The 71,329-nt window shown below is 33.4% G+C and overlaps 8 protein-coding genes across 21 annotated transcripts in view; 3 read left to right on the top strand and 5 right to left on the bottom strand.

Moving 5' to 3' along the window:
* Positions 1-1,966, bottom strand: part of LOC104895383 (36.4 kDa proline-rich protein) — a 2,017-nt gene extending 51 nt beyond the window's left edge. Inside the window, exons 1-2 of one of the 3 annotated variants that reach the window (XM_057395576.1) lie at positions 1,033-1,966; positions 1-909 (exon numbers count right to left, since the gene is read on the bottom strand). The exon at positions 1-909 is cut by the window's left edge and continues 51 nt beyond it. In XM_057395576.1, the coding sequence (XP_057251559.1) occupies positions 218-909; positions 1,033-1,966 (1,626 nt within the window). In that variant the 3' untranslated portion in view covers positions 1-217. The other 2 variants (XM_057395577.1, XM_057395575.1) reach the window with 2 other exon arrangements.
* A 20,480-nt stretch (positions 1,967-22,446) lies between these two features.
* LOC104895609 (glucan endo-1,3-beta-glucosidase 12) lies at positions 22,447-24,525 on the bottom strand. The gene is made up of 3 exons (XM_057395548.1): positions 24,519-24,525; positions 24,370-24,405; positions 22,447-23,036 (listed from the first exon to the last, which is right to left on the bottom strand). The coding sequence occupies exons 1-3, from the start codon at positions 24,523-24,525 to the stop codon at positions 22,447-22,449; spliced, it is 633 nt and encodes a 210-aa protein (XP_057251531.1).
* Positions 22,898-29,428, bottom strand: LOC104895382 (pentatricopeptide repeat-containing protein At4g26680, mitochondrial). 4 transcript variants are annotated; one of them, XM_057395563.1, is made up of 3 exons: positions 27,418-29,428; positions 26,656-26,755; positions 22,898-23,036 (listed from the first exon to the last, which is right to left on the bottom strand). In XM_057395563.1, the coding sequence occupies exon 1, from the start codon at positions 28,996-28,998 to the stop codon at positions 27,499-27,501; it is 1,500 nt and encodes a 499-aa protein (XP_057251546.1). In that variant the 5' UTR covers positions 28,999-29,428; the 3' UTR covers positions 22,898-23,036; positions 26,656-26,755; positions 27,418-27,498. The 4 variants fall into 4 exon arrangements, with proteins under 4 accessions (XP_057251546.1, XP_010680169.3, XP_010680171.3 ...); XM_010681867.4 differs by lacking the exon at positions 22,898-23,036 and adding an exon at positions 26,142-26,578; XM_010681869.4 differs by lacking the exon at positions 22,898-23,036 and adding an exon at positions 26,142-26,573.
* On the top strand, positions 24,429-25,729 carry LOC104895381 (hypothetical protein). Its single transcript, XM_010681866.4, has 2 exons — positions 24,429-25,098; positions 25,318-25,729. Exons 1-2 carry the CDS (start codon positions 24,715-24,717, stop codon positions 25,447-25,449), a joined length of 516 nt encoding a protein of 171 aa, XP_010680168.2. The 5' UTR covers positions 24,429-24,714; the 3' UTR covers positions 25,450-25,729.
* Positions 29,429-30,876: 1,448 nt separating the features above from the next.
* LOC104895379 (pentatricopeptide repeat-containing protein At3g22150, chloroplastic) lies at positions 30,877-35,837 on the top strand. Of its 7 annotated transcripts, none has more exons than XM_057395621.1 (6): positions 30,877-33,685; positions 33,769-33,953; positions 34,247-34,551; positions 34,999-35,086; positions 35,362-35,530; positions 35,751-35,837. In XM_057395621.1, the coding sequence occupies exon 1, from the start codon at positions 31,106-31,108 to the stop codon at positions 33,632-33,634; it is 2,529 nt and encodes an 842-aa protein (XP_057251604.1). In that variant the 5' UTR covers positions 30,877-31,105; the 3' UTR covers positions 33,635-33,685; positions 33,769-33,953; positions 34,247-34,551; positions 34,999-35,086; positions 35,362-35,530; positions 35,751-35,837. The 7 variants fall into 7 exon arrangements, with proteins under 7 accessions (XP_057251604.1, XP_057251602.1, XP_057251600.1 ...); XM_057395619.1 differs by adding an exon at positions 34,172-34,246 and having other exon boundaries at positions 34,366-34,551; positions 35,362-35,837; XM_057395617.1 differs by having other exon boundaries at positions 34,366-34,551; positions 35,362-35,837.
* Positions 35,838-42,177: 6,340 nt separating this feature from the next.
* LOC104895607 (patatin-like protein 1) lies at positions 42,178-47,227 on the bottom strand. Its single transcript, XM_048647222.1, has 5 exons — positions 47,090-47,227; positions 45,880-46,084; positions 45,108-45,250; positions 42,717-42,878; positions 42,178-42,510 (listed from the first exon to the last, which is right to left on the bottom strand). The coding sequence occupies exons 1-5, from the start codon at positions 47,225-47,227 to the stop codon at positions 42,178-42,180; spliced, it is 981 nt and encodes a 326-aa protein (XP_048503179.1).
* A 6,724-nt stretch (positions 47,228-53,951) lies between these two features.
* LOC104895378 (uncharacterized) lies at positions 53,952-58,508 on the top strand. The gene is made up of 10 exons (XM_010681860.4): positions 53,952-54,108; positions 54,323-55,340; positions 55,556-55,640; positions 56,116-56,211; positions 56,296-56,448; positions 56,729-56,836; positions 56,920-57,039; positions 57,224-57,349; positions 57,454-57,537; positions 58,220-58,508. The coding sequence occupies exons 2-10, from the start codon at positions 54,373-54,375 to the stop codon at positions 58,343-58,345; spliced, it is 1,866 nt and encodes a 621-aa protein (XP_010680162.2). The 5' UTR covers positions 53,952-54,108; positions 54,323-54,372; the 3' UTR covers positions 58,346-58,508.
* A 735-nt stretch (positions 58,509-59,243) lies between these two features.
* On the bottom strand, positions 59,244-70,984 carry LOC104895377 (cytochrome P450 97B2, chloroplastic). 3 transcript variants are annotated; one of them, XM_010681859.4, is made up of 14 exons: positions 70,769-70,981; positions 69,775-69,952; positions 67,679-67,786; positions 67,235-67,319; positions 64,995-65,227; positions 63,217-63,390; positions 62,178-62,225; positions 61,982-62,041; positions 61,624-61,710; positions 61,419-61,507; positions 60,997-61,088; positions 60,725-60,786; positions 59,791-59,940; positions 59,244-59,698 (listed from the first exon to the last, which is right to left on the bottom strand). In XM_010681859.4, the coding sequence occupies exons 1-14, from the start codon at positions 70,900-70,902 to the stop codon at positions 59,474-59,476; spliced, it is 1,725 nt and encodes a 574-aa protein (XP_010680161.2). In that variant the 5' UTR covers positions 70,903-70,981; the 3' UTR covers positions 59,244-59,473. The 3 variants fall into 3 exon arrangements, with proteins under 3 accessions (XP_010680161.2, XP_048502023.1, XP_048502024.1); XM_048646066.2 differs by having other exon boundaries at positions 69,775-70,013; positions 70,769-70,903; XM_048646067.2 differs by lacking the exon at positions 59,244-59,698 and having other exon boundaries at positions 59,854-60,267; positions 70,769-70,984.
* Between the last annotated feature and the right edge of the window lie 345 nt (positions 70,985-71,329).

The raw sequence follows: 71,329 nt of genomic DNA, 5'->3' as shown, positions 1-71,329 counted from the left end.
ATAGAATAGAAATAGTCACTAGTCATTACTCATCACTAGTTAGGTTCATGGACCCAAAGGAATACTTTCTAAAAATGTAAATACATGTACTCACAAAGTCACCATACTAGTTGCTAAAATAAGTTGTGTTTATTCAGTGAACTTTTTTTAGCACTTAAAAAGACACACATACAATTACACACATATTGATATCGATCACAAACTAGGAGTAAAAGAACTAATATGAAGAAGGACATTGGAAACCAGGAGGAGGAGATTTGCCACAATCAGCCAAAACTTGAAGAGCAAGAGGAAGAATAATGTTGATGTTTAGAAGTTTAGCTCTGATAGTAGTGCAAAGACAAACAGCAGCATCTAACCCTACAAGACCACCTAAGATTGGACAACATGCACCTTTAGCACCACTTCCTATACCAATATGTATGAGCCCTCCTAGTACATCGACACATGCATTCAACTTTAACGTATCAATGGAGCATGTTGGTTGAACCGGTGTCGAAGGAGGTGGGCATGGTACTGGTGGTGGTGGTGGTGGTGGTGGACAAGGTGTTTCGGGACTCGGTACGGGACTTGGTGGGCTAGGAGTTATAATAGGAGGTGTTGGTGTGTATGGTGGACTTACTACTGGTGGGCTTACTATTGGGGGTGTTGGTGTGTATGGTGGGCTCACAACAGGAGGTTTTGGTGTGTAGGGTGGACTATATGGTGGGCTTACAACTGGGGGTTTTGGTGTGTAGGGTGGACTATATGGTGGGCTTACAACAGGAGGTTTTGGTGTGTAGGGTGGGCTATATGGTGGGCTCACAACAGGAGGTTTTGGTGTGTAGGGTGGGGTATATGGTGGGCTCACAACAGGAGGTTTTGGTATGTAGGGTGGGCTATATGGTGGGCTCACAACAGGAGGTTTTGGTGTGTAGGGTGGGCTATATGGTGGGCTCACAATAGGAGGTTTTGGTGTGTAGGGTGGGCTATATGGTGGGCTCACAACAGGAGGTTTTGGTGTGTAGGGTGGGCTCACAATGGGGGGTTTAGGTGTGTAGGGTGGGCTCACAATGGGGGGTTTAGGTGTGTAGGGTGGGCTCACAGTAGGGGGTTTTGGTGTGTAAGGTGGGCTCACAATGGGAGGTTTAGGTGTGTAGGGTGGGCTATATGGTGGGCTGACAATAGGAGGTTTAGGTGTGTAGGGTGGAGTAACAGGAGGTTTTGGTGTATAGGGTGGGCTAACAATAGGAGGTTTGGGTGTGTAGGGTGGAGTGTATGGTGGGGTGACAATAGGAGGTTTAAGGCCATGTGGTGGTGGGGTGTGTGGTGTAGGTTTAGGAGTATATGGTGGTGATACTTTAGGAGGTTTAGGTGTGTAATGAGGTGGTTTGTAGGGATGATGATGTGGTGGTTTTGGAGAATAAGGTGGAGTGTATGGTGGAGTGACAATAGGAGGTTTAAAGCCATGTGGTGGTGGGGTGTGTGGTGTAGGTTTAGGAGTATATGGTGGTGCTACTTTAGGAGGTTTAGGGGTGTAATGAGGTGGTTTGTAGGGATGATGATGATGTGGTGGTTTTGGAGAATAAGGTGGAGTGTATGGTGGAGTGACAATAGGAGGTTTAAAACCATGTGGTGGTGGTGTGTAAGGTGGAGTAACAAAGGGCGGCGACGGTTTAGGAGTATATGGTGGGGTGTGATAAGGTGGTTTATAGGGAGAATGTTGAGGTGGTTTATGAGGAGAATGTTGAGGTGGTTTATGAGGAGAATGAGGTGGTTTATGAGGGTAGGAAGGCGGTTTTCCGGACGGCGTATGAGGTGGTGGCTTGGTGTGTGGAGGGTGTTCAGGGGGAGGACAAGCTGAAGTAGGTGGTTTAGGGGGAGGAGGAAGGTAAGGACAATAAGGGCATGCCAAAGAAGTGAAAAAGGTAGCAAAGTTTAAAACCACCAAAAGACTAATAACATATGGATATGCATATGCCCCCATAATGGAGGAGTAACGAGTATGAAAGAAAAGAAATGGACTTTAAAATGACCAATGAATAAGTAAATGGAAGAGTAGTATGGCTTCTTATATAGAATTTGAGAATTTCCAACGTGAAAATAAGTCACAAGAATGAATATGGCAGTGATGGTCTGATGGATAGCTGTAAATTGTAAGTAGTACAAGTACAGTATAAAGCAGCATGTTAAAAACAAAAAACGTTAGGTCTATCGTCTACCGTACTATTGTCTGGCTAATTTAGTAAAATTATGAGACATAAGCGTCTATTCTGTAATTTCCATTCATCTTATTTTCAGTTGTTGTAAAAAAAAATTTAAGTTTAGTTCAGTAAAAATAAGGTTTTTGGCACTTACAAAGTACTCCCTCTACCCTTTATTAGTTTACCCGTATTTCTTTTAAGGGTGTCTCTTATTAGTTTACCCCTTTCTTTTTTTTTGCTACTTTTAAAATGATACCACAAACTTTTCATCACACATCCATTCAATTTTAATATAAAATACTACTTTCTCTTTCTTTCTATAACCCACAACATTATTTCTCCTAAAACTTTGTGGAGAATATTTATAGTACACCTGGGTGTACCATGCTCATGGTACACCCAAGACTATTTTCTCCAAATGAGCAAAATGAGCGAATGAACGAATGAGCAAATGAGCAAAATGAACAAATGAGCAAACATTTCTACTCATTTAAGAAAATGAGCAAACACTTTTATTACAAAATGAGCGAAATGAGCAAATGAGTAAATGAGCAAAATACCCATATGAGCAAATTTGGTGTCAAATGAGCACCTGGAGTTTTAATTTATTACAAAAATACCCCTGGGTGTACCATGCTCATGGTACACCCGGGTGTACCATGAGTGAACTCAACTTTGTGCAAAAGAAAGGGGTAAACTAATAAAGGAGGGAGGGAGTATGATCTAGTAAGTTCAGATTACGACTAATATGTTCAGATAAGTTTAGATAAACAAAAAAAAAAACTGAAAAGAAAATGACCATATATGATGTTTGTATGAAATTATAGTCTAACAACCTACAAATCACCGCTTCTTTTTAAAATAGACTCAAATAACATGAAATAAATGACAAAATGACATAAAATTCATGTCATTATTTATATACTTCCTCCGTTTCTTTTTACTCGCTACACTTTCCATTATGGGAAGTTTCACATTACTTGCTACACTTCTTTTTTGGGCAATAAACTCTCTCTATCTCTCTCCTCCCACATGGGTCCCTTTTCTTTTTACTCTATACCTCTCTCTTCTCTAAAAATTGCCTAGGAGTCCGTGAAATGAGAAGTGTAGCGAGTAAAAAAAAACGGAGAAAGTAGTTCATATTGTTAAAATTTATATTATTATACATGTTAATAATTTAAACAACTAATATATATTCCTTTCATGCTTAATAATTTAAAGACTTTTGGCAAAAGAACGTACACCTCAAGTCAAATAAAAAATCTGCCCCTAGTTTCAAGAAATTGTGCTCCATTTCTTAGGCATTGTGATTGTTATTTGATTCTCTTTTGGATAGCCCTTTTCTTGTCGTCCTTGGATTTATTTGAAGAAAAATTATTGGTATTTTTTATGCTTTTGTCACTATTAATTGACTTGGGATTTATAGGGTGCGCTACAACTTGAACCATTTTTGGATGTATATTTGCAAATGGGGTTCATGGATTAGTCATTAATAGAAATTAGGTCCCTTAATTATGTTATTAATTGTAATTAAAAAATGTTGCTTAGGAAGAGGTGTTCAATGATTGAGATATGAACTTTAACATGTAGTGCCTTTAACTGGCACCTAAGGGCTAAAAGACAAGGACTATTGGGTCCGTGACTTATGCAATATGTCTCAAAAGCCACGTGAAGTCACACCATAGTCCACAGGCACAACAATGCACACAATTTTTTTTTTTATCCATACGAGTCATGAAAACAGTATAAAGTATACAATGCACCAGGGCCAGTTCTGAGGGTAGGCAAGGAGTGCCACCGCCCAGGGTCCACGATCGTGTGGGGACCAAAAAAAGAAATTAACTATGACCAGTTAAATAAAAATTGATACACTTTTTGAATATTTAGTGAAATTTGTGCTATTTTTGTGCAGTTTTTAATAATATTATGTACTTATTTTTTATTGGTATCATTAACAAAATATAGATCATAGTTTTAGGTACGAAGGTTTTAATTATATGACTTATAAAATATTAGGATCGACTCATACAAGGGCCTTTATTTTTAGGTTCGCCTAGGGCCCAAAAATTATCAGGAACGGCCCTGCAATGCACACAATTATAATATTGAAAAGATATTTTGTTAAATTTTAATATCTTTGTCCCATAATATAGCGCATCCTTCTTTCAAGTAAGGGTGTAAGTTATTTGGTTAAAAATCGAAAATCAAATCATACCAAATCGAATTAGTAATTTGGTTTGGATTTTTTTTTTTTCAATTTTTTGGTTTGGTATTGTTTTTTGAAAACCGGAAAAAACCAATCCAAACAAAAATATAGATATGTAAATCCCCGTCCCCATTCCTACTCTCGAAATTTGGGATTTTGCCACTTCGAATTTCCTTTTCTCGTAAACCCAAAGCCCCTAAGACGTAAGTTAGTAAGTTGGGGTTTCTTGCTTCTTTCTCTCCTAAGTCAGTAAGTCACCACTAAAAAGATTGGTTTGTGTTGGTTTTGGCTTTCAAATTTCGGTTTGGTTTGGTTTGGTTTAGATTTGGATTGGATATTTTGAAATCAAATTTATTTCGGTTTGGTTTGGTTTTGTTCTAAAACCAAATCGAAGATCGAACTTCCACCCCTACCTTCAATTAGGGATGGGCATGGGTCCAGGACCCTACTGGGACCCTGTTGGACCGGATCCTAGTTTAAGGTTCTGGGTCCAACTTTTTCAGACCCTAAGGGTCCGGGCCCGGGTCTGGATCCAATTAAATTTTTTAGGGTCCGGGTCTGGGTCTTAAAATTTTGGATCCAGACCCGACCCTTAGACCCTAAACTTATTTAATATATACATTTTAACTTTTTTTTAAAAAAAACAAACTGATTTTCTAAAAGACTAAAACACCCATTCTGAACTCTTATGTAAGTTGTGTTTGTTTCGTTTTTTTCAGTTTGTATGTTTGTGTTTTTGTTTCTTTTTTTCAGTTTACATGTTTGTGAATTGTGTTTGTTTCTTTTTTTTTTCAGTTTATAAGTTTATGTTTGTGTATGTTTCGTTTTTTTCAATTTATATGTTTGTGTTTGTTTCATGCGAATTCTTATGTTTGTTTCATGCGATTTTTTGTGTTTGTTTCATGTGAATTTCAGATGATTATTGATATTAATAATGCTGAAAATTTTACAAAATAAAAAATTTAGGCCTGAACCCTCCAGACCCTCCAGACCCTAAGGGTCCGGGTCAAGGTCCATTTTTTTCAGACCCTTAGGGTCTGGGTCTGCAAAAATATTTAGGGCCCGGGTCTAGGGTCCAGTTGGACCCGACCCAGACCCTACCCTTGCCCATCCCTACCTTCAATATCTTCTCATAAATTATTTTATACTAGCAGTATTTTTGTAGCTAGTTAAATTATTTTTTCTCATAAATTTAGTAGCAGTATTTTTGTAATTACATTTGATACTACCTAGGGATGGCAATCCAATCCGAATCCGACCCTAGTGCGCTCTGAATCGAAGAAAAAAATCTGAGTTGACTCCGACAAAAAAGTAATCCGACTCCGACTCCGTTTGAAAAGTTCGACTCCGAGTCGGAGGAGGGTCGGAGGAGGATCTCAAAAATAATCCGACATCCGAATCCGACTTTTAGTCAATCAATCCCTTTTTTTTTATGTTAATGTATTATTTATGTATAAACTAACTTCGACTTTCGTCTAATTATATTATATATGATTTTCCCATTGAAGAAATAATTGTTAAAAATGATAGTAATATTTAGATTATTTGTACTATATAAGATTTCCATATGATTATTAGAATAAATTGTAATGGTTAAATTATTGTATTATAGAAGACTATTCTATTATAAAAAATGGGCACAAAATAAGTCGGATCAGATTCGGAGTCAGATGTTCGGATTATAAGTCAGATTGGAGTCGGAGTCGGATGCCCAGATTTTAAGTCGAGTCGGAGTCGGATTTTCGTAGTCGGATGTCAGAGTCGGAGTCGGACTCAGATTTAAAATCCGACTTCCTGTAGGGTCAGAGTCGGATTATGCATAATCCGGTCCAAGCCCGACCCGTTGCCATCCCTAATACTACCTCTGTTTTTGTCTCACTAATAATGTTTTTCATTTTTGGCAATTTCCTATTACTTGTTTCTATTTTTAACAATATGTTTTCTCTTTCTTTGTTCTAGTACATGGCGTTTTTTTTTCTTTTTTATGTCTCTCTATCTCTCCTTTTCTTGACCCTTGTTTAAGGAAAAACGTTGTGAGCAATAAAAAAAATAGAGGAAATATAGGTCTGCACTTTGCGGAATATCTATCTATACAGATATATTAAAAGGCATACGTAACAACGTCGATGCGCCACGTGGCACCCTCCTCCTGCCACCAGAATTTTGCCACGCGTCTGTTAACCAACAAAGTCAAGTGGTCATTATTTAAAAAAAAATATGCTAAAGCCTGGGCTTGAACCCCTGACCTTATGTAAGGGTTTTCAAAGAATCACCATCTAATCTAACATCTCTTCGGGATCCATGTTTCCACAAAATTACATACACGTGTTGTAATTAGTTATTGTTATTAAACATATCCCTTACATCCTTAAAAATAAATAAATTTGCATGTTTATTAAAATTAATTATGTATGCATGATAGTTGATACCATTTGAAGAGCAGTATTGACCACTACAATACTACCCTTATATTTACAGTAATACTATAAACAACATTTGATCATAAGTCTGTATTAAATATGGGCCTAGGCCGCATCCACGTCTAATATATAGAGAAGCGTTCCTTAGAACGTATATGTGTCATGTGTCACCATCCCTTATTGAGTAACATTCTATCCACGTCTTTCTCATATAGTAAAAAAAAAAAGAAACATACATGAACATTCGAACCCACAACCTCAAGTATGAAAGAAAGAGATACAATGATCACTCCACTATACTATTATTGCATATTTAATCAAAATTAATGATGATGTATGAAAAGAGAACTTTCGAAATCCATATAATGAATGACATGAGAACTTTTTAAATGAGTATGAGATGACTTATTTAACTGCTACTACTAAATTGTAACACAAAAAAACCTCGAGGCATTGCCCGGGCCTAAACACTAGTTTCGATAAAAAACACGAACAAAATAGTCACTTAACTTCCTAAAATTTTAGGTGTTTGTTACCTAAGAGGATATATCCTGTCAATTTTGATATCTTGTATTAAGAAAATATTTTCACAAAAATTATTAAAAGAGACAGTGTAATTTTAATATAAAAGTAGACCTAGTTACTAAATGAATTAAACTAGTAACCGAAAGAAATTAACTTAGTTACTATTGGGCTAATTCTCTTTTCAGTTTTGGGTTTTTCATTGCCTAATTGTAATTTAAAAGTAGGTGATCTCTTACAAGACAAACTCAAACTTAAAATATTGTTTTGAAGACCTACCTCATATATATGTGATTTTTTCTTGTCAAAAATTTTATTTATCACCAAATAGAATGCAACATGTACCAATGTCATTTTTAGCGTGTTAGTTTTTTCATTGCTCGTGATTTTTCCCCAATTATATTGAAAACCAATTAACTTACCGAAAACAAATAGCATACTACCTCTAATCTTTTCAATCTACATAATTTTACTTTCACACTTGGCAGCATAGAGCTTTGATCATTAGTTAATATGTGAATATTATCAAAGTACAAAATGAATAGATTAATAACAAGCTACAATATACACTTTTCTAATACGAGTGACACTCGTATTATTCCGATATGTAGTCTTGTAATAATAGTTAAATAAAATATAATATCTTTCAATATGTCTGTCTTGGTTATTAGAGGATAAAAGAGAAGAAAACTACTTCCTCCGTTTCTAAATAAGTGCAACATTTGCATAGTGTTTACTATTCACAGTTTAAACTTTAATTAGCTTTGGTGATTTACATTTTAGGAAAAACATAATCATGTGGGATCTTGTTAGATTCGTCTGAATGTGAATTTTTTTAATATCAACTTTTTATAATTTTTACTTATTGATAATTGAAGATATTGATGGTTAAAATAATGCATTGGCAAACGTGAAAACAAGAAGTGTTGTACTTATTTAAAAACGGAGGAAGTATATTGTTTCTCTAAGTTCTGATATAAATTTAAGATCTTAGTTAGCGATGATATTCCATGGAAGGAGGAAGTAACCTTGTATGGTGTAGAGTCATTCTTGATTTTGATAATTAGGCGGGGTCATATGTCCCTATTTGTATTTTTATAGTCTGAAATTTGGAGTGGCAATTACTTAATGTTATCATTTTCAGTTACTCATTTTGTTCATTGATTTCGTTAGCTTTCTAAAACATTCAAAAAATTTGCCGAAACTTCGGTGAATTGTTAATGTGAATTTATTAATGAATACCTATTAGTTTAGTTTTAGTTGTTTAACTAGTTATTAGGTCCGGGCTATGTCCCGGGTAAGAAAATTTTCCATTTATTAATATTGTACTTTGATATGATAACACTAAATACAATTTGGTCTAGTGGTTAAAAATTTAGTACATGAACCATGAGGTCATGGGATCAAAACCTATACTATGCAATTTCTAAATTTTTTTATTGTACATGGATTTCATGAACTAAAACTCCCTAGGGAGAGCACCATGTGGCACCGTTCCTCGTTTACGCACGCCTTTTAATATATTAGTACTAGTTTTCCACCTGTGCAAAAATGCACGAAAAGTTTTTTTTTTTTGATTTAATTTTGTATATCAAATAAGAATGTGTATATATTATGTTATACATGGTAAAACCAGCAAGTCTGCATATAGCATTTATTGAAGAGGAAACACCCACGAAAAAACCCTTTATCTCAACGAAGTGAATGAACCTCACAAATGAATTATTAAAGGACAGTATTTTAAAAGTTTGAACCACGTCTTTGTACTATACATTTGTGGTGACATTTGAGTTTTCACGTTCTTTATCAGCTATTAATGTTTTCCAAACCCTTTTTGCTAATAACTCTTGATATGACAATATATATTTAAATTATATAATACGTCCCTTGAAATCATGGTGTATCTATATTTATATAAATATGTAATGAAATAGTATAAACATAAAAGTAGAGCAGGCAACCAACAAGTTGGCTGCCAATCAGTTCAGGTTTGGTTGGATTTGCGTTCGGGTTTACTAAACATTTAATAAACAGGTTGAAATACTCAATTTTGACCCAACCTATATGATAAACAAATTACCCGCTTAACCCATTTAATCATAATTATTATTATACAAAAAATTAATTATTTTCTTAAAAGTATATATGAGAGAGTTCACTGTTGAAAGTATGCATGTTTAATATTTCTTATAATAATTGTGACCAATTTTAGCAATATTTACTTTTTTAACCAAATTTTAGATTTATCAATATATTTTTTGAGAATTTTCTACATATATGTAAGTTAATAAAGTCAAAGCCATGTCAATTTTGAGTCGAAAATGTCAACCTCAACCTGTTTAATCAATGGGTTAGAAAATCGGTCAAAGTTCCAACCCTAACCTGCTTATTTTGGGTTAGGTTCGGGTCGTATTTTCGTATTGAGTTAGCTTTTGCAAACCCTACATAAAGTAGTGACATTATAATTTCCTGTATAGTAAATGTAAATTAAAAAAAAATTAAAGAGAAAATACATTTTTCAATTTAGTTTATTAAAAAATAACATGTAACTCATCTTATCAAATAGACAATAAATTTCATGTATATTGTAATATATAAATGAAATATATATTGTAATGTATAAATTTTTCTTCTAATATATACCTAAGAAATGAATATAGAAATATCAGTTATTAATGTTCTTCAAACCCTTTTTGCTAATAACTCTTGATATGACAATTATTTAAAATTATATAATACGTCCCTTGAAATCATGGTGTATATATTTATATAAATATGTAATGAAATAGTATAAACATAAAAGTAGAGTAGGCAACCAAGTTGGGCTGGCAATCAGTTCAGGTTTGGTTGGATTTGCGTTCGGGTTTACTAAACATTTAATAAACAGGTTGAAATACTCAACCCTGACCCGACCTATTTGATAAACGAATTACCCGTTTAACCCATTTAATCATAATTATTATTATACAAAAAATTTCATGTATATTGTAATATATAAATGAAATATATATTGTAATGTATAAATTTTCTTCTAATATATACCTAAGAAATGAATATAGAAATATCCTACACGATATTATGATCTTGTAATGAGAATCGTATAAATTAAAATGGGTTTAACCTTAAACAAATAACTAAATGGGCTTGTTATCTAAAATGATATATATTGTATTAAGAATAGTCTAAAATTGGCTTACAACCCGTGCGATGCACTATACTGAAATATAAATTATCTATAATAATCAGTATTATTTTATATTATCCATATAAATGATTAAATGGTACTAAGTTAAACACATACATTGCTTAGGTTAATTTAATTAACTTTAGTAACATTTAGTGGTCAAACTTTTCAAACTCGCTTTAAGCTCACATAAATTTTCTTACAATGAATCTAATTGTTTATATCAATATTGTTACATATTAAAAAAAATATCTATTCCCCTAGATAGCATGTTTTCATTTGCGGGTCAGCAAAATATGTGCTGATAATTAATATTAATAACATATATCTAAGAAAAAATATGAAAACCCAAAATATTTCAATTTAGAAATTGAATATTTTGTGATATTTACATTAGAATCATGATGAGTGATCATACACAACTAAATATTGAAATAATTTAAGAAAGATATAAATGAGAAATAAAAGATTAGATGGCTTTTAAAATTTGTTACTATTGACTTGCGAAATAATTTACATCTTGACTATTTGAGAAATAATTTAAGATTATCTGGACCCGTGCATAATGCACATGGATTTTTTTAAGTTCTCAAATAGTTTTTTTTTATTCCAAAATTATTAAAATGACTACATTTAAAATTGAAAGTATAATATTGAAATTTATATTTCATGATATAACTTTTCATTAGGGCTGTCAAAATTAAAGCTGATCCAATATGATAACCCGATCTCGAATCTAACCTGAAAATTTCGGATTTGGGTTAAAATTTTCAACCTGAAAAAAAAGATGGGTCAGCCCAACCCGACCAGAAAAAATAATGGGTTAGGTTCAGGTTGAATTTTTGAACCTCAAAACAACCGAATAATCTGACTTTGAAGTGGGGTCAAATTCAAGGCAGGCCAACCTATGTTTATCTAACTTGTATTAGACCAAACTCGTTTCTTGAATATTCTAAATTTGATTAAGTTGGCATTTGAATTCAAGACTCACTCAATATGTTGAATTATTGCAATGATTAAATTTAAAATCAGGTCTTTTGGGTTGGTTTCGGGTCAACCTGAAATCGAAAAGGTGGGTTCAAATTCTAATTTTCGACCTAAATCAAATCAAGTCAAGTTTGGATTAGGGTAAGTGACCCGAAATAGAAATCAGGTGAACTTGAAATTAATCCAAACTCAACTTATTGCTACCCTACATTATTAATATACACAAATGACACATACAAATAATTATTGTATACTACAATAATATCTAATAATTATGTACTCTACTGGAGTAATAATTAAGCAATATAAAAAGTTGTGAAAATTATCAATCTCGCAACTCCAAAATAAATTGTCTACATTATAAATCAAAATCTACGACTACGGGTAAGTTACATAAATGGTAATGTAAAATGGTAAGTTTATTATTAGTTGGCAACTGTGCCGGAATTATACACGCACTAATATGATTGTAAAGCACTTCCATTTGCTGAGTTAAACTTACCAAATTTATAAGATTGTAATTGATCCATTTTACACGTGGCACTAAAAAAATGAGAATAAGTATAGTGATGACATGTGGCAAAATGAGTAATAGCTTGACACATAGGCAATTTTAACTTTGCTTTATATATATATAGATAGATTATAAAAAGTTAATTAAATAAATGAGGTTGAAAAAGTTATCATAGCTAAATAAAATTATAGCATTGTAAAATTATCCTTTTGTAATACCTTCAAAAATAATACCTCCACTAAAAATTTCAATGTTAATTTTCCAACTTTCCATAAACTAATAAATTATCTGATCCAAGACTATTAAATACTAGAAAACAAAATCTTGAAAAAGGGATGCCCTCATTTATTTCCTTTCAGAAATTGAGCGGGGATCAAAATCCCCCTTGTGACCTCCCTTGTTGGTGTTTTTTTTTTCTTTTATGGGGAAAGGGGATTTTAATTTTCTCTTATTGTTCGTGGAGCGTTTGGTTCATATGATTTAGTTACAGGATATGTGTATCAGTGTATAGAATAGACAAAATCCATACCTAGTGTTTGTTTGATAAATTGATAGATTTGAAACTCATACTTCAAATCATAAAGTATGGAGTTCTGACACTCAAGACGTGAGGTGTGTGGTTCATACCAATACCTTTCGGTATCAAATTAAAAAAAAAATCATCTCAAAATAAAACCAAACACATGATATAAGGCTATTAGCCTATTAGGTATTTAGATATTAAATTCCAAACTTATACCACCTTAATTTTATTTTTGATTCTAAACTCATACTATTATATGAACCAAACACCCCTAAAATAAAAATCGCCAGTACATATCCATAAAAAGTAATTGGACAAAAAAAATAAATCTATCGTCGTTTATTTTTGACAGGAACAATCTATCATCGTTAGATTGTACGAAAAAAAGCATCAAAATGAACTTTGATAACTTGGTAAGGTCACTATTTCAATTTAAAGTGATTTGACCAATTATTCTGTAGTATGCATGTACCAAGATATTATTTTTCGTGATATCGATAAGGTATTTGATACAAGACAAACCTTAATAATATTTTTTGCTATTTTCCTGAGAGCAACTAGATCTGTTATTCTATGTAGGTGTAGAAAAATGAGATATTGTCGGCATTTTCATAATGTTGATTTCTTCGAAGGAGGTATTCTCCCATATTCGATAGGGACAACTGTCTCATATTATGTCATTTTTGTAATTTTACTAGCAACTTGATATAATGTAACATTTACTTGATATGACTCGATGCAATTAGGATATGATATACTACCTCCGTCCTTTATTAGTTTACTCACTTTGACTTATAACACTATTCATCTTTATTACTTTGACCATCATTTGTACTTTATATGTAATGAAAATATAATCATGTGTGATATTGTTTGATTCGTCTCAATATGTAGTTTTGAAATATAAAATTTTTATAATTTTTACAAATACATAATTAGAAATATTATCACTCAAAGTTTTACTTCGATAACTATGAAAAGTCAAAAGGGGTAAACTAATAAAGGACGGAGGGAGTAATAGCTAACTGATATGATAAGATAGTTTTAAAATATGACATACTAGTTATCTAATACATCAATTAGATTTCAACTAACAATCCTCAAATAAAAATATATGATTTTTTTTAATTTATAATTTTTTAATATTATTTTTTTGTCAAAAAAAGTTACGTAAATACCATAATATTAGACTATACCGGATATGAGAATATGATTGCTTGATTTTTCGTACTCGGGTACTACCACATCTTCGCTCTATCTCAGTTGGTCCATGCATGCTGTCCAAATTTGATTATTCTAGCTCGAAGTGCACTTGTTTTCTTGTGCTTGATTACTTGGATGAATTAAAATTATATATATATCTCATAATTCGGAATACTAGTTTATTTATTGATTAATTGAAATTTGATTTTAATTTTAAGTAGTTCATGGTCAATCTGGAGGATAATGTCTCGGATTATTGTATGTAATTGAAAGTATAAATCTTAATTTATATACTTTGAGATAAAAATAAGTTGCATATAGTTTAAGATTACAATTCTATTAGAATGTATTTTCTCAATTCATTTGGGTTTTGAATCATAATTGAAAAGAAAAATACTCTTTTAACATTTCAATTATATATACAAATTTCCTAGGATAAACTTTGATATGATTTTTCTATTCAAACTTCTTGAGCTTGGAAAATAATCATTTTTAGTTTATAGGTATAATTAGGGGTATTAACGAGTCGAACCGAGACCGAACATATCCAGGCTTGGCTCGGCTCGAGAATGAATGAGTTCGAACTCGGCTTGAGCTCGAAGCTCGTCGAGCCTAAAAAATTTAGGCTCGGCTCGAGCTCGAAACGAACAAAACCAGACTCGGCTCGAAACTCGGCTCGTGAAATTAAAATTTTAAAAATTGAAAGAAAATTAGCTTAACATTAAGACTTTAGATGTCCAATGTTTCACCAAACTTTTTATAAGTATGGATGTCAGGTTATTTTTCATTAAATAATGCAAGCCCAAGAACCATACATTCTACTCCTATCTATACCCCATATCTCTATTATATAAGGGAAGGGGAGCAATGGTGTCCTCTTTTGAAATGCCTATTTTGCCCCTCTTCCCTTTCTAAATTACAAAAGGAATGTCAAAATCAAAATCGACACTCAAAGAAAACTACCTAAAATAAATTTACAACATTCACTCACAAATCACTTAAAAGAAGAAACTTTACAATTCACCCATACAATTGAGAAAATCACGTTATAAAAATCACGCAAATCACTCAAATAATCAGGAACTTTATTAAAACTTAAAATTAACATACAAACTAAAACTAGCTAATAACCTAGAACATCAATACATACAAAAATATTTACAAAAAATTAACATACAAATCAATATTCTCAAGAACCATTCACAATTAATGATGGGTCATGATAAAAAATAGATGTGTATTTATAGTGAAATCAGAATTTAGAAGTTAGACAAGGAAAAAAATTATTTACTTTTTTATAGTGTTTCCTATATATAATGAAACTTTTACATATATTTGGACCTATTTTTTCTATTATATAATAGCGATTAATTATCAAGGTAAAAAGGTTTATGTAAAATATCATTCAAGAATTAAAGTACAACATATCTCTACTAGCCTTCTATGCACGCGATGCGTGCGTCGATTGTTTGGGTATGTTCTTAATAAATTTCATCTAAATAAAATTTTAGAAGTGTGATTTATAATTATTATTTTACAAACTAATGGAAAGTGCTTAGAAATTGTAATGAATATTTAGATGTAAGGTCTTATAGTCAAACTAAATTTGTAATTTTTTTAAATAAAATAACCATTTTTCTCATTGTGTCAAGTTACTTTGTTAATGCTTATTTTTTGTTTTTGTTTTAATTGTTAATGCTTATTTAGTTTAATTTATCATTAAAATTTTTACCACATCTTTAAATTAGGAAAGGATATATTGTAGAAAATTTGAATATCGAATTACATATTTAGCTAAGGACAAAAAGGGCTTTTTAAAAGGGGACACCGTAGCTCCCCCCTTGGCTTATATAATAGAGATTATATAAGGGAAAGGGGGAGCTATGGTGTCCCCGAATGAAGAGACTATGTTATCTCCTTCACATTCTAAATTACAAATTCACTTGCAAATCAAATGTATGGGGCTTCAAACAAAAATATCAAAAATATAATTATAACAATCACTCACAAGTCAACTAAAATCATAAAATTGCATAATTTACGTTAGGCAAATCACTAAAATGAGGAAAGTTTACAAAAACTTAAAAATTCACTTACAAATTACAACCTATGAAAAAATTGACTTGAAATCAAAGTGTCTACTTTTTTTTTTGAAAGAGAAATTTCATTAATTGAAGGCCAAACGACATCTACAATAGATATTAAAGAAAAACAAGATACAATCAAACAAGGTTAAATCAAATTCGCCTTCGAAAAAACTACAATGAACCAAATCGAGCAATACAGCGCAACCCCCTTGGATTTGCTGAATCAAACAGCTATTAATGACGAAGTCTATCATTCTGACATAGTTTGGGAAGAACAATCTTGATCGAGCCACGTTTACCGCATCTGAGATTCCAATACCTTCATGTTGAGTCTCGAACTTCAACCAATGAGAACAATTTCTCATATCTAAAAACAAAAAAACAATACTCACAACTCCCATAGGGAAGAAGGAGATCTCCACAACAGAGAGTACTAAAAAAATCTCATAAAGAGATACTAATTTATTTAGCAAAAATAAAAACTGAAAACAAAAAAGGGAGAGGGGCTTACCATGGATGAAAACATCCATGGCAGCCCCAAACTGGTGAAGAAAGGGTAAGAGAGACTAGGGTTTAGAGAGAAAGAGAGGGGGGGGGGGGGGAAGGGAGCGGCTAGGGAGAAAAAAATATATATATATATATCAAAGTGTCTACTTTCTTAACACTTTATGAAGTATTGTATTTAATTCAAAAATCAACTAAAAAATTATAATATTAGAAATCATAAATAAATTCAATAAAATTTCTTTTTGTTCATAGAATTTAACTTTGAAAAGTAAAAAAAAACAAAAAGAATGGTGAGAGATTTAAGTGACAGAAACTAAACCAATCAAATTTTGCAACTAAAAACAATTATACTTCGTATGTCTAATGTTCAAATTTTGACTCTTATGCCGAAGAAAATCGAGTTTTTGTTTCGAAAAAAAATTCAAGCACGCATCGCGTGCAAAAAATTCTAGTATTATATAATACAAGAGGTCCCTTATTACTCTTACTTTCTCCCCAATGTGGGACTTTTAAAATCCAACAAAGGAACTCCCAATATGGGTAGAAGAAAAGTAATAGAATTATATATAGTAAAAGAGTTAATTTTATGCTAATCCAAATTTACAGGCTTTGCATATATAATGATTGTCCAACATTATAAAATAAGACAAATCAAACAAGAATTATAATGAACTTAAATGGTAATAAGATTATATAGGGAAAACAAGGTTGATGTTTACTTTTTCTATCGATGTGGGACAATACTTTTTTACATAAAGCCTGTATGAAATATTTTACGAACATGTTTGCAAACTTTCGAGCCGAACTCTACTAGGCCCAGGCTCGGCTCGCTAAGGTCACGAGCTGATCTCGAACTCGACTCGAGCCCTCCCGAACCAAGATTTGACCGAGCCGAGCTCGAACAGTTTGCGAGCCACCCTGGCTCATTAACACCCCTAGGTATAATATCATCATTGATGCATTTAATGTTCTCTTAATTACGTAAGAGATATTGCGATGAGGTTAAGATTCTACTATCTATACAAACTAGCAATTTATGCACGCGATGCGTGCCTCACAATTTTTATAACTTAATTTATAACTTTTTTGGACATAACTAAAGATAAAATTTGAACATTAGACATTTTTTTGAGAGCTAATTTTGTTGATTTATTTATACTTTCTTTAAGATTTTTAAAATTTAAACTGATGAGCGATAAAAGAATGTTACGTTAATTTATCAAGGATTTCTTATATTTTTATCAACAAAGTATTTTTTTAATTAAATCATTGTATTTTCCTTTTTGATTTACTACTTGATTGTTTATTGATTGATCAAATATTTGATTGATATAATTTCCTTTGTTAATTTTTTTATGTTATATTTGAGTTTGATTTTCTTTCATCAGATTTTGGTAGAGTAGTTGATTTATTAAGAGGTAATTAAGTAAATTTATTGGGGACACCATAACTCCCCCCTTATATATATATATATATGTATATATATATATATATATATAATGTCATTGCGAACATAATAATATTCTAGAAATGCGCGAATATTGTTAATATAATCATGACCTATTAAGTTATTAGCATTTTAAATTTATTTTAGTTTTTCCCCTCTTTTGTTTGGAGCTTCTCTTTTGAGTTATCAAAAATTTATTAGATCGTAGTATTGTGTAGTTATAAGCCCATAATCAAATCCGCGCAACCTGTATGATATATGGCACGAAATATTCTTTTTCTTGACTGTGGCTGTGGGAACTGGATAACTGGTAACATCTTTTTGAGGAAAAAAAAGGAGGAAAACAGTTTGCCAAATATAGGCAGCTCTTAAATTTAGCAAAGTAAAAAATACAAACACTATTTTGTAATTTGGAAAGAGAAGAGGGGCAAATTTGGCATTTCAAAAGAGGACACCATTGCTCCCCCCTTCCCTTATATAATAGAGGTTTATTAAAATACTTGCGTGCCAATATAAACACGTCAGGTGCTTAGTTACTCCACTCGAATTGTCCAATGTGTACATAAGTCATGTCAATTAACAAAAGTAAAATTAGCTTGCAACAAGATTTATTACCATCTCAACCAACTTTTCATCATGCTTTAAATGTCCACATTATTATATGTGTACCTTTTAAATGTTGAGTTTTCTTTAATATATTTTAATAAGAATGGAAAAAAATGCATATCAAGTTCGGAAAACAATACCAATTCAGAATAACACCCGGATTCAAGTACTAGTTTTTATTAACAAAACATGTGATCAAGAACTACAACCCACCACGTATCCTCCTATCCCATACATTGAGATGGCGCCCATTTCATGGCTAATTTGACATTTTTTTTTTAAGAAAATGATCAAAAAAAAGTTGTGTATGTAAGAGGTCTTGAACCGCTGACGATCTTTGAATGTTATAGCAAGTTATTGGACTAGTGCAATGCCTCGGCTCGGCCGCTCGGGTAATCTATACAAATATAATAAAAGGGTTTTTGAAGCAAGCCTACACGTCACGTAACATTGTCCTTTCAATTGTTTCGTTCGTTCCATGTCATCATGATAATAAAAATTTAGAAACATGTTTCGTACAATCTAAGATTCGATCACGTGACCTCAAGTTAATATATTAAAGTTCTAACCATGAATTATGCAACATTAGATGCTCTCGTTTTGACATGAAAATATTAATATATAATTCGGGACATCGCCTGGGCCTAATAACTACTTTTAAGATAAAGAAAGATGTATAGAATGGGTTGGCATATTATTACAAGTATAAGTCGTAATATAGTGGTAAAATCATGATATTATAAAGTAAGAGGTTACGAGTTATTGCTATACAAATTTTTAGGTAATTTTCTAAGGAAATGTCATATTAGCGTATGAATGTCATACAGGAAAGAAAGCAGTGCCACATCTGTATATGTTGTAGGGTGACACGTGGCGATGTGCAATGTTTGTCCACAAGTTTTAATAATCTATATACATATCACATATGCATATACTAGAATTTTTTGCACGCGATGCGTGTTTGAATTTTTTCGAAACAGAAACTCGATTTTCTTCGGCATAAGAATCAAAATATGAACATTAGACATACGAAGTATAATTTTTTTAGTTGCAACATTTGATTGGTTTAGTTTCTGTCACTTAAGTCTCTCACCATTCTTTTTGTTTTTTTTTTGTTTTTACTTTTCAAAGTTAAATTCTATGAACAAAATTGAAATTTTATTGAATTTATTTATAATTTCTAATATTATAATTTTTTAGTTGGTTTTTGAATTAAGTACAATACTTCATAAATTGTAAAGAAAGTGGACACTTTGATTTCAAGTCAATTTTTTCATAGGTTGTAGTTTGTAAGTGAATTTTTAAGTTTTTGTAAAGTCTTCTCATTTTAGTGATTTACATAACGTAAATTATGCAATTTTATGATTTTAGTTGACTTGTGAGTGATTGTAATAATTATACTCCCTCCGTTTCCTAAAGATCTTCCCACTTACCGTTCCTACAGATACCAAGGAAAATCAAGTTGTGTGGGGCATGGTGTGAGTAAAGTAGGAGAGAGAAAGGGGTTAAGATAAATAAACAAATAAAAATGGGTTAAAATAGGAGAGAGAAATGGAGTAAAATTGAATTAATAATGTAATGATGGACCATATGATAGTGACATGAGAGGGTAAATAGGAAAATTTGTTTTGCCAAATAAGGAATAAAGCAAAAGAGGGAAGATCTTTTGGAAACACCCTTAAACGGAAAGAGGGAAGATCTTTAGGAAACGGAGGGAGTATTTGGTATTTTTGTTCGAAGACCCCTTTGATTTGTAAGTGAATTTGTAATTTAGAATAGGAAGGGGGTAATATAGTCTCTTCATTCGGGGACACCATAGCTCCCGCTTCCCTTATATAATGGAGATATGTTGTACTTTAAATTTTTGAATGATATTTTACATAAACCTTTTTACCTTGATAATTAATCGTTACTATATAATAGAAAAAGATAGGTCCAAATATATGTAAAAGTTTCATTATATATATATAGGAAACACTATAAAAAAAGTAACTAATTTTTTTCCTTGTCTAACTTCTAAATTTTGATTTCACTACAAATACACCTCTAATTTTTTATCATGACCCACCATTAATTGTGACTGATTTTTGATAATACTGATTTGTAAGTAAATTTTTGTAAATGTTTTTGTATGTATTGACGTTCTAGGTTATTAGTTTAGTTTGTATGTTAATTTTAAGTTTTAATAATGTTTTCTGATTATTTGAGTGATTTGCGTGATTTTTATAACGTGATTTTCTCAATTGTATGAGTGATTCGTAAAGTTTCTTCTTTTAAGTGATTTGTGAGTAATTTGTGAGTGAGTGTTGTAAATTAATTTTCGGTAGCTTTCTTTGAGTGATTTTGACATTTCTTTTGTAATTTAGAAAGGGAAGGGGGGGCAAAATAGACATTTCAAAAGAGGACACCTAACAGAGATACATATATAGAATCTACCACCAAGCTAAAATTTTACTCCCTCCATCCTACAAACCTTTATTGGTACACGCAATTCAAGTTGATAATTTGCAATATGATTAATAAATGATACTCCCTCCGTCCCATAATATAGTGCTTGTTTCTGTTTTACATGGTCTTCAAGACGTAACTTTGACCTTAAATATCTTCAATTCCGTATTAATAAAAAATATAAAAAGTTGATATTATTAAATTACACATTGAGACGAATCTAACAAGATCCCACATGAATATGTTTTTTTATATATACAAATGAGAATATTTGGTCAAAGATTTTAAAGTTTGACCCATCAAAAATGAAATAAGCACTATATTATAGGACGGAGGGAGTATTTTATTATTAGAGTGTAAAGTATGATAGGAGTTGGTGGAATTTTCTATCGAAGGACACTTTAAAACTTCTTAAGATTGGCCATTAATTTATAACTCATGATTCATGAATATACATACCATGCTCCTGTATAATTTGATAAATTGCATTTCCCTGGTATGAACTCTAGAAGGTAAAAAATTTAAATTCCCATGATAAAACCTTGAGCCAAGCCCTTTTTATTACCGTCAAAACAAGAAGCTCACCAATCATATTGCGCACACACTTTTAAATAGAGTAAAATTATTTACATTATAGCATACAGAAGTATATGATGTGTTTGACATATATCAATGTCAATTATTGTCCTACGCAAAATTAACCGAGGTCTAAAAAGGATCGTTAAATATCGTCTCCAAATTATTTAAAATCGCTCAAATTACGTTGTCGGAAGACATTGTTGTCGTCGGTGGTGATCGTCGGCGGGTTGGAAGTAGCGATTTGTGGTTAGTGATTTTAGGTGGTGGTGGAGAGAGGTTGTAAAAACAGCCAAAGGTATAATGGTACGTTTACATGATAGTTGGGACGATTTTAGGTAATTTCAGGACAATGAATAGAAGTTCAACCTCAAAAAGATGGTAAAATACTTTAGTACTAATCTTCTCCTCATCAACGGTCGATCAACTATAGATGAAGTTGCACCCATTAAAACCTGCATAAATTAAAGCATTTTCTCACTAATTATTACAAACTAATAGATGTTATGAGTACATGATACATGATTTCATAATACTTTATATAGTTTGAATTAGATTTTACACCTATAAGACTTGCATGATGCTCGAGTCAAATTTTGACCATAAATACTCTCAATTTATGCTGATAAAAAGTAATAAGAAAATAAAATTATTATAATATTTTTCAAGATGAATTTAATGGTTAAGTTTTAATATATTTTATTTATTACTCCTCCATTCTCTTTTATTGTTCCATTTAATAATCTTGATATTATTAACAATCGAAAATAATCTTCTAAATTATTTTCAGCATATGATAAAAAATATAGTCATGAGGGTCTTGTCTGATTCATCTCAATGAGTACTTTATTAATGTTTAATCATTATAATTTTTATTAATACACAATGAAAGATATTTAAGGTCAAAGACGTGCATTGATAAACGTGGAAGTCAAAATAAAAAGAACAAAATAGAACGAAAGAATATATAATAAAAGATATTTATAGTTAAAACAAATCTTTGTAAAGGATGAATGTCTTATATTTAAACGGATTACTTACTAGGATCATCCGTGATTAGCATAGCAGTGCCCCCAAAGTCACAAGTGCCACCAGCAACTTTTGTCCTTTGCCAATAACTATTGAAAGCATAGGAAGCATGGGCCACCAAAGTGTTGGGCACAAAGCATGGGCCCTTTGGATTGACCGACCCACAATCCGCCCCATTTCCACAAGCGTAGTCCATAGCTCTTTGGAGCATGGTCTCAGGCACTGTGGGCCTAGCAACACACCACACTGCATACTCCCGGCCTGGACGATGTATCGGAGCTCCTTTGGGCTGAGTTGGCCCAGGATGAGGCCCAAATGGATCACTAGGGGGTGGGCTAGGCCCACTACTAGGTAGCTCCGAGAGCGGAGGAGCTCCAAATGGGCTTGGGCTTGGGCTTGGGCTTGGGCTAGGGAAACTAGTTGGTGGGTTGGGGATCAAATTGATAGGAGGTTGAGCTAAGGGTGAAGGTGCCAACAATGAAGAATCATATGCATCAAATGTTGGGAGATCAAATGAGTCATCCTGTGAAGTATAATAGTATGAAAGTTTCAAACTTGGCCTCAACTTGAATTTCTCTATGGAATTTCCAGCATCTATAATCAAATCATCAAAGCATAAAAATCAGTTAATTAATCAACCATTTAGCCACCTCTTTGTTGCTTAGTTTTGGAGCTATCTCATAGTCTATAGTCCAAACAATTATTAATTATCGCATAAAAAAACTCTTTTCTACACATGATAATTTAAGATTGATCAGGGTCAAAAATTATAATATGGTTATAACTCAACATCTCGATAAAATGAAAAAAAAATCAATACATGCATGCAACGAAAGTAAATCATACCACAAACGTCGAAAAGTGAGAAAATTGAGATGGAGATGGACACGAGTAAGACGAAATTGAAAATACATGATTGAGCTGGATTTGTTCCTAAGAAGACATCCATGAAACTTGTTTCAAAAAAATTTAGCAACTTAGGGAGAGTGTATATATGTAAATTGCAAAGCAATGGATTAGAAGAGAAAATCACTCCTTAATTATAGAGAACTTGAGAGCAATGCAGCATAGAATATATGCATTTCCTTATGAAGCTTGATTGGAATATGTGCTTGCTTGAAAGGGGAGAACTAGGTACAACAATATCTTAAACAAATTTAGCGTATCCAGATTCCAGTGATTAATGTATTGCTTGCTTTCTACTCAAACTAGGGCCATGTTTAACATTCTTTTTGTTGCACTAGATTCTAGACAAATTGTTAATTGTAAAAGTTTCTTTATATAGTAAGGAATATGGAGTGGAGCAAATGGCTTTAATGCTTTATCCTCAAAAAGTTTGCACTGCTTGGTGCTTGAAGAGAAACTCCATCAACTTTTTCTTGAATTTTAGAGTAAGTTATGAGATTCCCTTTTTAATCACCCAACTAAACAACATTCACCTAAAATTTAGAGTAAAAAAACTTATATGAATGGACATTGCTACACATATCCACCGGGTAGACAACCCACTACTAATAGAGGATTAAAAAAATATTAATTATGTTGAGTTGGATTCCATTACCACAACTCTCAACAAGTCTTTATTAATGGTGGATAGTCTACCCGATGGATAGACAAAGTTTTTCCCTATATGGACCTGGTCTACAATTAATGTAGATCTAATGCTAATTCATGAAAAAAAGTCACTATATAAGAAATAGGTAAAATTGGCCTCAACACCCTGAATTATTGGGTGCACCCAACACCACCAACTACGACTAGTAGCCTAAACACCACCAACTACGGGGTGGGGTGCAGTCTATACTATAAAAACCCATTATCTTCGGCAACATTTTAGGCTTCTAGCCTCATTTATGGTACAGAATGCACCCACCCCATAGTTGGTAGTGTGTAGGCTACTAGTCGTAGTTGACGATGTTGGGTGTACCCGAGCTATAGTTCAGAATGTTGAGACCAACTTTGCCTGAAAAATAAAACAAGGTAAATAAAACATACCATAATTATCTCAGTCACCAGGTAAAATAAGTTTCTTTCTTTGGTAAATGAGGCAGTTCAAAATTACATTATTTAAATTACTGCTCATTTTTGGCGTGTTTCTAACGGTAACCTTCCTCCCAACTCCACTGTTCTTATTATGTCTTAACTCCCAACATTCATCTCTATTCTTCTTCTTCTTCTTTCACTTTCACCCCCACAAAACTCAACGGCTACTAAAAAAGAACAATAACAGAGAAAACTAACTTCCCCAATCAAAAAAAAAAAAAAAAATTCCATGGAAGAAGAAATAAAAGAAGCTACATTGAAAGGAAAAGAAGAAGTAATAGTAATTCAATACTTACAACCTTCAATGTCTAATGATCTTCTTTGTAAATTCCCTGATAATTCGGCTTTCGATTTCGACTACTCACAAAGCTCTATTTGGTCCCCTTTAGTCCCTCGTTTTCACTCCCTCTCCTGCTTAAACACCATATCTCCTGATTTTACTAGAAGACTTTCATTTGATAGAAATCCCATGTCAAGTAATAGTATCAAGAAAAAGTTGTGCACTTTTGGGTTCAATTTCAATGCTAAACTTCAAAACAAGAAGAAGAAGAATAAGAAGATGTTGAAATTTAACAATGGCCCTTCTAATCTTCAGTCTCCTCCTTCCAATAAGGTAAAACAATTGTTTTTTTATATCCAATTGTCAGTTTCGTAGTTTCCAGTTTTCTGTCGTCAGTTATCAATATTGACGTGTTTGGTATAAGTATGATTAATTTTAAGTTTTTCTTACCCTTTCATAAAACCAAAAACGGAAAAACTGACTATAGTCTGTAATGTGTAATGTATGCTTAATTTCTCTTATTATTGTAATGGTTTTACAATATGGATGCAGGGGTGGAAGAAGGTGTTAAAGATGACAACTAAACAATTTAAGAGAAAGAAGGATCATCATCATCATCATCATCATCACCATCCTATCTCTCGTATCACACTTTCTGATTATTTGAAGTCTCAGAATTTCTAGGTTTTTATGGGTTTATGTTGGTTGGTAATCATAATCTTGTAGTAAGTTCAAATTCTTTGTGGACTTCAGGTTGTTTCACGGGTGCATAACAATAAAACGATGCTCTATTTCATGGTTAAGAAGATAGGTTCGACTTTTATGTTTCTTTTACCGGAGCCTATTAGACTCCAACTAATTCAGATTTGAGCCGGATCAAGATGTATTTTCAAGAATCGAACCCAAAAAAGCAAAAATGTTGTAGTATATGCTTAAGTTTAAACAGCCTGAATTTGTTTAATGAGATTTGATCCAATTCATAATTCATGTTACATCTAACTCATCATTGGATGTCACTCATTCCTGTTTATACACTAAGGGTCTATCCTCCCTAACTTATTTTCAGTTTAATTCAGTTCGATTCAACTCTGGACAATACTTCTACTCTCACATATCATTTCAATTCAGTTGTTTTAAGCCGAAAAATACAAGCCTCAAAACCAGATCATGTTGGTGAGATTGGCAATGTGAAGTTAGAATGACGCTATTTGTTAAATCGAATGATCGGAAAAAGCCATATAATTTAAATAAAGACTCAATGAAACATCTAGTTACCAAAATTGAATAAAGAGGATATCACCTAAAATAGATAATGGATATGCAACAGCTACTCTGTTAAACTGAAGTCTTGTTTATGTAGCAACTGTTATAAGAAATTTTTCGATAACAATAATCGAGCACCAATCTACACCTTACGAATATTTGACAACTTCAATCAACAACATACATATGCAATCTCCAGAATATCCGTTGCTTGCACCGCTCTGTCAAGCTAAGTCCCCCGAAACTTTAAGTAGACCATATGTAGCTGCTTGAAATCAAATTGATATTTTCCTCGTCAATCAAGTCGATGCGTTTTAGTGCAGAGATCACAAGGTGGCAGAGGCTGCTTAAAATCAAATTGGAGCCTGATCTGGGTGATGCCACTCGACAATGTCCGTGCAGAGTCTCCTGCCTCCACCACTCACCTAATATTGTGAGCAATTCCCCATCGGTCGGAACATAAGCTAACCTATGTACTCCACAGAAACCTCACGGCTTAACATACTCCAAGATCAAGCATGTATATCAAAGACTTCAAATGGATCCTACACTAGAACAACCCAATATCCTATTATGATAAATATGTTACTGTTCAGCAAAGAAATGAAAATCTGGATATAACCTGACCTCCATTCCATATAAGCTCACTCTATGCTGCTGTTGCTAAGTGAACTGAAGACCAAAGGGTCACGGGGAGCTGGATGCACTGTTGGCTCCTGCATTTGATCTAAATAACAAGCAAAAAAGGTCACAAGACATAATATTTCATAATTGATCATATTGGATCATAATACTTGCTGAAGTAGCGAAAAATATTAGATATCACTTGTAAATTTTTATGAACATCTTAATTCTTAGCAGTTATGCATCATATGATAAGCTCTTAGTCATGTGTATACATTGGATCAGCTACAACCCATGTGCATATCTGAAGAAGATACTTGACAGCTTAAAAGGAGCTATTTCTTTTCTTTTTTGACGGGCAAAGGAGCTATTTCTTGAAGTTTAAACTAAAAAGTGAAAGGAGGCTATATATACAATAAGCCGCTAAATATATTAGCAAATTGCCAAAGACAATTAGTTAGATAGCGCAGATGTATTATAAACATTAAACTGTATCCAAGGACTCAAACTGTTAGACATACAATTACACAATCAAATGCTGTGCAATTCCAGCCAAAATAAAGGTAGAGATCTATGAAAGGATGTGCCCTAGGTGGCATCAGAGTTTGATTCCCCTATTCCTTGGCAATCTCCACAAACTCTAGTGACTCCGATTGGGGCCATTGGACTTTTACATCCACTGGGAAATAGTTACACAATTGAAAAATGCCAAATATAATATTTATAGCGAAAGAACGGAGCAAATGCATCCATGCAGTAACAGACCTGGAAAGTGGAAAGTATAGCTCGTCAGACAAAGCCATACATATTCAGACATCAATAGTCTTGTGTGAATTCTTGAAATCCTCAGCCACGAGATCTAGCTTCCACCTCATTGCGTAATTTTACAGCCAAATTTTCATTCCCTTTTTCACAAAGCCCATTGCACAACTCAGAAAGTATTGTTGAAGCAGGAGTTATATTTCTTCCCAACATTTCCCTCAAAACCTGAATTGCTCCATCAAAATCCTGATTATGACAGAAGGAGGAAATCAAAATCTCATATGTATTACTGTTTGGATGACAACCACTTCTAATCATACTTCTGTACAGTTCAAATGCACGTTCAGAATTCTTTCTCGTGCATTGTCCTAAAATAAGAGCAGCAAATGTTGAGGAGTTTGGGACAAAATTCTGCTTGTCGAGTTCTTTAACTGCGAGAGCAGCTTTCTTAGTCTTACCCTCCTTACAGAATCCCAATATCAAAGCATTATATGTCAGAAGATCGGCCTTCACCCCTATATTTATCATCTCTTCATAGAGTTCATATCCCTTCTCACTGTTACCCAGCTGGCTATATCCGTTTATCAAAGAATTGTAAGTCACAGTATTAGGAGACACATTTACACCTTTCATCTCACTAAAAACCTTGTTTGCGTCATGCATTTTCTTTTGCTTGCAAAACCCGTTAATAAGTGTGTTATAAGTAACACTATCTGGCTTTAATCCATTCTTTTCCATCAAGGCTTTTAGCTTTATGGCCGAGGTGAGGAGGCCCTTATTGCAATACGCGGAAATAAGTATATTATGTGATGCAACAGTAGGAAAGAGACACATACTTGCCATATCCTGAAACACCTCAATGGCCTTGTCCATATTTCCCATCTTACAGTGAGCATAAATAACCATGTTCATAGTATAAGTATTCGGCGAAATCCTACACCTCCGAATTTCCCCATAAAAGGTTAATACAATATCTTCCCTATTCAAACTATGCAAAGAACTCATAAATGCATTGCATGACTCAATTGTGGGTAAAAACCCATAATCTTTCATCTGGCAAAAAGTAGCTGTAGCATTTCTAAACTTCTTCATATGAGCATGAGTCTTAAAAAGTGCATCAAACACAGCAGGACATGAATCGCACAACCGATACGAGTACAATATCGCCTCAAACAGCTTAAAAGGCAAATCAACCGAGCTCGAATTCAGTATATCCTTCATAATCAATTGAGAAGACTTAAATTTCCGGTGTTTGGTCAAAACATGGAGAATCATGGAATGAGTTTCAAGGTTGTGAAAAGTAGGATTTTTAAGCTGAACCCACTTGTACAATTCATATGAAAGAACATAATCTTTCTTCATCTTCAACAAAACATGCTTAAATCTAAATGGGGTAAAACCACTTGATAATTTCTCCAATTTTTCCCAATCAGAGTGTATAAGATGGCTATATGCAACATTCACAAAATCAAGGTCTTGACCTTTGGGATCAGGGATTGTTCCATTTGGAATTGGTATTAATTTCCGCTTATTTTTAGCTAAATTACCAAGAATTGAGGAATTACTCAAACCAGAAATTCTCATTGCAAAGTTAAGAACTAAGCTTAATTTAATCAAAGGGTGTAATTTTTTTCTTGGAGCTTAGTTTAAGTTTAAGTTGAAACAACAAATATATAGAATTGAAGCAGGTGAAATGAGCAAAAACTAAATAGACCCACAAACGAAATTAGAAATAAAGTTTTGCCCTTTATTGGATTAAAACTGACCTGATGATTGAAACCCAGAATTTTCAGCGTTTTATTGGAAGAGAAAAGTGGTGAAATAGTGAATACTCAATATGTAGAAAGTTAGCTTCTTTAACAATACCCAGAAAATGTTGCATTCTTCTACAACTCTTCTCAGTCTATCAGAGCATTATCGCACTTCGCTGCCGTGTTTGATAGTTCAGAAATGGGGGAGGATGACACAAAAAAAAGGGCTGAAATCTAAATGAAACCCTCATTATTTCTTTCAACTTTTTTTTGTTGAAGGGTTTATTTTTTTAACTAGATGGATAGAAGTATACCCAAAATAGACTCGTACTTGTTGACCCAACTCGAAATTGATTCGACTTATATGACTCGTTTGCCATTTCTGGACAGAAGTCCCACAACGTATGTATGGCGGTATGGGTGGTCGTATTTACAATAATTTATTATGCACTCAAACTAATCTTATTATATAAAGATTGATTATATTAGAAAAAAAAATTGACTATATCATACGATATTGAGTATATCATAAAATAGATTATATCATACAAAAACTAACTATAAAAAATGTGATTATATATCATACAAAACTGACTATGTCAAAAGTAATCTGACTATATCAAATGAAAACTGACTATATCATTCACAATAAATTAATTGTGAACATGGTACATTCAAGTTTGATGAATAAGTACCTAATTCCTAATTATAGATGCATTAGACATGGAGTATTTCCTGGAATATTATTAATTTATTAGTTATGTAACTATGTAGGAGAGGGTTTTTCGATTTTCAAATATGCAACTCTTAGGGTTGTATACTTATATATAAGTATTAAATACATTTTTTTTTAGAATATTACTTCATTTGTTTGTTTCATTACTTGCAACATTGGATTACCTTACAAGAATTTAAGAAATGATAGAGATATATTAAGATAAAATAGAGGATTCCCATACACCATGTGTCACATATTAATTGTTACGTTTGGAAGATGTACGTTTGGAGGATGAAAATTAATAAGAGAAATCATTTTTATGCTATTTTCCACCTATTATATTACTTCTGACTAATTGCTAATTATTGAAACTTGACAACTATTTGGGACATTAAAAAAAAAATACAATTTAACAACTAGTAGGACGGAGTAAGTAATATACAATTCTCTCAAATGATAAATGTTGCAACAAAAGAAAAGAAAAAAGAAAGCGTTAATTTAGGAACTTATGATTTCGAATGTAAATATTTTCATATCACTTTTCAAGTAGGATTATTAATGCACTACATTATAGGGACATACTCTATCTAATTGTAAAAATTAACACCAACAATTCCAACTGTGATCGATTTACTTTAAAAGGTCTCAACTTTTGATTATCTCATAGCAGCCCAATTCAGGGGCTAAGCTTTTGAGGGCCCTAGGAGGGCCGCGGTCCCGGTCGAAATTTTAAGACTTCTATTTATGCTTTAGTAACTTCCCTAAAACTGTATATAATTTAAAGATTTAGTTGTATATATATAGAGTTTCGGCCCTCGTAAATAGATTAGTTGTGTATATATAGAGTTTCGACCCCCGTAAATACAAAGTTCTGGCTTCGCTCCTGATCCAATTCTAAAAATTGTCTTTCTAAAATGACAATCTTTCTCTATCATTATATTAGCAAATTAGGCAACACTTGTACTAGAATTTGGCCTAATGGGTAAATTTATGCATGAAAATTTTGCCTCAAAAGTGATATGCCAGATAGGACTATAGGAGTATTATTCAATCCAAAATCCTAGTGTGGCTAACTGGCTAAGGCTCGTCAATCACCAATGATGAAGAGACCATAACCAACAAAAATCCATGGAATTATTCCAGAATTACTACATAACAGAAGAAAAACAAAGGCAGAAAACAAAATCAGAGCTCTGAAAATCATAAAAATCCCATCTTTTCCATGTCTACTTCATCTTTACCACTTCCTACTCCACTTCCACCCCACAATCTCTCTCCTCACAGACAACTATCTTCTACAAACTTATCTCTCCAAGACCCACTTCTTTACTCCATTGATGAGACCTCAAAAGCCATTAAAACCCCAACAATTCGTTCTCGTTTAAGCCAACTTTGTCGAGATGGGCAACCCTTTATTGCACGCCAGATGTTCGACACTTTGCCTAAACCAACTACTGTTGTTTGGAACACCATTATCATTGGGTTTATTTGTAACAGTCTCTCCTTTGAGGCTCTTTTGTTCTACTCACGTATGCGGTCTATGTCTTCAATTAAATGTGATTCATATACATATTCATCTGTTCTTAAGGCGTGTGCCGATACCCGGAATTTAAAGGTTGGTAAGGCTGTGCATTGCCATGTTATAAGGTCTGATCTCAATGCTAGTAGAATTGTGTATAATTCTTTGTTGAATATGTATTCTACTTGTCTTGGAAATACGGTTGGTGAGGTTGATACGGTTCGTAGAGTCTTTGGTACAATGAAAAAGAAGAATGTTGTTGCTTGGAATACTATGATTTCTTGGTTTGTTAAGACTGAGAGATTTTATGAGGCTGTTAGGCATTTTAGGTTGATGATGATAATGGGAATTAAACCCACTCCTGTTAGTTTTGTTAATGTGTTTCCAGCTGTTTCGGGTATTTGTGATTACAAGGTTGCCAATGTTATGTATGGGATGCTTCTGAAGTTTGGTGGTGGATATGCTGATGACTTGTTTGCTGTCAGCTCAGCTATTGTTATGTTCTCAGAGATGGGTTCTGTAGAGTTCGCGAGGAAGATTTTTGATGAGTGTGTGGACAAGAATGTAGAGGTTTGGAATAGCATGATTGGTGGGTATTTGCAAAACAACTGCTGCATCGAGGCACTTGATCTTTTTGTGGAAGCTCTTAATTCGGACCATGTTTCACTTGATAATGTTAGTTACATTTCTGCTCTAACTACTGTCTCACAATTGCAGCATGGGCCAATTGGTCAACAACTGCATGCTCATGTGGTGAAGAAATCAACTTCTTTCTCTGTCACAGTACTAAATGCCGTCATTGTTATGTATTCGAGGTGTAACTTTGTTCAGGAAGCTTTTAAGGTATTTGATGGGATGGTTGACAGAGATATTGTGTCATGGAATACTATTATTACTGCTTTTGTGCAGAATGGATTGGATGAAGAAGGACTGATGCTTGTTTACGAGATGCAGAACCAGGGGTTTATAGTTGATGCAGTAACAGTTATAGCTATACTCTCAGCAGCATCGAATCTAAGAAGTGAGGCCATTGGCAAGCAGACTCATGGATATCTAATAAGGAAAGGGATCGAGTTTCAGGGTATGGAGAGCTATTTGATAGATATGTATGCTAAATGCGATTTAATAAAGAAAGCAGTAATTTTATTTGAAGAAAGTGATGAGCTAAGCAGAGATCAAGCAACATGGAATTCCATGCTTTCTGGTAACGCACAGAATAGAATGATTGTAGAGGCTCTTATTGTACTTCGCCAAATGCTTGAGAGAAATGTGCTTCCAAATGCTGTGACTTTGGCATCAATTCTCCCAGCTTGCAGTCAAATTGGGAGTATTGCCTTGGGGAAGCAGCTTCATGGTTTTGCTATCCGTCACTCTATTGACCAAAATGTTTTTGTTGGCACTGCTTTAGTAGACATGTATTCGAAGCTAGGAGTAATTGCTTCTGCTGAAAACGTGTTTGCTTCAGCCCCCACTAAGAGTCCTGTTACGTACACTAACATGATATTGGGTTATGGCCATCATGGAGTGGGAGCTTTAGCTCTCAACTTATTTGATGAAATGCAAAGTTCAGGTGTAAGACCTGATGCAATCACTTTCATTGCAGTATTATCTGCTTGCAGCTATGCTGGATTGGTTGATGAAGGCCTTAAGATTCTGGAGTCAATGGAGGAAAAATATGGGATTCAACCTTCAATTGAACACTATGCTTGTGTTGTGGACATGCTGGGAAGAGATGGAAGGTTTACGGAGGCCTTTGAGTTGGCTGAAAATTTGGGAGAGGTAGGTAGTGCAATCCAAGCTTGGGGTTCACTTCTTGCAGCCTGCAAAACTCACAGACAATATGAATTGGCAAAAATCGCTGCCAATAAGTTACTCGAGATGGAGTCTAGGAATAGTAGGAGCGGGTACCATGTACTACTGTCAAATGTATATGCAGATGAAGGATATTATGAACTTGCCGATAGAGTCAGAAAAGAGATGCGAGAGAGGGGTGAGAGAAAGGAAGTTGGCTGCAGTTGGATAGAGACTTCTGGTTGTGTAAACTATTTTGTGTCCAAAGATATGAAGCATCAAGCATGTGAGGATATATATGAGATGCTGGCAAAGTTAGCTACTAATATGGAGGATGCTGGTTACAGTCCTCTTTGTTATGGTGATACACCAATGGACGAGATACCTGAAAATGATGATTGGGTTCAAAGAGCTATGCAGTTGAGTTCTGTCAGTTCATAGTTGATTGTGATACCCAACTCCAAGATAAGCTTCTACCAGAGTAATGATATTGTAAGTGCACGTAATCAAACTCCTGTATCGCATAATCATGTGGCACTTCTTTCCTACTAATTTGCTATTCCCATGACATATAGGTGGCGGTTCAAAGTAAAAATGAAGTCTCCTGGCGTGTATGCTAAGAAAATTTCCCTTGTTCTTGCTATATCGAAGCTAAGTTTGTATGTTGCATAGAGGGGGAATCCGTGCTCATAGAATTCCTGTTGCTAAGGATTTGGGAAGTGTCAAGTCTTTGACTGCCTCAGAGAAAGGAACTTAAGAGGTATTTGTAATTTCACACTTACGCAGTTCTAGGAACATTTTCTTATTCTGTCTGCAATCTTCCTTTAGTTTCTGCCTTTGATAGTTAGTTTTTGCATGTTGTCATTCTTGGATTGTATATATGTGAAATAGGAATACGCCCACAAAATCTGATTTAATTTGAGCTTAAATCTGAGGGTTTTGAACAATATTTTTTTTTCTTTGTTTTATACTTTGAAGCCTGAAAACCCTCGAAAAACAACTACATAATGGACATGACTTGAAGCCGATCCAACAAATTGATACTTTTGACAGGTCTATGCCACTTTCACAAAAAGCCCACTTGCTGAAGATTTCCAGTTGTAATTTGTAATTTCAATTTAGAAAGTAGATGCCTCTCCTGAAGAGGAAGATTGTGCTTGCATTTGATGCAGAGAGGATACTACTAATGAGAGCTTGCAAATAATGGCGAAATAGAGCAATATATTTTGACGTGCAACTGATACGTCTGTGAAACTAAGACTCACTTTGAGAGGGTCTCCCAATTGTGGACTTACGGTACTAATTGTGCAACTGTTACTGGTGAAAAGAGAAAGGTGGCAATATTTTCCAGTTTTCTGGTAAGTTCTGTAGAGTGCCAATTCTTTTAGCATTGCATAATTTTTGCATCATTTGTGGAATGGACTTTGTGACCTAATGCATCATAGCTGCATGCCTGGATGTCTACTAGTTGATACAAACACTGTCATTCTCCTGGCTTTGCTTTAGGAACGTTTCTTGCGTGCTTGTTTAAGATGAGCCATCAAGTCCTAAGCTTTCTTTTCTGTGCTTTTGCATATGAATCAAATTCTGTTTATACAAAGAAAAGTAACACCAGTTTATACATTCGATAGAGCATAATGATACTTTAAGCTAAACCATTGAGTGCTTAGTCTCAGAGGACACCTAATATCAAGAAGATATAGGACCCTTTCTTAAGGGATTGTCGTTAGTTGATTTATCCATAGTATCTATGGTCTTATCTTTTTGTAATTGTTGAGTACTAACATCATTCTGACCTTACACAGATGGAAACTTCAAAGTGTTCCAGGGGCTCCAAGTTTGATATCAGAGCAATCCAGCTGATTGGAAGCTTAATGTGGGAATTTCTTGAAGGTTTTGATCTTTAGCTCTATAGTTTTGCATCTTTGCTCATTTTATATAATCTATAGCCAACTAGACGAAGTATTTAGCTTAAAGAGGCTGAGGTTGATCTCAAAATTTATAAAAAACATAACATTAGTATCAGATCTCAGCAATATGATGTAACATTACTATAAGATTATGTCATCTGTATGTTGCTTTTAGTTTTTGAACTGGTTACTGGGGAAGTGAACAGTTGTTTTATGTAAAAGCTAACTTTCTGTTAATATCATTACTGTTTCTCTCAGAAAGTTAAACTCAACAAGTCCCATTTCTTGGTGGAGAATTGGTGATGAAGTGGACTATTCTGAAGCGCAGTATCATTTAGCCCCGGGGTCGATCAAAACAGAACTAGAAGCAACTGATTAGCAAACAACAGCTTCAGCTGTGATGGGATCTGGCTCATATTGAAGCCTGGTATATTTGCCATTTCTCATGTTTCTCCTCCAATCTATCCTTTTGAAATGGCTGCTTTAAATACACAATGATGAAAGGAGCTTAAAGTACACCGAATAATAAAATTGTTTAAAGAAAATGAAAATGAATATCTTTCATGTAAAGTTCATACACTCCAGCTAGAAAATAGGTTAATCATGGAATCTATACTTGGTTTGGATAATATCTGTTTGCATTGTAGGTTTAGGATGAGACACACAGGAATGTAACAAATCATATATAATATTAAAGCAAGAAAAAATTAGCCTATGTGGCAGCCTCATAGAAATTCTGCTCTCACAATTCACCCCACATTCATAGAGCAATGAAATAGATGCCACGTGTCACATTCCATTAAAATGATTATGGTTGATTCCTTTATTATTAGTTTCCCAAATTTTGAAAATCAGTCATTGAATGCTTTAGGAAACCTCCCATTTCCTTAAGTTGAAGATATATCCGTGATTTTGGGCTGTAAAAGTAAGATTCCTCACTAGAAGGAAATCTCCACTTAAGCAAATCTTCCAAGGTTTTTCCTTTCCTATCAAATATTCCATTCAGCTACTCTTTTTGAAGTTGAAAAATATTTGCAGGATGATTTTAGATTTGATACTGAAATTGTTTAAGAAAATTTAGTTACACACAATTGAATGACCGTATTATAAATCCGTGCAAGAATATATACACAATTCAAAGCCACGTGTCAATTTTTTTAAAAATTCTTTAAGGAAATTTAGTTACACACAATTGAATGATTGTATTATAAATCCGTGCAAGTATATACACATGCATGCAAAGATGTTTTATTCTTTTTCTCTCTTATTTTTTTCTTTGAGATACATGCCTGTGCTGAAGGATGTTCAACAATTTTTCTAGATCATTTTATGAGAAGTTTTTTTTATCCAATAGTTACCGGTTTTATATCCACTTATTAGGAAATTGATTGTTTTATAATTGCTATAATTTAGGCAAAGAAAGGACTAATACCAACTCTATAACCATAAGTATTCACAAACATTATGTTAAACCCATTAAATATTACATATCACAATTTCAAAACATCTCACCAAATTGAGAATCCTCAAATAGAGAAAATTATGTAAAAAAAAGGTGAATAATCAAAGGTCGGAGAAAAATCGAACCAAAAGCAAAATAAATGAGTCGGCCATGGACATGAGCAATCAGTAAGTTGAGAGCGAGTGAGTCAGCTCATTTTTGCTGTAATTCATCCAAAAATGAGTATCAATTCGATCAATTGGAGTAAGAAAAAAAAAGAGAGAGAAAAACTCCTACAAAACAACAATTCATGCAACATGCACAACAAAACGGCAGTAGCAACTGGGAACCAACCAATAGAGAGGAAAGAGAAAAACTCCAACCCCAAAACTGCCATTAGATGAGAGAGAAACGAAAAACCCTAACAATTAAAATTTCGCCAATGAGAATAATTTGAAGTGACTAACAATTTTCTCACTTCTCTAGAAATGAGATAGAGACAGGAAGAAGAGATGGAATTATTCAAGTATTCTCTTTAATGTGGAGATCGAAGGATTTGGAGGAGAGCGAGAGAAAAAAGAAAAAATGGTTTATGCAGGGGGGTTGAGTTTGAGTGTGGTGTTTTTTTTTTCTTTCTTCATTCCTTCCTCTGTTTACTCTTTTACCTTTTTCGCGGTGTTCCTATATGACATAATCATCCTATTATATATCATACTTTATGAAAGAATTATAAAACAACTCATGTGTGATGGGTTGAATGAAAAAAATTGCAAATGTGAAGCAAGTAGTATATTATATCCTGATAATATGTTAGCCAGCTAATTAATTTTTTTTTTCTTATTCATTATTGGTAATGAATATAATGAGATGCTAGCCCGTGCAGGAGGAAATGCAAATGCAATAATAATAGTCACACCATGACTATGATCAGAGGTTACATATAAAAAACAATAATAGCTCAATCTTTAGTCCCAAAGTGGTCTAAGGTGGGCTAATATGAATCATCATAACAAATCATATCCACGACCAATACATACTAATTTATTTTAAAAAAAAAAACTGAGATAGGACATGTTCTCTTTACCATAAAACAACTGAACTGAATTGAACTGAATTGAATTAAATTATAACTAATAGTAATGATAACAATTTAGGAATTGAACTGAACTGAAAATAAGTTGGGGAGAACAGTCCCTTAAAGTGAGAGAAGTAAGACAAGAGACAATATATGAAACAAGAAATTAAATTAGGTAAAAAAGTGAAAACCAACATATAAGGGTCGGTTCACTTCAACTTATTTTGACAAAACTATGACGATATAAGTTCGAAAAAATTTAGATGATTAGGTGATCCAACGGGTTGCCAACCCTCTAATTATTGAAATTTCCTTGGCCAAGAGTACATTCAGACATTAATTTTATGATTGTTCTCTCTCCAATTTATTATATATATATTATATATATATATATATTTAATATTATATTTTATTATATCTAAGAGGGTTAACCTTAGGATCACTCAAAATTTTTCCACGCTCTTACATTCAAATGAAACAAAAAATATAAATACATCCACTTATGAACTTATGCTTGATTAATATCATTTTTAAAGAAAATGTACACTTTGAATTTGGCCCATTTTATATTAAAATTCTAAAATAAAGGATTAGCAGAGAGAGTGCAACATGGCCCATGTGCTTAAATTATAAATATAGCTTTCTTTAATGAGCTTCGAGACACTAATTGAGAAGGTGAATCAACAAAATGAGTTAATTATATATCAAGCTTATATATCAAAAGAGGGATTTATAAGTATTCAATTTTAGTTGGTCTATAAGACAGTAAAACTGTTGTTGAAAGATTAGAAGTTATGAATTAGAAAAGTTGTTAATTTGCCTATGCACTTTGTTTTGACAGCTTCTTTTTCTTTGATGTAAAAGATAATATTGAAATGAAAATCATATGGAGAACTTATATAACACACAAACATTATACAAGTATTGTGTATTTATATTTGTTTAATATACAAAATTATCATTTTCTAAATTATTCTTAATATTAAAATTGTGGTGGCTTAATATATTCTAAAATTGTTTTTAGAAGAAACTAATGAGTAAGGATTATTTCAAGTAGAACGGGGAATAAGGTATTTAGGCAAAAAAGTAAAGTGGGAAACCCCGTATGATACTCATTACGTCAGATGGAACGGGGAATAAGGTATGATACAATATATCATCGAAATGATGGTAATTTCAGGTAGCAACAGGGAATAAGGTATTTATACCCCATATGGTACTTATTCCGTCAGTTGGAACAAAATTTTCATATGATGTTTCAAAAAATACACACAATTTGGAATAAGGTATGATGCAATATATCATCGAAATTGTGGTATTTCAGGTTGCAACGGGGAATAAGGTATTTATACCCCATATGGTACTTATTCCGTCAGTTGGAACAAAATTTCTTATGATGTTTCAAAAAAGACAGTTTTTTCGACCATGTGTTAAAGTCAAGGACAATCCCTATCACATGGTAGCTTTGTATCTCCCGAGACAAGTTCTTAGTCATGGCTAATTTTATGTAGCCATTTCTCAGTCACGAGTAAAAATTGCCTAATAGTACTAATTTATGAGAAAGAACATGGGAAGTCTAACACTTTAAGGCCATTTCGAGTAAAAAATAAAGACTGTAATGTGGAGAGGGTTTCTAAGACAATTGACCCCTAAGTGGTTACTAGGATAAGACCAAGTTCGTGCAAATTTTCTCCCTTTTTGAAGCAGTTGAGATCATTAATTTACCTTTGTCATCTCAACATAAGGTGTTGTTGGCTTTGCTTATGACTATGTTATACAACCTCCGTTCTTTTTCTACTGCAACAATTGAGTTTTCACGTTTGCTAATATACTATTTTAACTATTAATATCTTTAATTATTTTTTAGTAAAATTATACAAAGTTGATATTCTGAAGTATATATCGAGACGAATCTAACAAGACCCCACATGACAATATTTTTCTTGACATAAAAATCATAATATATAGTGAAAGGTTATGATGGTGAATGGATAGTGTAAAATTCTCATTTTGCAATATTATAGAAATAGAACGGGGGAAGTAACTTCTTAATAAATTTCGTTTTGCACTAAAAAGAAGTCTTCCAAAACATATCAGTATCATGTATATGTTAAGCAACTTTATAATTAATATAAAGGTGTATATCTCTTAAACACAGAGTTTTTTTTATCAAGTTAACGTAAGAATCGTTTACACGTTTTCATTGTAACTGATATATAAACATTGTTATTATACTAAATAGTTCTCGTGCATTGTGCACGGATCTAAAACCTAGTTTAGTACATATAAGAAAAAAGACAGCAGTGGCTAAGTAATGAGAAATTTTCAAGTGCATGTTCTTCTATCTGATTCAGTTTTGTCCCTTTCGAAATTTCCTTTCATTTGAGAGTCGTTCTGCCATCCTGCACATGAACAAGACTTCTTGTTAATCAGAGATGACGAATATTATGAAGATTTTTTTTTTTTTTTGGTGAACAACGGTAGCTAGATAAATTAATAAGTCATGGCAAAAAGCGCCTATTACAATCAAGTATGCTTAATGTTTTTATGTATGCTTAATCAAACTTGCATTAAGCACCTACATATACTTGTAATTGTTGCAGTGCGTGATTGATACATGTAGGGTGTTGGCCTAGTCTGGTAAATGACTTTTCATTTAGCTATTTATATTTGTCTAGTCGAAAACTCGAAATAGTGTTTGATAAATGTGACTCTTATGTACTAATTGTTTGACCATATCTTACACAATTTTCGCCACTCAATTTAGATAGCACTATCTTAAAAAGCGATTCCAGTTTCTAATTAAAAAATCCAATTATATATTATTATTTTTGAAGAAAGGTGACAAATATTTTTAAATATAACATATGTGGGTATGTGACTATTACATCTAAAGTTTTAAATAGACAGATTGAGTAGAGGGTGTGATTAAAATCAGTAGTAGTCAAGTAAGAAAATAGAGTTGTTGGAATAAGATTGTGTAAAACCTTGTAAGAACATCTGCATTAGTGCCCATATTTGGAATAGGTTGTAACAATCCAGTTTCAGGGTCAACTCGTGAAGCTGGTTTTTTCAGCAACTCTTGACCGATGTTCACTAGATTTTCCATGTTCTCCTTTGTTGCCATATCTAGTGATGTTGTCACTCCTGTTAAGCTATCATCCTGCGAAATGACAGTTTTATCAAACATGTCACTTATTCTATATATACATGATAAGGGATATTATTCATGATGTAATAATAAAATGGATGCACTTTTTGTTATGCATGGTGTAACTAACAATTTTTATATCATGACCTAAGCAGCTAAGCTACATGTATGCATGGAGTGTATATGTCACAGAAACTATGATTTCTTCAACACTTAACAATCAGCACTAACTTATTTTGATGTTAACTTGTTTGAAAGGAAAATCCACTTAGTAGCTAGTCAGTTTGTACAATTCACATAGTGCACATGATATCAGGTAGGCTGTAGTTGCGGGTGTGTAAAGAGACCCTCCGCATATGGTCTTAATTCAAATTTTTTTTGGTTTTATGTGAAAGGTCCAATTTGAAAAATATCATGCTATCTCTGTACTCCATAATTCACCAAAAATTCAACCTGCCATATCTTTAACTTTAGTATTGTCATCAATATTTTTTCATAATTATCAATAATAAATCAATCTATCAATTAATCATTAAGGTGAAAGAAAGGATCCAATTTTCATTATATAACAGGATTCCGTAAATATCCAAGACGACCTTGATAGCTGGACGTGTAATGCTCCACCAATGAGAACGAATATACTTTTTCTGCTATGAAATAAATGCAATATGGCAGGGAAGCATAAGAACCAAAGAAGGGAGACAAATCTCTATTATATAAGGGAAGGGGGAACAATGGTGTCCTTTTTTGAAATGCCTATTTTGCCTTTCTTTCCATTCTAAATTACAAATTCACTTACAAATCAAAGGGGGATTTAAACAAAAATACCAAAAATATAATTATAACAATCACTCACAAGTCAACTAAAATCATAAAATTGCATAATTTACGTTATGCAAATCACTAAAATGAGGAAACTTTATAAAAACTTAAAAATTCACTTACAAACTACAACCTGTGAAAAAATTGACTTGAAATCAAAGTGTCTACTTTCTTTACAATTTATAAAATACTGTACTTAATTCAAAAATCAACTAAAAAATTATAATATTAGAAATCATAAATAAATTCAATAAAATTTATATTTTGTTCATAAAATTTAACTTTGAAAAGTAAAAAAAAAAAAACAAAAAGAATGGTGAGAGACCTAAGTGACAGAAACTAAACCGATCAAATTTTACAACTAAAAACAATTATACTTTGTATGTCTAATGTTCAACTTTTGACTCTTATGTTGAAGAAAATAGTTTCTGTTTCGAAAAAAAATTCAAACACGCATCGCGTGCAAAAAATTCTAGTATAAAGAAAAAGGAGGACTCACGTAATAAAGACAGAAATAGAGAGCACACTGTTAAATTACATAATATTGCATTTATTTTGAAACTTCTAAAAAGTAAAGTATTGCATTCATTTTAGAACGTATAATACTATATGCATAGCGCTTACTTGAATACGAAGATAGTTATCTTGGATTTGAATTGCCTGGAAAAGAACATTATTATGGAGATCAACCATATCAGCTCCAGATTCAAAGAGACAATCAATTATAGGAGATGATCCATTGTAAAGAATCCAAGAAAGAGGCCCCCAATTTGCAGTCATGTTAGCATTATATTTATGCTCATTCTTAGCTGATCCACTCCCTATTGAAATAACAAATAACCTTTCATCATGCATGTGATGAGGAGCTGGATTTTGCACTATTAGTTCCTTGCTTACTTCCATCATAGCTAATAAAGTCTGTCCATAGACAATAAAAATTAGTCCCAAAATTACTAGTTAAGGGCATGTTCTCCTCGGCATAAAACAACTGCTGAATAGTGATATAAAAGTATTGTTCAGAATTGAATTGAACTGAAAATAAGATGGGGAGAACAAACCCTTATTTTGATAGTTAATTCGTAGAGTATGATTTATTCCTTAAACATAGGGTATATAGTATTTACCGGATTATTATTCACAATTCCACTATCAATGAGATCAAATTCTCTGATGTTTTCATCTCCAAATGTATTTTGAAAATGATAGGAAGGAAAATATGTTGGGGCAGCCGATCCACCAATGCATATATCTGATAGCTTTGCATTTAGAGAAGGTTGAGTTGCAATCTGTATAAACACAATTAAAGTCACTTTATATTGTATATTATCATACTCATTTAGCAATTAATTTTGAGAAATTTTCTCAGGTACTCCTGAAGTTTGACGTAATTCTCAAATTACTCCTCACATTTGAGGAATTTCTCATATACTACTGAGATGTGTATTTGGGCTCAAAATACCTTTATTATACACCGGAATTCAAGTGCATTAATTTCCTAAGGTACTTTGAACTTCAAATTCAATAAGAGTATCTGGAGAATTAAGCCAGACCTTAAGGATATTTTAGAAAATTTTCCATTAATTTTTTTACTCTTAGAATTTCTTTTATAAGTGATAAATAAATATTAATTTCGTGCAAAACCGTCTTATAAAGTTGTAGTAAAGTTATTGTAAGACCACCTTACCGAAACAAATTGATTAGTAAATAACACAACAAATACTAAGCACTAGGTCCTACTCCCATGCTCCCACCCATGACATGCCATGACTTAAATAAATCATCAAAATATCAGGAGTGGGGTGATTTTTTTAATTTATAGGCAATGTTTCATGACTTATTCTCACGATAAAAAACAAATCAATAATGGCTCTGTTTGGGGAAGCATTTTAGCTACCTTAAATGATAAGGTGCTAACATATTTTAGGTGCTAAAATGATTCGTAGTGTTTGGAGAGCATCTAAAAATAAAATTTCAGGTGGCTAAAATGACTTAAATGATAAGTTAAAAAATATACCTTTTCACAATCAGGTGACTGAAATTTTGGAAAATCTTTCCAAAATTTTGACAACAACTAATTTTGCTAAAATAATTTATCAACTTAATCAATTAATTTTGCCAAACAGTTAAACTAATCAGATACCTTATCAGTTTCAGCACCTTATCAATTTCAGCTTTATCTTATCAGTTTCAGTTAACTTGTTAGTTTCAGTTTATTTTCAGCTAGTAATGCCAAACAGAGCCAATGTTAATACTCTAAAGAGTCATTTTTAAATTAAATGAGCCACTTTAAAAATTAAATGAGTTACTTTAAAATAGAGGTCATATGTTTACCTGAAAAATGTCACTTTTACTACAAAAGAGTAAGTGAGCCATCAAAGACAGTATTTATATTTAATTAGGTAAAAAAAATCTCTATATTTCCTCCGATCTGTTTTAAATGAAACGTTTGTTTTTTCACGTAACCCAACACATTTCTTTAATCATTAATATTTTTAGTTATGTACACGTAAAAGATATATATAAAAAAAATTATGATTTAATAGTATGCATCGAGACGAATCTAACAAGATCTCACTTGACTATGTTTTTCTTTATATAATGACAATAAATTAGAGTCATAATCTCTATTATACTCCTTCCGTTTCCTAAAGATCTTCCCACTTTCCGTTTAAGGATGTTTCCAAAAGATCTTACCTCTTTTGCTTTATTTCTTATTTGGCAAAACAAATTTCCCTATTTACCCTCTCATGTCACTATCATATGATCCACTATTACATTATTAATTCAATTTTACTCCCTTTCTCTCTCCTACTTTAACCCCTTTTTATTTGTTTATTTATCTTAACCCCTTTCTCTCTCCTACTTTACTCACATCATGCCCACACAACTTGATTTTCCTTGGTATCTGTAGGAACAGTAAGTGGGAAGATCTTTAGGAAACGGAGGGAGTATAAGGGAAGGGGGGAGCTATGGTGTCCTCCAATAAATTTACTTAATTACCCCCAATCAACTACTCTACCAAAAAAAGATGAAAGAAAATCAAATTCAAATATAACATAATAAATTAACAAAGAAAATTATATCAATCAAATATTTGATCGATCAATACACAATCAAGTAGTAAACCAAAAAGGAAAACACAATCAATTCTAAAGTGAAATGATTTAATTAAAACAAAATACTTCGTTGATGAAAATATAAGAAATTCTTAATAAATCCGCGTAACATTCTTTTATCAGTTTTAATTTTAAAAATCTTAAAGAAAGTATGATAAAATAATTAATTAAATTCGAGTTTGGTTAAGTGATATAGGCTTAGTCAACAAAAAAATATGTCTAATGTTCAAATTTTACCTTTGTTATGCCCAAAATAGTTATAAATCATGTTATAAAATAGTAAGGCACGCATTGCGTGCTTAAATTGCTAGTTTATCAATAAATAGTGTCATTTCATCCAATATTTCATTTAAAACATAACGGAGAAAGTAATAAGATTTTTAATAAACACAAGCCAACCTTAAATGAAGAGAATATAACTGGTTGGAGCAACTTAATATCAAAAGCTGGAATGACCAGATTAGTTAGTGTTTGATGGAGTTTTGTAACTTTAAAACCTTCCTTCAACAAATTGTGCAGATAATTTCCATCGTATTTAGGCCCTGTCATAGCTTTCACAAACCTTGTTACTTGACCAAAAAGTCCGCTGCATGTAGAAGAAAAACAAAAAGTCGTAACAATAATCAATCCATTATCTAACATTAACATTAACATTAACATTAACGTTAACGTTAACATGTTGCTTAAATTACATTTTTTATAGTCTTTGTATCTTTGTCTGTTTTCTTTTTCATCCAAACTAGCCTTAGTTATGGGTACTTTTATTTCATCACTAGCAATGTCTTGTTTGTGTCAATTAATAGATTTTCCGTTTTTAATTTTGACATTATTCACAGGTAAAGAAAATCTTTTAAAAAAAATATAACAAATAAGATAAAACATAGTCACATCCGGTCTTGTTTGATTATCTCATTGTAAATCAAACTTTTAATATGAGTTTTACAAATATGTAATTACAGATATTAAGATTATTAACGATAAAAATCCGCGTCAAAGCCTGGTATTGCGGGTCGGGTTGGGCCTAGCTGGCTTTTCGGGTCGAAATTTGGCCTGTTTTTCCGAATCTAGGTTGCCTGTAGGTCGGAATTTTTGGCCAAAACATCGGACCGAATCGGGCTAATCTTGACCAGCTCTAGGATGGAGGGAGTAGTAATGATAATATTAAGAGGACTAAATATTTGAGCAAAAATATACCTTGTCTGTGGAAAAATCTTGGGAGAGTGCTCCAAGTAAAAAGGAACAATATCCTTGGCAGCATAGAGAGGACGATTATTCTGATTTGGTGCAGTTAACATTGCACTTACAAGACCTCCTGTGCTTGATCCAGCAATCACATCAAAGTAATCTGCTATTCTTGCATCCTTGCCATCCAAGTTCTATATAGAAAAATACACACATTCACATTTTGTATTTTTCTTTACAAAAAATTATTTAGCAATTCAATTTAAAATAATCATTCTCACCCGAAAAATAAAATAAAATCATGCCACATAGACATCATATAATTATCGTCACATTTCACGTTTTAATTATAGGACATACAAAGTAGATTATGGCATATCGCATAGTCTAAAAGTGATTAGCTAGAGCATTATGAATATGATATATTTTCGCAAAAGCGGATATTATATTGTAAGCATATTTAATTATTATTTTTGATAAAAAATGTTAAAATTATACTACCTCTGTTTTTTTTTAATTGTAACGATTAGACATAAAGTGTGAATAGAAAATGTCTAATCGTTGCAACTAAAAAAACAGAGGTAGTATATTTCTTCATTTGGGATGATTTCTTCTGATCTATGAATTAAAACAAGATTATAAATAATACGAAGAAAAAAAAAAAAGAGGACATTCTCAAGATATTTAACTATAGTACATGCTTATGGGTAACAAAATCTGATGCATTACGTGATTGTATCTGTAATCTGTATCTTTCTCGTACATGCTTTTCCAATATCATTATTATTCCCAGATGTATGGCAGGGTATTACTAAATTCCATGTTAAAAAAAGTAAACGTATCATAATCTTAATATAGCTAATACACGGTGATATCTTCATTTAAATCTCACATACAACATTTACAATTCAATATATTATAGCATTTGGTGTTGATGTTGAATATACAACCGACATATGTTATGAACAAAGTCACATTCACATCCTTATGAATGGGAAAATTTCCCCTATATGTGGAGTACATATATAGATAGGAAAAATGGAAAAGCGCAAAACATAATACATATACATATAAGGGGATTAGGTCTTGTTGGATCTCTGGGTGAGTGACCCTGTGCGAGGAATTAATTTTACCACGAATTTCCGAAAAACGGTCCAAAATATATATATATAGAAGTGAATTCATATGAGAATACATACTTGAAGTTGTTGCTCGAGAAACGAAAGAATAACAGCAGGAATAAGGCCTCGGACTCCACCACCATCCAAGCTAAGAATAGTGATAAGTTTCTTGTTATTGTTGTTGAAATTCATCACAGATGGAGGATCTTTCGCCATAGTTGGTTAAAATGTGTAAACTTTCCAACACTAGAAAATAAGGGAGAAATGGGGAACCAACTCTTTTAGTTGATGATTAATGCAAAGAAGTGGGAATTAAGTATCCTTATATATGTAGGATCATCACATTATACGTTGTTGACTTTTTTTTGCTCATAAACTTACAGCACTTAGAACATTATTTCAAACTGTTGCGTATTATTTAATACGTAGCTTTTATCATGCATATGTTTAATAAATAGCATTTATCCTGCATATATAATAACATATGCATTATATACAATAACATGTGCATGCATTATCTAAATTGATTGAAGAGATTTCTGTTTAAGACCAGATGACAGAATATAAACTACTCCAGCCATGCATACCACTCTTACACTTGGGAATGAAGACTGGTCTTCATGACATAAATTAGGTTTTATTTCACATTGTTGGTGCATCAGTTTGTTGACCTTGTAAATGAGCCAATGCACATCCAATAGTTTGATACTGAATGTCACGGGAGGCTGGAAATTATCGGTTTTAATTTGATAAAACCTTGCTAACGTCAAAACCGATTTTCGCCTTTCCTTTTACATTGTTATTTTCATATTTTAAAGTTTAAATAGCTCCCTTCAAAATTTTTTTAAAAAAAGTTAAACTTAAATAGCTTTGAAGATCTTTTTTTTAAAAAAAAAATACTAACAAAAGAGAAACTTTTCTCGTTCTTTCTATCGCCTATATCTAACCCAACGCTGTAACTTTATGAAATCAAAGAATTGTGTATACGCTCTCTTTTTCTTTCAAAATAAGTGTTTAGATAATTCTAGCCCTAACTTCTATTGGATTGGCTAAAATTGTCTAAAAGCTGAAACAAATTTTATATACATGGAAATTAAATGATGTTACTTAAAGCATGGGTATGATTAATTATTGGTCTCTAGCTACTAAGTATCTTAGGGGGAAAGACTTATATTCTTAATATTCCTTAGGCCTTATCTAACTCTTCATGCTAATGGAAGAAGTTAATGATGAATCTTAAAGATATCACCAATGCAAGAAAGGTCTTAGGTGGCAGATTGACATTATATGACAAGTCTATCAAGTTTTAATTAAGTTTATCCTTACCTCCTTGCATGATTTTTGTACTAATCATGACTTAGATAAAAGGTTTGCTTAGTAAATCAGATTTGTTACACTTTTAAAATTAGGAATCTATCTTAAAATTATACGAAATTTTCACCAATTACCCTGAGTTTTTAGAAAATTCACGGAATACCCTTGCACTTTTCAAAATACACCTGATACCCCCTCAGTTTTATGATAATACACCCAAATGCCCTTAATGACTGGCGGTTAATTTTGTTAGTCATTAACTCTAATAAAATCCTACTTAATCTCTAATCCTAATCCTAATCTACTAACACTAACCCTAATCATAACCCTTACTCCTAACCCTAACCATAAAGCCTAACCCTAACCACCAGTCCACCACCCCTCCCCCACCCTCCCAATCCACCACCCCTGCATCCCCCATCCCCACCCTCCCTGCAACCCCCACCCGACACCTCCGCCCATAACTCTGGGTGCCCAAACCCCGTTTAGTTCAGTAGTCTGTTATGGTTATGTCTTTGATCGACGTCGTATCGAGCCATGTTGGTGGTGAGTGGGACCTGCAGCTTAATTTGCGAAAATTTGAAAGGGGTGTAGGGTTGTGGCACTACAAAAATAAGTGGATTTAGCAACTAGCCATTTTCGTTGCTAAATGACCAAAAATGGTTGCTAATGTTGTTAGCAACAAAATTGGCAACCAAAATGGTTGGTTGCTAAAGGGTCAGTTGCCAATTGTATTTAGCAACGAAAAAGAAGTAAATTTCGTTGCCCTTTTAGCAACCAACTACAAATTTGTTGCTATATAGCAACCAATTTTTTCATTTTCATTGCTAAATAGTGCTTTGTGAAAATCTATAGCTTGAAAAGAGTTGCTTCAATGTTTTTTCTTTTGCACATGTCAATTAGCTCACTAGTAGCTATCATTGATCTATCAAGGATTTGGCGACCTTCAATGTAAATTAATTATCATGACTTGTATAAGCATATGGTTTGTTTGGCAATTACTTTTGACACAAGTCATTGTAAAGAACACATAAATTAATTATCATGACTTGTATAAGCATATGGTTTGTTTGGCAATTACTTTTGACACAAGTCATTGTAAAGAACACTATTTATGCACTTGTCGTAACAACCGAAAGAATCAATGTTAGCTTAGTTAGCAAAAACACTAGTGAATAAGTTACATGTCTATTTGTTTCAACAAGCTTCACTTAAAGGGAACTAACATCAATTAATCACAATTAACAATAGATATTACTCTATAGCATAAATGACCTTAATTCTTTGATCCTAAACTAGTGGATTATGGGTTTACGTACAAAATTATGATCTTAAAATCATCGTCAATCATATATGCACAATTGATGCGCACTAGTACCTCATATAACAAATTTCTTATCGCACTTAAAAATATAAAAGAAATAAATCTGCTTTCATAATAAAGTTTCTTAGCAGTTCTCTTAACTAAATACCTTGTACATTAAATTGATTAAGCTTGGAAAATACAAATCATAATTAGGGAGAGGTTTTAATATTGTAAATTTCCTTACAAAACCATATTGGAGCTTACAAAAGTTATTGACAATTTTAGACCCCATGAACTACTGTGTTAGTTACCAAGATTACTCAAAGATCTAGTTTAATTCATTAATTGTTTTGAAAAATAACTTGGAGAAATTGATGAATTGAAAAAGAAATAAAATCTCATTTCAACTATGGCCAAAACTTACTTATTATTTCCCTCAAAGAAAACATATAAAATATTAACTGATGACTCATAAACAATCGAAAAAAATATTTTAAAAATATATCTGAATGTTTGTATACGAATTTTGTAAAGATTATAAATAATAAGTATGTGAATTTATTTTTGAGGTGGATGAGGTGAGTATGGCGGGTATGAGGTGGGCACAGGGGCGAAGCCAGAATACATAAGCTAGGGGGGCGATATAAGCTACGGGGGCCAATATAACTAATCGCAAGTTCGTAGGGCCGAGATTTTTACCACTTTTCTATAGAAATTTGACAAGGGGAGGGGGGCCATGGCCCCTGTCAAAACCCCCTGGCTTCGCCCCTGGGTGGGCACGAATATCCAAGTGAGTGGTAGGACATAAATAAATTTAATTATGTACCTATATAGTAGAATGTATTTGTTATTTAGATCTGTCATGGGTGATGGGGTGAGGCTAGCTATGAAAGTTTTTGACGGGTATGGATGTGGAAGGACCATTCTCTAAACCTATCTCGTTTCATTGACATCCTTAAACTTACTTGTTTGAACGTACATGACATGCAGCGACAACCATAACTTTGCGGCTTTCTTCGGACTGTAGGGAGGATCCTGAACGATGGGCGGCCCACATAACCATGGGTTTACTTGAACAATATGGAGAGGTTTTCTTGAGAAATTAAGATTTTCAACAATATTCTAGCATTTTTCTTAAGGACACGAAAAGACAAAAAGAAGTAAGAGTTTTCAGTTTCAACATGCTATCTAGAATTTTAATCTTATTCAATTAGTTATTTTTTTTTTTACGGATTATTCAATTAGTTATTAATTATGATTATTAGCTTTGATGTATTCTATTTTTTTCTTTCAAGTTACCTAGTTATATATCCCACGTTGATAAAACCAACTGGGGTTGGCGTGAGTAGTTAAGGGTCTCTCGCTTCTTAACCAAGGACTCGGGTTCGAGCCTTGAGTATGGAAAAAATCCTAGCTGAAAAGGATACTATCCTTTGAGGTACTCATGCAAACTTTCACAGAAAATTATTCCACCCGCCAAAGACGGTGGGAGTAGGAAAAAAAAAAATCCCACGTTTGTTTTATGAAAGAATTATACTCCTATTTACTTTATCATATTTTGTCAAAGTAAAAATCTGATCGAAACACATGGGAAATAAAAAATTATCATAATCTCATCAACGTCAAACCCATAAACCAAATTGTCTTCTTCCTAATCCTCCGTCCAAAATCGTGACATGACATTCATGCATCAATTCAACTGCTTTTCTTTTCCCCAACAATATCAACAATGTAACTTTCGTAGATGTTAAAAGAGAAATCCAAGCTTCAAACTTTCATATTGCAATTCCACAAAATTTCTCCTATTCCAATGGCATGAATCATGATGTGTCTATGGTTTCGAGAGTTCAAATTTCTTTCCCGTATTTTGTGTATCACTTCTTTGTCATTAATTTCTATTAGTTAAATAAAAAGTCACTTTTGAACTTAATTATAAAGTGGTAGGATATGGAATTGTAATAATAGCAAGTTTACACCAAGCAACGCTTGGCCTAATAGTAAAGATTTGGTCTTATTACTCATGACTAATAATGTGATTAAATTCTACTAGGAGCTCTTTGGTGGGTGAGGTTTACTTTATCATCCGTTCTTCCGTCCAAGTAGTCTGACCTACAGATCTGGTTGATTGAACTTGAGTTGAGGTGTCAATTCATTAGAATCGTTAATCTTACCTTCCAAAAAAAGAAGTTAACCAATAAAAATTTCGTACATACAAGTGGTATACAAAAACAGGATAGAAGATTTTAATTCGATTTTTCCAAAAACAATTGACAAATTCCTGGTTTTTAAGCTTCTGAAACTCCCGTAAGTGGCTCTATAAGTAACAAATAGCCATGTTTTCCCCCTAAACCTCAAGCCCTACGCCGCTGTTATCTTTGTTGCTTCCTCCCGCTTCTCAAGTTCCTCTTTATTATTTGTTAGTAGTATTTGAGAAATTAAACCAAAGTCAATTAACTATCATGACTTGTATAAGCATATGACTTGTTTGGCAATTACTTCTGACACAAGCCATTGTGGAGAACACTATTTTTGCACTTGTCGTAACAATCGAAAGAATCAGTGTTAGCTTGATTAGCAAAAACACTAGTGAATTAGTTACATGCTTATTTGTTTCAACAAGCTTCACTTAAGGGAACTAACATCATGCAAGTTTTGAAACTCGTCATCATATTGCATATTAGCCATGAAGGTCGAAGATCAGGTTGTCCCCCTTTGATTTTTTAGATATAGGCATCAATTTTCATATGAACTTAGGGCATGTTCTCCCCAGCTTATTTTCAGTTCAGTTCAACTCAGTTTAGCTAATCTTCATTCTTTTATAATCATTTTGTTAAATATTATTATTATGTTGGTCTAATTTATTTTACTAATTACTCTTATTATTATCATTATCTATTTTTATATTATTATTATTATTATTTCTATATATTATTTTGTTTATTATAGCTTTACTCATTAGTATTACTATTATTATTAGAAGGAACATGCTTTAGGTCAAAAGCACAAATAAACCCACGTTTTAGCCCATAAACCAATCAAATCGCGTCAAAACGGTTTATGATGCAATTTTGCGCGATCCGACCCAATCATTATTTTTATTACTAAATATTATTATATTATTAAATCTAATTATTAAAATAGTAATATTAATTTACTTCTTATATATTATTGTTATTATATAATCATCATCAAGTATTAATATATATATTAATACAAATAATATAAAATAATTATTATTAATTATCATTATTATTATTATTAATTTATGATTATTAATATTATTTATTCATAACTATCATTTAAAAATATACAAAATACTATTATTATTACTTATCATTATAATTATTATTTAATCTTCATATTATTATTGTTTAAATATTATCTATATATTTATTACATTCAATTTAATTCAATTCAGTTTAATTCAATTCAATTTAATTCAATTCAATTTAATTCAGTTCAGTTCAATTCAGTTCAGTTCAGTTGTTTTATGTCGAAGAGAACAAACCCTTAATAACCAATAATCAATTTATAATACAAATCCATCAATTCAAACTAATTCATTTTTTCATTAATTATTTTTCTAAATTTGTTATATTATCAATTTAACAACTAAACATAAAAAAAAACATCTAATTATTATTCCTTCCTTTTTTGTTTTTTTAATCTACGTGCTTTACTTTTTGATCTGTTTTTTTTTCATCTACACACTATTAGTTTTTAGTTTTTTTAAAAAATCAAGATGAAAAAGTAAAAAGTGACAATGACAACTCAAAAAAATTTTAGCTTTCTTCTTTTACTTTAACAATAATTTAGCATTATACATCACTTAAACATAATATAAAATTTGTTTTTTATTTAAGAATATCACTCTAATAAATAATATGTTCCATTGTAATTGCATCATTTCTTTCCCTCCATCATTTTCTCTTATGACATACTTCCTCTGTTTTTAATAAGAGACACATATCTTCTTTTTATGTGAGTTTTTTTGTAGAGCTGATCAACTCAGCCGGTCCGATTTTCATACGGGTTTGGGCAGAATTTTTTTTTGCTTTGGACAAGCTAAAAATGACTTTTTAATCTATTTGTTTGACCTAAAAAGCCCGTTCATTTTAGCCCGAAATAACGGGCTTTAGGCACAAAAATTTGATCCAACCCGATCAATCGGCAATTTTTTAGGCCCGGTCCATGATCAACTCTAGTTTTTTTTGAGATAAATGTACCACTTATTTAAAAAAAACGAAGGTTAGTGTTATATTAGTAGGACTTAAGTAGTAATGTCCAAAACCTTATCGTGGTAGGAACTAAGAAAGCACAAAAATCTTTGTCTTATAAAAAAAACCGAAAGAGCAAGAAAGTGGAGAAAACGAGTAAAAGCCGCCAATAAATAGCCAAGGCGTTGAATATATTCTCCTATACATAAAACGAAAACCAAACACGGTACTAAAATTATTCCGAAGGTTTCAATTTCTTGGTAATTCCGTCTCTCTTTCTCTCTCCTCTTCATACTTTACAATTTTTACTTCATAATTTGTTTTACGTCGATTTTTTTAAATTTCAGGTGATTTTTTAAAATCCTACTTTATTGTTGACAATATTGTATGATTTGTTGTAGATCGATGAATTCGAGTTTGATTAATACTAGGGTTTTGATTAATTGTTTGTTTTTCCTTGATTTGATTTTGCAGATTTTTGTAAAAATTAGGGTTTCGATTGGTGAAATTAGGGTTAGATAATCATGTTAGAACAATTACTGATCTTTACGAGAGGAGGATTAATCCTGTGGACCTGTAACGAGCTTAGTAATGCTCTAAAAGGTTCGCCGATTGATACTTTGATTCGATCGTGTCTTTTGGAAGAACGATCAGGGTTAGCTTCGTACAATTACGATGCACCTGGTGCATCTTACACACTTAGATGGACTTTCCACAATGAATTAGGTTTGGTATTTGTTGCTGTGTATCAAAAGATTCTTCATTTGCTGTATGTGGATGATTTGCTTTCGATGGTTAAGCGCGAATTTTCAGTTGTTTATGATCCGAGTAAGACGGAATATGGGGACTTTAATGATGTTTATAGGCAACTTAGATTGGAGGCTGAGGCTAGAGCTGAGGAACTTAAGAAATCGTCGAAATTAGGGTCTAGGATTGTTAATAAGAATCAGGAACAGGGGCAGAAGACGAAATTTGATCAGGGTGGTAAGAGGATTGGTGGTGGGAATTTGAAGAGTGATAGTGGGGATGGTGATTTAGGGAAAGGAAATAAGTTGGAAAATGGTCATGTAAATGGGGGTACCCTTGTTGAGGATGTTAAACAGCGGGGTGGTGTAAATGATAAAGAGAATTTGAGCTCGAATAATGGAGCGTTTGATGTAAATAAGCTTCAAAAGTTACGATCAAAGGGTGTGAAGAAGAATGATACTGTTGTTGCTACCAAGGGTTCCAAGGCTGATCTTAAGAAGAAGGTCACGAAAAAGAATAGAGTGTGGGATGATTCACCTAAAGAGGTGAAGTTGGATTATACTGATCCTGTGACTGAAAACGGGGATGAACATGTAAATTATGCTGCGGCTAATGAGGGTGAGAGTATGATGGACAAAGAAGAAGTTTTCAGTAGTGACAGTGAGAATGAAGAAGAGGAGCAAGTTGGAGATGGTGCTAAAGCAGGAACAAAGTCAAAGGGATGGTTTTCTTCAATGTTTCAGAGGTAATTTCCCTTTGGTTGAATTATGCATATGATCTGTTTGATTCATGATCTTGAACTCGTTCTGAAAGGAATCCGGTTGTTTTTTTTTTATAATGAAATTAAACTTCAGAGCAGTATAAACAGCTCCTCATCATTCTTGCACTTCTCTGCTTTTGTATCTGTGGAGTTTTGATATTATTATAGAGATGTGATCTTGCAATTGTTTTCGATCTCAGTATTGCAGGCAAGGCTAATTTGGAGAGGGCTGATCTTGCACCAGCCTTGAAAGGTCTGAAGGATAGGCTTATGACAAAGAATGTGGTATGTTTTCGTTTTCTTTAGTGGTGGTATGTGTTCTTTGTTCACTGAGCTATGACAATCTATATATATATTTAAAACTCAAGACAAACAAATGCCATGCTGCCACATATAATCTCCCATTCTCCACACAATCAAATGAGAATTAAACCATAAAAATGTGTGTTTCAAGACTCGAATACATGACCTCTCATTTGTTATGCTAATGCACTAAACAACTACACTACAATGTTCATGTTGGTCTTTGTGGGGGAACAATCATTTAAAGACATATATTTCTATTTTTGAAGACTTCAAATGCACGTCATTAAATATTCCGGGGTGTATGGCCCGGGACAAGAACTAGTTAGAATATATTATAATGTGGGCGAATATTTTTTTCTTGAATTGATTCGATATTCCTTATTTGGCAATGGTAAGTTCATTGAATGGGGGCAAATTTGCAACCGGATATTTATTGTGCTATGGTGAATGACAGGCTGAGGAGATAGCAGAGAAACTTTGTGAATCAGTTGCGACAAGCCTGGAAGGTAAAAAGCTAGGTTCGTTTACGAGGATTTCATCAACTGTGCAGGTATATTTGGGTCTATAGTGTACTTCTATATGTTGTGGGGTAAAATGTTCATTTTGTAAAAAAGTTTATTCTCTGTCATGTCAGGCTGCTATGGAAGATGCCCTTGTTCGCATCCTTACTCCTAAACGTTCTATTGACATACTAAGGGATGTTCATGCTGCTAAAGAACAAGGGAAGCCATATGTTGTTGTGTTTGTAGGTGTTAATGGAGTTGGAAAATCCACCAATCTTGCAAAGGTGAGCTTGGCTTAGAACTCTACTCTTCCCTGTGTCTCTCTGTTCCAGATTGATGTCCCCTTAATTGCTCTTATTCCATTATATAACTTTAAATTTGAAGGCACTGTTGGTTGTCAGCATAATACCACTTCGTGTTTACTTGCCAGTTTTGAATATTAGTGCCACAAGAAGTCTGTTTTAATGGGGCTTACCTTTGAAACCATTTATATTGCGATGAAGGGATTATATCTTTGAGAATTTTGGATGTCATTTTACTTACGCCTTTTCTGTTATTGGACAGGTTGCATATTGGCTATTGCAACACAAAGCTAGTGTCATGATGGCTGCCTGTGATACATTTCGTTCTGGTGCTGTTGAGCAGCTTCGCACTCATGCACGCAGGCTTCAGGTACGAGTGTTTGTTAAATTTAAGTGATTAAGAAGCACTAGCTATTAAATTGCTTAGAAACTCATCTTGAACTGGAATTTCAGATTCCAATCTTTGAGAAAGGTTATGAGAAGGATCCTGCTGTCGTGGCAAAAGAAGCAATTCAAGAGGCCACCCGAACTGGTTCTGATGTCGTTCTCGTTGATACAGCTGGTAGAATGCAGGTATATGCCTTTCCATCCTAAATTCATGCTTTATTTAAACACTGCAGGCATTAATTTGCAGTGCATTAATTAATTAGACTTCTCTTTATGTTTATCATGGCTATATGTAATATCGGGGTGTGGTTCTCGTACTTTTGTTTGATTCCTCCTGTATTCTAGCTTTAACATCTGTGCTGTCTTGCAGGACAATGAGCCCTTGATGCGTGCACTTTCAAAGCTTATTAACCTGAACAATCCAGATCTTGTCCTTTTCGTTGGTGAAGCTCTTGTTGGTAATGATGCTGTAGATCAACTTTCAAAATTTAATCAGGTTTGTTCTGGGATTCAATGGTCAAGTAATGTTTTACCTTCTATATTATCTTGTGAATTTATGGATGACTTTGTTTTTGACTAATATCTGTTACTTTGGTGCAGAAACTTGCTGATCTTTCGACCTCACCTAATCCAAGATTGATAGATGGCATCCTCCTTACCAAGTTCGACACCATTGATGATAAGGTAGGCCCTTGCTTTAAAATATTTCATGCAAAAAGTTATATACCCCTTTGAAAGAACAACGATGATTTTATGAAGAATAACGAAATAAATATCAAGTAATGAAATTTTAAATGTTTTCAAATCTTAATGTGTTGAAATCTTAATTGAGATCATATGTAGACAACTAGGCAGAGGAATTTGTAGAAAGGTGTGTTTTGTTAGCCTTATTTATCTTATAGCACGAAACTTTAGAAAAAACTATTGTTCATATAAGCCAAAATCATTGTCATTTGTCACCCTCCAGGAAAAAATAATTAATGAAATTATTCGTTGGTCCGTAAATTCACTGGAATACCTTTATATTTATGTTCCTTTGCTGGTGTTGCTATTTTGCCACTTTATCTTTTATTCTTTTGGCGAGCTTTGCTTCTAAATATTATTTGAGGTCGAATTTATTATTCTTAATGTCGTTTCGTGTGATCCATTTTTTTTGGGCTTCTATTTTATATACATTTACATAGTAGAGCCAGAGGGGTATTTTTTGCTGAATCGACTTATTGAAAGTTGAGTTTTTGAACGTGTATAATATAGAATTACAGAGCTAGGGTGGAAATTGAATATATGCTAGTTTGAGACTTTGGATTCAATTTTGATGGCATTGATCTTGCTAACTCAATTACATGGTTGCATGAATGATATTCAGGTTGGAGCTGCGTTGTCTATGGTATACATATCGGGGGCACCGGTCATGTTTGTCGGTTGTGGACAGTCGTACACAGACTTGAAGAAACTCAATGTGAAGTCCATTGTCAAGACGCTCCTTAAGTGAAGAAGAAAGACATTTGTAATATGTTATGTTTCTGTCATCCTGAATACTTCCATGATATTGTCATCTCAATTCTCAAGACTTTCACTAGTCATCCCCGAACGTGTAATTTGGAACTTGGACGTCATCTTTTCTTGTGATTCTTAATGTACCTTTTCTTTTACAACACTTGTTTTTTTTTTTTTTTGACTGTTTGGTATTAGAATTGATTACAGTATACTATATACTTCTTTTGTTTCGTTTTAAATGCAACAAATGAATATTTTATATCTTATACAAATATATTAAAAGGTGTGTGAAAGAAAATCTATGTGCCACGTGACACTCTCCTCAAATTTCTAATGCAAATGTTTTATGTCTATGTGTACTCATTATTTAAAAAAATGTATAAGTGCAAGGTATCGAACACGTGATTTTTGAAATGAAAAGTAAGAGCTTAACCATCAATACACTATTACTTTGTTGTCTAATGTTTCAAATAAAATATGATGATGTCTTGTAATAATTATGAATAACTAAAAAGACTTGAACAAGTATATACATTTCTAACACTCTTATTATGTAACTTACAAGAAAATATTGATGTCATATGCTCTTACCACAATTCTTTTTAAGGTATTGTTTTCAAACTTAAAACTTCCAATTTTTTTACTTATCATGTCGTAATGGAAATTTTTCAATTTCTTAATGGACAAAAAATACGAAAAATAGCCAAATAAATATAAAATTTAAAAATAATGACATATTTAGTTATTGTAACTGACCCGAGGCATCGTTCGGGCAAAAAGAAACTAGTTTGTTGCATTTAAAACTAAACGGAGAAATTAGTTTGCATTTTTTGCAAGGCTGCAATTCGAAATTTAAAAAACTGGTAGTGTGTGACACATCAAGCTTGAGATCGTCGGCATCAAGTTTTTCAAGGTTTGATTAAAATTAGTCGATGAATCTTTCCTCACTTGACACATCAAGCTTGAAGTTATTTTTCTTAAAAATCTACATGATTGACTCATCTCTTTTCTTAACAAAACTCAGAAATTTATTCCTCGCCTCAATCACCCCCATTTTTTTTTTTACTTTGTTGATGTTAAGAATATAGATATACAATGTTTTTACACGATCAAGGGGATGCATTTATTGTACATTAGCTCTCTTCCTCAGTTTACACCAAAGTCCATTCTTCGTGTGAATTGTTGCCCCTGTTACAAGTTCCACTGAATCTGGTGAGCCCTTTAGTGTAACATCAAACTTCTGAAGCAACATCGCCAAAGCAATCGTTGATTCCATTAGAGCAAACTGGTCTCCCACACATTTTCTCGGTCCGCCACCAAAAGGCAAGAAAGCGAAATCTGAAATTATCTGATATTTGCAAGGGTAAGGTTAATAAATGAGTTATGTTTTAGAGAGCAAAAAGGATAAAGTTTGATGCTAGCATAGAACTGTCAAATTACTTCATTAGGATATAGAGCTCCAGGACTTCGAGATGGATCAAAGCCATTCCATCCTTCTATATCTTCACTTTTCCTCTCGACCAAGAATCTTTCGGGTTCAAATTCATGAGGTTTATCCCAAAGATACGGAGATCTGTGTAGATTATATACCTGCATGGATTATTACATGCAAATCTGGTGAATGTTGTTATGAAAAATGCGGAACAATAAAGATAACAAGAGAACAAAAAAATGATACATAGCTTTACGTGGTTCACCAACAATGGGTTGGCTAGTCCACAGCAATAGGGAGACATAATTAATATTGAGTTGTTCGGAACACCAATTCAACGCATCCCAACAGAAATAATGTGGATGAATTTGATGACAGCTCTCAAAGTCCAATAAGTTTTATCTAGATTCACATATTGAATTCAAATTGTATTCCTTCTCCAAATCGCGATTACCGAGTAAGTGATATATATTGCCACTTTTTTCCTAAGAAAATAAATCCATTCAACAGCAAAGAACAGACACAAAATAGATTGCTTATACTCTAGAACACAGCAAAAGAATATTTTCATCATCACCCCAATTGGGATACTATGGTGGTTTTCATTCTCCCTCCTTACATGGTTCTGCCGTCTCTCGTCAGTTAGTCTCCAAATATAAAATTAATAACATACATAAAATGTTGTAGCATCTGATTTGGTCATAAGGCACCGCATCATACAAGTCTGTCTTGTCGGAGATGGACAGTCAATTACATAACCAGGTGAAGAAGAATAAGGGTCGTAAAAGTCTAATCCGGGACTTGGTACAGAGCGACATTGCATATGACTAAGAAGAGAGTTGATTTCACTATATCTGTATACTGATGTATAAATCTCAAGTGTTTAAAACTTCCATGGTAAGGCATTTCACATATGCTATGCCAATAAATAGATGAACTTACAGAAATAAAGATATCAGTTCCTGTGGGGATTTGGTATCCATCTTTCTGACCTTTGTAACCTCCTGCACAATCAAGAATGTTGTGTGTCAGACAGCTTTATTAATGTTGAGTAATTTCTTAGCTACTAAATAAACAAACAATTTAATAACATATTCCATGTGTTTCCTCCTTTAAAGCGAACTTTATCTTTCACACCATTTCTCCAATGTCTAATTCACAAGATCTTTCTCAAGTACAGAGATCTAGTTGCTCAATGCATCTGACAAAAGTACCTGGCAATGAATCTGGTTTAAGAGTTCGTCTGATGAGCAATGGTGGCTGAGGGTACAACCGAAGAGCCTCCACAACAATTAGCCTAATGTACCTGGGGTCATAGAACATGGCAAACCATTCAAGATCTCAAGTTTCCAATTGAAAAGAAGCCAAAAATACAACTTCGCAAAGCCAAATGAACCCAAGTAAATTGCACGCTGCAGGACTAGATATCATTATGAGATCATTTTTTATGAATTAAAAATATGTTGAAGCCCTTCAAAAAGAAAATACATTGACTAAAGATATTCTAATTAATTTCATGGGTTTTTGCAGCAGTTACCTAATCCCCTTGTCCTAGTAATGTTCACCAAAGGACTTTAATTACCTATTGCATTTATGCACAGCCATATAAAATTGTGACTTGAATAAAAGTACATACTCCAATTTTTTCACGGAATCGAAGGTTATTTTTCCCTTCCCTGACACTTCATCAATTTCGGCTTGAGCCTTCTTCATTTTGGAAGGATTCTGCAATGATAGTGTAAATGAGACAAACACATATAATAAAGCTGATAAGGGCCACAAAAAGAAGACCACCGTCCAATTTTGGAACATATCTGGAAGATGATATAGGTTAGTCATACCTGAGAAAGAAGGAAAATGGCCCAAGTAAGAACGGCAGCTGTAGTTTCATGACCGGCAATTAGCATCGTCATCAGGTCATCCCTCAGCTGTCAGACAGAATAAATTACACATACTTGAGATATCATCAGAGTTACTTGCCAAAGCTAGATATATCAGCAAATGCTTTCTATAAACTTGTAGGATCCTAAATTTTGGAAATGATAATTCCCCCATATGATATGACGCCAATATATAGTGCTCAAATATACGTTGGTTGCATCGGTGTTAAGGATATATTTAGATCTTCTAATATTGAGAAATCACAAAAGAAAAAAGTCTTGAACTTGATATAGGACAAACAAGGGCTACAGATATTACCTGGCGATCATCAACATCAGCGCCTCGCATGTCAACCAAAAAGCGCAAAAGACTGGCATCCTGCGGACATTGGTGTTCATGTGAACATTCAGAGGTCCACATTAGATCTTCAAAGATCAATTACAGTTTGGCATATAACGCATGTTATAACATGAAAGCAGAATTCATGTGATCAACCTTTGACCATTTGACCCACCTTAAGATTTGAATAATCCCTTTGCTGCAATTTCTCAACATCTGCCTCCTGCCACATCAAACAACCCCAATAGTAGGAATGAGTATGTTTACTCACAGATATCACATCTTATGCCTGATTACTAGATACATTACAGCAGGCAATTGGCAGGAAAAGAATAATTGTTTGCACTATGTGATGCTATGTATCACCCATATCGAGTACTCTGTTAAGTTGAGTCAGTTGCAAATCATGATCACACCATTATGTCAGAAAATATTTAAGGGGAGTGGGTGGAAGGGATTTTATGATTATGATTGCCATGGCTCGACCCTCAGTAGAGCAACTACACCCAAAGCTCAGTAGTTCCCAGTAAGATTTTGTGAACCCTTGTAGATACGCATACACCTTTACTATGGTGTAATAGCATTTTATATTTGTCACAGTTCACAATCTCCAACACTCTGAATAAACATTCTGAAGTTCAGAATTTCAGAACTTAGACTTAGCTGACCCATCTTAAGCTTGTTGATTCCATCTTGCACTTGTTCATTTCTGGCAACAAAATGCTATTGCACAGGCATACTTACCATAGTTGTTGCCTAATTCACAACCCTTTAGTGGAGCCAAACAGCTACCTACCCACGTGAGAAGTGCTACCAAACCTGCACTACTTTAAGTTTTAACCGCGTAACTTCCACAAGAAGATAATTCCTAGATTAACATCTGAACCTAAGTGAAACTACATTTGAGATGACAACTACTCATTCATTCCAAATGGTTAGGGAATGAAAATTGGACAAAGTTCTAATTATTTGTTCGTAGGATTGAAGATAATGTAAATAAAAAATAAAAAAGAACCTCTTTGTTTTTTAATCAACCTATATCAGAAAGTAGAAAAATGTATTTCCTTCTCTAGCAAAATTATAGATTATTAATCAAGTTTGCTGATATAATATCTTCTATGTCAGGAGAAGAAAAACAACAGGAAAAACCACAAGAGAGATGCCAGAAAATTAAGGATTTGCTGAACTAAGAATTCTGATCTGCAGCTTTTTACCTGTCTTGTCTCTTTGGCATTTTTTATGAGTCCGTCAAGACAATCATTGATGAACTTTAGGTCCTTCTGGAACTTCCGCTGCCTTGGTACAATCCAACTTGCAAGAGGAAACTTCCAGTAAGGAATGTAGAAAGTAGATCTATGTTCTGCTTCAAAAAGAGTCCCATAGACTGCCTGGGGTGAACAATATGAAAGTCAGGATCTCATGAAGCCAAACCTTACAAAAAATAACAATTATCCACTTTATGATCATCAAAACAGGAAGCAAGAGTCTGAAACTCTGTTGTTTAGATGAAGATTTTAGAAATAGGATGAGATTCATAGAAGTCGATGACTGAGAAAAATCCAACATGATATCTGGATAATCGGGCAAAGCAGCAACTGCTAGCCTGGCAAATAAACATGGCTATTTTCAACGAATTCAAAGTCAAAAGGGCTTCCTTGAAGCTGTCAAGATGACTGTAGGGAAAAATCGATACCGACCTGGCGACCTCCATAATAGACTTCTAAGTTCCAGATATCCAAGCACGAATTTAGTACAAGGCTATTGCACAAGTACATCAGGTTTCTAGTTTAAACTACTGCACTTAAAGGACAGCAAAATTGCATCTATCTTGAATAGCAATTGGCAGCACACTTTCAGTGTCTAAAAAAGATGCTATAAATCCTCAAGATTACCTAACTCTTCCTAATGCCAATTCACATAATTTCCAAATTACCCAGCATCATAGATTCTGGTCACCTGAACTGGGTACTCCGTTGAATTTGTGACTAACCTAGATCCTAGTTAACAAACTGACATGAAAAAGGTTACGCAGATATAGGAATGGAGTACTGCATTAATTGCGCATGGTAATAATAAACAACTAAGACAGGCAATTGAAAATATCCATATCTTTATGAATGAAGAGCCTAACATGTCATAGCAGATTAACTTTGGCCTTTCCTTCAGCTCATAAACGAAACCAGATATTACAGCCCTGCTTTTGACAAGTAAAATTTATATAAAATAGAGAATAGGGGGAAAATGCCATCCACCAAGAGCAAGAGGACTAGGTACAAAAACATCCAACCCTCTCAATCTCGATGTCTTTAAATTACAAATACATTCAGAAGACATTAAAAAATGCCTTCTGAGTTCTAAGTGTCAGGCTTTTTTCAAAAAGTTACAAATACACATCAATATATTTGCACTTTGCAGTCTACACCACCTCCAAAATCTAATGACTAGAGTTGAAAGTACCCAACCAAACAACTCAACCATAATGCAGAAACAATTATCCAATTTGACATTTTGTAATCCTGCAGCGGAACTTTGACTGCTTTCACTGCGGATGGGCAAATTTTAAAATCCTACTTCAATATGAGCAAATTTTATGTTAAATCTGACATTAATCTTCTTCACGTGGTAACTAATATATAATCTAAAACACTGAATGGTAGAGGACAGAGGTTAGTGAATTTTGACCTCCAAGTCAAAATATAGACTTCCTATCTCCCAGAAGGAGTAGCATATTCATCAAATCATTCATAAATATCTTCCAAAAGTAGAAACCCTCCTTATCTTTTAAAAATTTAAGCATATAATTAAAACCCTTTTAAACTAAAGACAAAGGAAATGAGTAAGAGGAAGGCTCACAGTTCAGCTATTCACCAAAATTGATTTCAAAATTCAGGATACGCATACAACAATGGTAGTGAGGATATTTCATAAGCAAACTAGCACGGCATTAATTAACAGGGAAATTAAAGAGGAAAAATTAAAGTGCTTCTAGAACCTTTATAACTGGAGATTCTTTTGTAATTGAACCAAAGTCATAGTTGAACACACCAAGTCCAATTATATCAAGTGCCAAACTTGAGAATTCTGATTCAAGATCCAATTCAATGCCATCCTGCCCATGTACATCTTCAAGCAGCTTCTCGAATTTCAACGTTGTTCTCTCAGCACAATCAGTGAAAACTCTAACCATGGCTTCCAAGTACAAGGCATGGAACCCAGGAGCAATGACTGCAGGGAATCGAAACAACCCTTTAAAGAGACTCTTTACAGAAATTTCTATTCTCAACACATATCAGCTATGAAAAAGCAGTGTCAGGTTAGTGGTCATGCAGATATGAACGTAACAAAACCACCACAAGAGAGGTTCTCTGCACTAAAAGCTTAAGGGAAGGTCATATAGCAGATAATGTTTTGAATCAGAAAGAACAAAACTTTCATACATTTCCAACCATGACGTCTTGCATCCTGAACTCACACTTGGAAGCATACATGTCTAGTCAGAAAAGCTGTAAGCTTGCAAGTACTAATTACTCCCTCCTTACATGCATGTCATTCCACCACTTCTAACCAATTATTTTATTCCGTAATTTTGTCATTCAAAGATAAATGCTCTAACATTTGTTGATTTAAAATACAATTGGACCACTACTTGTCAATTCTAGCACCTCCTGGAAACTTGTGCATAACCTTAATTGACTATAATATATGCAATGGAGGGAACAACATTTACCTATATGCAAATAAAGTTAGTTGATGGTACACCGTACATGAGACAGTTCAAAGGAAAGAGGATAAAAGAACAATCAAAAGAAATGTAGATTAATTTTTCAGAACTTGCTCATATCTTTTCTAAAAATAAATAGTGGAAGCAAAAACCAAATCTCTGTAATTCTTAAGCAGGAATCAACAGATTTATTTTCTTCTTCTCCCTAATAATCATTTCCTCAACAGGGCCAAACATTAATAATTTGTCCCGGCTGGTGTAAGATTCCAGAAATGGATAGGACACTGTGGTCACAAAGGTATTCTAAATATGCTTTCAACAAAGACAACCTCATTTGAAAGGAAATGAGTTTACCACTTCCCCAAAAGTTAATTACCGCAAACTCTTCGATTCTTAGCATGGTGTTCTATGGTCATAAAGAAATGAGTTAAAACGACTTCCCCAAAAGTTAATTACTGCAAACTTTTCGAACCTTATCATTGGCTTATCAAATTCTCTAAGTGATGGTTTAGACGGGATTCGGCATTTTGAACCATGAAATGCTCGGTTTCCATTTCGGTTGGCACTTTATGCCACTGCCAGAAAGGGTTGACGACTTGACGCACACTTTGAGCTAAGAGATGCAGCCACACAAGCAATTGCATCCCCCTCACATGCTAACGAGTTCTTTAATTACCAAACATGATGTTCTATGGTCATAAACTAAGGGAATGATGATGAATTTGCATAAAATTTTACAAATAGTGTCCCATGTGAATGAACATGGAAATGTACCTTCCCCAAGTATGTGTTTTCCTACGTTACTTTAAATTGTTTTCCATCATTACTTGTTAGTCACTTCCACACCTCCAGGTCATAATACATAACAGTGAAAAAAGCAAATCTAAAAAAATTGAGGGGAGGGAAAAGTAAAAGTTTTCGGGGGACCCAAGGAACATGCGCCTCTAAGTAAAGCTGCATTACCTATGTACATTAGTATGGGATATTTCGTGTAAACGTACACACAGACTCACCTCAATATATGACTGACCTTATACCAAACAAGTAGGCCTATAGGGTATAAGGGCCAAAACCTATACCCAACAAAGATAGCCTGACCCTGAAAAACTCAACCCAGACCAAACCTATTGGATAACATGATTTTGGCCCAACCAAAAATGAGTTAAAGACTAAAATGATTTATATCCTTTTGTTATTTGGGGTAATAAACTAATTGACAATAGACACGAACATGAAACGACTTGACGTCAACTCAAATCAAATGACTTGTTAAAATATGAGCTGAGGCGAATTGACCTAAATCAAACCTGATACAAACAGCCTGTTTACCACCTCTACTATAACCCTAACTTGAATATTTGCTAGTTACCTACAAGATGCATAAGTTGGCTCTAGAATTGTAACTTTCAACAATAAGTTGTTTAGAGGCCAAAGAAACAAACTTAGCAAAAAATTAAAAACCCCAAATAAAACATGAAGATGAAAGAGACAAAAGATAATCAACTGCTTGCCTCTTCTTCTTTGTTTCCAAGTGTCAAGATCAGCAGGTATGAGTCCTTTACCCATTATTGGTTCAAGAATTTCAGCAAGAACTCCCTATTGATGGATTGAATGAAAGCAAATAGATCAAAACGACTAAGCCAATGGCTTGAAATCTTCTACTAACATCAAATCAAATACAATTGCTTTCATACCCGATCAGAGCAAAACTAGAAACAGAAAAGAATCAGGTGCACAGGGCAAGTCATTTATACATTCATCTCAGGCATGCATACGGAAGCAATTCATCAGGTATATAAAAACAAATTTGTACATAATAAGACATTTGCAGTTAAGCTCCATTCAACAATATGGATACAAAGATTCAAACTCATTCGTCCAACCAATCAAAATCTTGCTGCGTGAATTCAGTGCGAAAAATAAAGTGTCAACTAGGAAATGAGGCCTTATCTTACCTTATCGTAAGAAAATGCATTCTCTCGAAGAATATACCTTGCCACTATAGGATCTGACACAACAACAAATGCCTTTGGTCCAAAAGCAAGTTTATATACAGATCCATGCTGCATCATTAAACCACATGGGAGAAAAAAACAGGCATAAGACAGTAAGTATAATGTTGCTAGCATTTGTACAAAAAAAAACATTCGACACTAAGAATCATATTGCTAGGTTTTGTATAGCACATTCGAAAGTAAATCATTACTCTCAATGAGAGACCATAACAAAAACTCATGTTGTCCTCACATTGATAGCTAAATATACATAATTCCCTTTTTGAGCCAACAACAGCTTATCAATGAACAATGTAGTATCATACCTGACCCTTAATTCTTCATACCACTGAAAACTTCATGGAAAACAATACAATTTAAAATTAATAAACCATCTAATAAATTTGGTCTAGTTTACATGAAAAACTTTCAGCGAGGGAAAGTCAAATCATAAAATCTCCACATGTATTCTCAACATTACTACTGTATCTTAGCATACTCAAATTAAGTTGGTTAAATAAGTGTTTGTTCATTTAATGCGCATTTAATCTTTACAAAAAAAGTTGCAAGGAAATTAAGTTCAAGATAATCTCATACAAGGACCAATAAGTTCAGATTAGAGCTAACCCAGTTCAATCCGCAACTAATACACATTCTGATAAGTTCAGATAAGCTTCTGTTCATAATTTTCGATAGGTGTGACAGTAGAGAAATGAATTAGAAATTTGATTTATATTTAGCTATCTTATTTCTTATAAACTTAGGTTTTCTATGTCAATGTTGTTTGTGCTACACACAATTATATTCTGAAGAAAACGAATCCCCTATCAAGGACAATAACATGGTAATCAGAGCCCCTGCTCCGACCCTACTTTTGTCTCTCCTAAAACCAATGTCACAGAAGCTGCTGCGTGCCTGCGCCCCTCTGCTGCTGTTCTCAGCCACTGCATACAACTTTCCCCTCTCTTCCACATCCTCATCCCTTCTAGTGGCTTACAAACCAGAAGGTTCTCGAACGCCCTCTCTTCCCCTGCACCCTGCTCAGACGGGCTCACAATTTTAAAAACCTTCTTCACTTGACCCTTAATCTCCAGCAGATCCAATTTCATATCTGGACCGAGCTGTTTCAAGTGACTGGGGAGGCCTCCAATGACATGGACCACCTCCACGACCCAATGACGACCCTGCCTGGCCCAATTGTCTCCACCACTAAGTGGAAGCAACTGGATCCCATTGTACACTCCTGGATTTATGGCACATTGGCACCATCTCGCAAGACCTCCTCCTTCTCACTATCATTCATGCGAATTCCACTGCTCGTGAGGCTTGTTTCCTAGTCCATAATGGATTCCATGAAAACATGAGTGCCGGGGAAACCAACCTTGATAACTAATTAGACCACATTAGCTTGACAACTTCACGAACATCACCGCCTACTGTCAACTCTTAATGGTTGAATGCATCTGATGGTCCCTTTAGAGCCTTCTATGGAAGGCATGGCATGAAGCTTCGGATCTCCAGCCCTTATACCTCCCGCATACAGCCACCACAATTCAACTCAAAGTATGAAGACATCTTCATCAAGGTCCTCCATTCCTCTCTAATCTTATAGTTCCCGTAAATTAATATGTATATATATGTTTCATATATAGCTTCTGTAATTTGTATATACTTAAGTTTCCTATGTCAGGTTAGGTGATTGGTAGTTTGATGCTTGTTGCTCATTGTCTTTTGTTGTTCATCATCACTCCCTCCTAATGGGTTGCATGTTTTAAATGGTGCCATCATGCGCCATCTGGATATGATGGAAGCTTGGCAGTCTCACTGCTCCTTTTAATGAAATGGCTTACTAATTATCAAAAAAAAAAAAAGTTTCCTATGTCAATATGGTTTATTGCAGACACTACATATATGAACTACAAGTTACAACAAATACCCAATTAGGTATCAGGTGAAATTTACAAGTCTAACTCTTTGCAAATCCTAGTAGCAACTATAAGTGCAATTTTTAACACATAGAATAGAAGTATAATCATAATATAGGAGTAAAGAAATACCTCTAAGAACCAATCATATAGAGACAAAAAGAGAGGCCGACCAAACAAATCTGAGACTGCTCCTTCAGCTGTTGGCATAGACCCAAGGTTTCCGCCACTTAAAAAATTTGTCAATAAGTTGCTTGCATTATCCAATAAGTTCCTTGACTTTGGTTTCTCAGTATTAGTTGACTGGCATCTACATTTCAAGTAGAGTCCCCTTTTAGTGATGCTAGAATCCGAAAAATATGCACCATATTCTGATAAGCACATAAATGAAACTATTACACTCTTGATTGGAAACCCTAGATGATACATGTCAAGAAAACTACAATCCAAAATCACATGAAAAAAGTTCCCAAATCTTTTTTTTTTTTTTGACGGGGAAAAAAGTTCCCATATCTAAAAGCAATAATTGCGGATACTTCCATTTCAATAGATTACCCATACTTTCATATTCCCAATGCTTGAAATTGACTGTCCTAAATGCCCATCTTTTACACAAACCCAATCAAAAATAAACTAATGTTGATATATCATATTGGTGAAATCAATTTAATCCCATGATTTTGGTGATAAAACATAGTAATTATTAAGTGTAATAACAAGAACAACACGCCATATTTAATAAAAATACATTGGTGTAATTATTCACCTATCAACATATGCATATACAAACAACAAAAATTCATCAAACAACTTACATATAAACACCTAATTCAATCAACAGCCAAATTAGTTTATAAACCAATTACAGTACAAACAATTAATAGCAAACCTAACATATGCATATGCAAACAACAAAAATTCATCAAACAATTTACATATAAACACCTAATTCAATCAACAGCCAAATTAGTTTATAAACCAAATACAGTACAAACAATTAATAACAAACCCAGATGAAAAATAAAATAACAAACCCAATCAATAATTGCAAGTGGGTACAAGAGCAGAAAATCAAACCAGGTAAAAAGGGGGAAAGGGGTGAAAGATAAAGATGAAGGAGATATACATGAAACGGCGTCGTTTTAGTCTAGAAGTAGGCGAAGAAGTGATAGGAGAGAGAAAAGATTGGAACTTGGAAGAGAAATCACCATTACAGACATGAAATTGTAACACTGAGGTACTGGTGGGTGTGGAAGCCATGACATGAGCAAGAGCAACTCCACCCGCCAAAAAAGAAAGATAAAACCAACCCAACAAAAAAATATGGTGCTCAATAAGATGAGGGATTAGAGAAGTGAAGCAACTAGAGTTAGCGTGAGTGGTTAAGGGTCTCTCGTTCTTTAATTAAGACTCGGGTTCGAGTCTTATGTATGGGAAAAATCTCAATGGAAAAGCGTAAATAAATGCTGACTTTTGAGGTATTATGCCAATTCTCGCATGAGATTAGTCCACTTGTCCAAGGTAGTGGGGAACTTCTCGTGGTAGGACAAAAGAAAAAGGGATTAGGGAAGTGCCCTATAAAACGGCGATGATTTGGAGTATTTTGGTATGTTGTTGTGCAACAAAATGGAGTTTTCGGAAAGATTGTGAACATAATTTAGGAACCGTTGGAAAAGGAGGGAAATTG

Source organism: Beta vulgaris, chromosome 6 (assembly GCF_026745355.1).
Source record: "Beta vulgaris subsp. vulgaris cultivar EL10 chromosome 6, EL10.2, whole genome shotgun sequence".
NCBI lineage: Eukaryota > Viridiplantae > Streptophyta > Magnoliopsida > Caryophyllales > Amaranthaceae > Beta > Beta vulgaris.
Note: the sequence above shows the minus strand (reverse complement) of the source record. Positions and strands in the feature narration are given on the sequence as shown.

Bases quoted from the DNA above. Each gene is read 5' to 3' on its own strand.
- LOC104895378 (XM_010681860.4), top strand. From the start codon at position 54,373: ATGTTAGAACAATTACTGATCTTTACGAGAGGAGGATTAATCCTGTGG. The intron at 55,341-55,555 runs GTAATTTCCCTT...TTTCGATCTCAG, and splicing joins TTTTCTTCAATGTTTCAGAG to TATTGCAGGCAAGGCTAATT. The intron at 57,040-57,223 runs GTATATGCCTTT...GCTGTCTTGCAG, and splicing joins ATACAGCTGGTAGAATGCAG to GACAATGAGCCCTTGATGCG.
- LOC104895377 (XM_010681859.4), bottom strand. From the start codon at position 70,902: ATGGCTTCCACACCCACCAGTACCTCAGTGTTACAATTTCATGTCTGT. The intron at 65,228-67,234 runs GCAAGCAGTTGA...GATTCCCTGCAG, and splicing joins TTGGAAACAAAGAAGAAGAG to TCATTGCTCCTGGGTTCCAT. The intron at 59,699-59,790 runs GTAATTTGACAG...TGCAAATATCAG, and splicing joins GAGCTCTATATCCTAATGAA to ATAATTTCAGATTTCGCTTT.
- LOC104895381 (XM_010681866.4), top strand. From the start codon at position 24,715: ATGGAAGAAGAAATAAAAGAAGCTACATTGAAAGGAAAAGAAGAAGTA. The intron at 25,099-25,317 runs GTAAAACAATTG...ATATGGATGCAG, and splicing joins AGTCTCCTCCTTCCAATAAG to GGGTGGAAGAAGGTGTTAAA.
- LOC104895609 (XM_057395548.1), bottom strand. The intron at 23,037-24,369 runs GTACACCCAACA...ATTTGATTATAG, and splicing joins CATTCTGAACTATAGCTCGG to ATGCTGGAAATTCCATAGAG.
- LOC104895382 (XM_057395563.1), bottom strand. From the start codon at position 28,998: ATGAGAATTTCTGGTTTGAGTAATTCCTCAATTCTTGGTAATTTAGCT.
- LOC104895379 (XM_057395620.1), top strand. From the start codon at position 31,106: ATGTCTACTTCATCTTTACCACTTCCTACTCCACTTCCACCCCACAAT.
- LOC104895607 (XM_048647222.1), bottom strand. From the start codon at position 47,227: ATGGCGAAAGATCCTCCATCTGTGATGAATTTCAACAACAATAACAAG. The intron at 46,085-47,089 runs GTATGTATTCTC...TTTTCTATATAG, and splicing joins TTCTCGAGCAACAACTTCAA to AACTTGGATGGCAAGGATGC. The intron at 45,251-45,879 runs GTCCTCTTAATA...AAGCTATGACAG, and splicing joins TATTTTTGCTCAAATATTTA to GGCCTAAATACGATGGAAAT.